At 38.7% G+C, this 65,224-nt stretch overlaps 2 protein-coding genes across 3 annotated transcripts; both read left to right on the top strand.

The window, feature by feature from the left end:
- Positions 1-12,205: 12,205 nt before the first annotated feature.
- Positions 12,206-33,890, top strand: LOC118849892 (GTPase IMAP family member 8-like). Of its 2 annotated transcripts, none has more exons than XM_036758979.1 (5): positions 12,206-12,356; positions 18,332-18,389; positions 21,531-22,130; positions 26,744-27,382; positions 30,848-33,890. In XM_036758979.1, the coding sequence occupies exons 2-5, from the start codon at positions 18,332-18,334 to the stop codon at positions 31,546-31,548; spliced, it is 1,998 nt and encodes a 665-aa protein (XP_036614874.1). In that variant the 5' UTR covers positions 12,206-12,356; the 3' UTR covers positions 31,549-33,890. The 2 variants fall into 2 exon arrangements, with proteins under 2 accessions (XP_036614874.1, XP_036614875.1); XM_036758980.1 differs by lacking the exon at positions 12,206-12,356 and adding an exon at positions 12,522-12,805.
- Positions 33,593-64,177, top strand: LOC118850936 (GTPase IMAP family member 8-like). The gene is made up of 7 exons (XM_036760550.1): positions 33,593-33,812; positions 41,502-41,605; positions 44,212-44,362; positions 47,620-47,718; positions 48,595-49,194; positions 52,188-52,826; positions 63,420-64,177. The coding sequence occupies exons 1-7, from the start codon at positions 33,593-33,595 to the stop codon at positions 64,082-64,084; spliced, it is 2,478 nt and encodes an 825-aa protein (XP_036616445.1). The 3' UTR covers positions 64,085-64,177.
- The last annotated feature ends 1,047 nt before the right edge of the window (positions 64,178-65,224 follow it).

The following is a 65,224-nucleotide window of genomic DNA, read 5'->3' as shown; positions in this document are numbered from 1 at the left end:
TTGCATTTTCCCACCTTGATCCACACATAGACACTCCTTTCTTGTTCTTAGATCAGAAAGATACACAGCACCTGTATAGAAATACATGGGCTTGTTTGTAGAAGGATCACTATCACTTTCATAAAATCACCCAAATTGAGTGCTTGCCTCTCATAAAAGCTTTTTCTCTGCAAAGGCCCTGTAGTTGAGAAAGAAAGCCTTTAAGATTAGAGAAAATGCTCTGCAAATTTTTCTCAAATCCCTGATGTCACTTCAAGTTCTCAACTGACCTCCCTGGGACATTTCCAATTTCTACTGATGATTAGAAGCTTTAGGGATCTGATAATGTACCCCCCCCCTACAACTCCTAAAAAATATCTTAGACAAAGTTCTTGCTGTCACAGTATGCACTTAGAACATGCTACCCATGTTACAATTATAGATGATTCTCTCTTTGTGTGAGTTGCGTGCAACTCTTGGCTCAATATAGCCACAGTATGTATGCCTGCCCACTATGTCCCGCTGCAGGCCTGGAGAGCATGTCCCTCAAAGATACCCTCAACCCTTTAGCTTACTCCTAGATGGTGAGAGGATAAGTGACAGCCTTGCTCCTGGACCCCATCCTACAAGTGCTGGTAGGAGGATTGGCAGAGTAGCTCCAGATTCTCTATGTGTACTACATGTGGCACCATGTCTGAGATAAACATGGAGTCCTTTGCCTTTGCAGGGACCAGCTAAAGTGACTCTCTACTCAGGACTTATTATTGCAGATCCTTGTTTTCAGGATATTTTTCTCTTAGACCACAATGGCACAAGTGAGTTTTCTAGAGGATTTTCTTATATAAGACCAATTTCTTTGTCATGACTTTTGCTTGTTTGAATGCTTATTACCAATACCAATATGTATTATGTGACTGTACAAAGTATAAGTAACATGGCTACTATAAGTAGGATGAATTTAAATCTCCCAAATACTAGTGCCTAGAAGTTCACCTAAAGCATGCTATGATAGCTCATAAGTGCTTATACTTTTCTTCTGCTTTTTAAAGGGAACCTGGAATACTTTCCTTTTTATGACCTGAGTCCAAACAGTTTGACAGTTTGTCTGAGTTCTTTATGGATTGTAGATCAATAGGATAAGATTTGCCTGTTAACCTAGAAAGCCCGAGTAGTTAACTCCAAGTGTTTAATCTCTTTTTTAGGAGCCCCATATATCTTTGAGGGATTTTCTAAGTATTTTTTTTCTTTAAGATAACCTGATTTAAGATAACCTAAGATAACTGGTGAGGAATGAATTAGAAATTGCATTTGGATTATGCAAAGGCAGGGATACATTGGGGGAAACTTTGGTACATGGACTTGCAGAAAATTAGCTTGGACCTATAAGAGTATTGCCCATGGTACAATGTTGTGAGCTGGAAATTGAAGAGGTGTGAGTTAGCTCCCAAATTCCCATGACGTGAGCCAATACTCTTGCAAGCGAAGAAACTGTGGTGCAGACCTGGGGCAATTGGGGTTAATATTCTCCCCATGGGCATTCATCTGGGACCCAGCAATGGGCCCTTTGGACAAAAGGAGTAGAAAAGTGGTTTTTGAGACCTTGGTCCTGAGACCCACCCACATGGAACAGCTTTGCTGATTGCTTTTTAATTTCCATTTGTTTTTGCTTTATTTGTTTTTTTGTTTTAGCTTGATTTGCTTTCATATGATGAACTACATTATTTTTAAATTGTCTTGAGAATTATTTCTACCTGTGGGTATTGGGATGATTTTAGTTAAAAGACTTTGTTTAAACCCATGGCTATGAGTGGTCCATTTTACCAGATTCAGGATAACAACACTCTTGTGTATGAAATTGTGTTGTGCCTATTGAGAACACGTATTTTATGTAGAAAAGGGACAGTTAGGATTTTTTTCCAGATCCCAGTTAGATGGTCTTATGCACTGAAGGAATCATAAAAGAGTTTCAATCAGAAGTCTTTGGCTTCTTACCTGGAAAGGGCAACTTCCATTATTCTAGTCTGTTGAGATCATTCTGTATTCTAATTCTTTGCTTCCTGTGATAACTATTCCTCCCACTTAAATAAACTTGATATAGATAGATAGATAAATAGATAGATAGGTAGATTCATCAAAGTGATTGATACCAATATAAAATAAAACAAGTCCAAGGATAGATTCCCAAGGGCACAGCAATACAGAACTCCACTTAGGTTGGCATTGATCCATTAATGACTATTCTTAGGTGGCAGTTATGTAACTGCTTATGAAATGATCTATTTTATTAGCATATAACCCACATATCTCCCTCTAAGCACAGCACAGCTAGATTTCACCAAATCTGACAAAATCATTCATGTAGTCCAGGTAGATATATTCTGCTTCACCTTTTTACCTTTATTCTGTGTGTGTCTTTCTGCTTCAAGTGTGTTTCTTGAGGACAGGAAAAGAGAGGAGAGGAGGGGACGGGAGAGGAAAGGAGTTGGCCAATTGGAACTGGCCAGTTGGGTCCCCAGTAGGGCATCTCAGACTACTCACAGTTTGTGATTTGTCCTTCATTTTCCCCCTCTTCCATTTGGCCCATTTTACTTTTTAGGGAGTTGTTTTCTCCCGTGTACTTTTTTTTCAATTTGGCAAATTGTATTTTTTAAGGAATTGTTTTCTGTGGCCAATATTTGTCCTTCCTTTTCCAAGCTATTGACTCTCTCTTTTGCATACCTCTCATTTCTTTTCCCATTTTTTCCTCTCTCTCTTATTTGATTTTTAAAATCGTTCTTGAGTTTTTCTAAGAAAGCTTTTTGGGTTTGAGACCAGTTTATGTTCCCCTATGAGGTTTCATGTGTGTGTATATTAATAATGTTGTCCTCTTCTGATTTTGTGTTTTGATCTTCCCTGTCCCCATAGACAGATTCTAAGGTCATTGTCCATTTCTGCTTTTTGCTCATGATGTTTGCCTATCTCCTGGTTTTTAAAGTTGAGCTCTCCTTCTGGAGCACTTGGAGCACTGCCCCAAGCTTCTTGTGCTGGGGTCCAGGGACCTGGTTACTGGCTTTGTGTGCTGGGGCCTCAGGTACTGACACCTGGAGGCTGTGGGGGTCTGGCAGCTTACTGGTCAGCAACACTGAAACTCTCAGGGTGAGTGGGGAATCTGGTCCAGGAGGACACCTGCTCACCTGGGCTTCTCTGAAGCACCAGAAGGTTTGGCTGCTAGAGGACACCTGCCTGCCTGGGGCTATGCTCCCTGGAGTTGTGCTGAAGCACAGGTAGGTTTGGCTGCTGAGGGACACCTGCTGGTTTTCCAAGACGGAGTCTACTGGTTCCTCTGCCTGTGCCAAGGCACTGGGGGGTTGGGGTCCTGGTGTTGGCAATTGCTTGCTTCACCACCCTGAAACTCAGGATCTCCTGCTGATTTGCTGAGGTGGGACTTGTCATTGGATTGCTGGGATGCTTCCCATCCTGTATTGCTCCCCTTCCACCAGAGTGAGAGGGACTTTTCCCATTAATTTCCCAAGCCTCCCAAGCTAAAAGACTGCTGCACCATGTCTTTGTGCTAGCTCAGCTGTTCCAGTATTTTTCCTAGGGAGACATTTTCTGAGTCTTTAGAGGTCAATAAGGGAGAATGAAAGCAGCCCACTGCTTACTCCACCATCTTGGCTCCCAGAAGTCCATTTGTCCTTCCTTCTTTTTTTTTTTTTTTTTTTTTTTGTCCTTCCTTCTTGAAGAGGACCATGGCATCAGGAAGATGATGCCATGAGTTGCAAGTGAATTGGTTTTAAGTGAGGAAGGGCTATGCAAAGTCACCAGCCTTACTTTCTCTTCCGGAGTCATCTGAGTCCAGTGGTCATATATAGATCAGGACAACTGGAGATGGCCCAAATGCCAAGATGACTAGGGATGGCCTCAAGGAAGAGCTGACATGTGAGCTAAGCTTTGAAGGATGGGTAGGACTGTGATAGGTGAAGGATGGGGACAATATTGTCTGGGTGTAAAGAATGACAGCAGCAAAGGATTGGGGTCAGGAAAGAAGAAAGAATTTGAGGGAGTAATACATTATTCCCATTATGTGGATTGTTGCTGTTTGTCATTCTTTTTGAAGAAGACCAATGACATCATGATATTAAAGATGAATGATGTCTTGACTTGCTTTAGTTGCATAAAATCATCAACCCTACTCTGCCTTCCAGAGTCATGGAAGTCCAGTGGCAAGACAAAAGTCAAGACCATTGGTGATGGTCCAGTATGCAGGGGATGATCTTGGCATCTTTGATGTTTTACCAAGCTCTAAGTGCTCCACAGCACTTACTTCAGCTGCCTTCATGGCTGTTGGAACAAATTGTTCTGTTCTGACCATTCCACCAAGAGAAGTCTTCACGTGTTGAGGGTAGGCATACTTCTAACTTACCAATGAATTTGAAGCCTGTCTGCTACTGTTAATCCAGTTTAACTCATCTGTCAAAATGGGGGTTTGGCTGCTGTGAATGCTACAGTTTCTGGGAGCCTCAGGCGAGATGTGGGTGAGCAGCCCTAAAAAGGGCTCTGTAAACTTTCACACCAAAGGTGCTAGTCCTCTGTAAACACTCTATACACCCCTTGTGGACTTTCTAGTATGGCAGAATAGTTCATCAGTCAGTAAGCATTTATAAGCATAGTTACTATATGCCAGGCACTTTACCAAGTTCTGGGGATATAAAGAAATTTTTAAAAATTCACTGTCTCTCAACTCCAAAAGACTCACGGTGGAAAATGCTATCCACATCCAGAGGAAGAACTTTGGAGTCTAAATGCTGATGGAAGCATACTATTTCCTCTCCTTTTTTGTTGTTGTTTTGTTTTTCTTTTTTCTGGTTCCTCCCATTAGTTCTAATTCTTCTTTACATCATAACTAATTTGAAAATATGTTTAATATGAATGTACAAGTAGAACCTATACAAGATTGCATGCCATCTAGGGGAAGGGAGAGGAGAGAGAAGGGGAGAAAATTTAAAACTCAAAATCATAGATGGGGCCTTTTTAGCCAAAGGAAACTTAAGGTGTAAGTTCAAGCATATCAGTCCCCAGGCTCGTCACCTCAGCCCAAAAGTGGCCACAGAATGTGATTTTTAAGGCATATGGTGTCAAACAAAAGCAGGTCTGGAAAGTTCACTCTCAGTTAGAGCCAATGAGGGGTAATTATTCTTTGCTATGAAGGGCAATTTATTTATTTAACATATTTGGTTTTCAGCATTGATTTTCACAACAGTTTGAATTACAAATTTTCTCCCCATTTCTACCCTCCCCCCCACTCCAAGATGGCATATATTCTGGTCGCCCTGTTCCCCAGTCAGCCCTCCCCTCTATCACCCCCCTCCCCTCTCATCCCCTTTTCCCTTCCTTTCTTGTAGGGCAAGACAAATTTCTACGCCCCATTGCCTGTGTATCTTATTTTTTAGTTGCATGCAAAAACTTTTTTTTTGTTTTTGAACATCTGTTTTTAAAACTTTGAGTTCCAAATTCTCTCCCCTCTCCCCCTCCCACCCACCCTCCCCAAGAAGTCGATCAATTCAACCTAGGCCACATGTGTATCATTATGTATAACCCTTCCACACTACTCATGTTGTGAAAGACTAACTACATTTTGCTCCTTCCCAACCCATCCCGCTTTATTGAATTTTCTCCCTTGACCCTGTCCGCTTTCCAAAGTGTTTGTTTTGATTACCTCCACCCCCATCTGCCCTCCCCTCCATCATCCCCCCCTTTTATTTTTTTTATCTTCCTCCCTCTTCTTTCCTGTGGGGTAAGACACCCAACCGAGCATGCATGGTATTCCCTCCTCAGGCCAACTCCGACGAGAGCAAGGTTCACCCATTCCCTCCCCACCTGCCCTCTCCCCTCCTCCCACAGAACCGCTTCCTCCTGCCACCCCCATGCAAGATACTCCACCCCACTCCATCTCTCCCCATCTCCCTCTCCCAGTACGCTGCTCTCTCATCCCTTAATTTCATTTTATTTCTTTTAGATATCTTCCCTTCATCTTCAACTCACCCTGTGTCTGCTCTCCCTCTTTTACATATATATATGTATATATATATATAAACACACATACACATACATACATATACACATAGATATATACATACATATACATTCACTTATGTGTATATATATATATATGCATATATATATATATATATATGCATATTCCCTTCAGCTACCCTAATACTGAGGTCTCATGAATCATACACATCATCCTTCCATGTAGGAATGCAAACAAAACAGTTCAACTTTAGTAAGTCCCTTGCAATTTCTGTTTCTTGATTACCTTTTCATGCTTCTCTCGATTCTTGTGTTTGAAAGTCAAATTTTCTATTCAGCTCTGGTCCCTTCACTGAGAAAGCTTGAAAGTCCTCTACCTTATTGAAAATCCATATTTTGCCTTGGAACATGATACTCAGTTTTGCTGGGTAGGTGATTCTAGGCCTCAGTCCTAGCTCCATTGACCTCCGGAATATTGCATTCCAAGCCCTTCAATCTCTCAATGCAGAAGATGCCAGATCTTTGGTTATTCTGATTGGGTTTCCACAATACTCAAATTATTTCTCTCTGGCTGATTGCAGTACTCTCTCCTTGATCTGGGAGCCCCAGAATTTGGCGACAACATTCCTAGCAGATTTCCCCTTGGGATATATTTGAGGAGGCGATCGATGGACTCTTCCAATTTCTATTTTGCCCTGTGGCTCTAGAATATCAGGGCAGTTCTCCCCGATAATCTCTTGAAAGATGGTATCTAGGCTCCTCCTTTGATCATGGCTTTCAGGTAGTCCAATAATTTTTAAACTATCCCTCCCGGATCTATTTTCCAGGTCAGTGGTTTTTCCAAGGAGATATTTCACATTGTCTTCCATTTTTTCATTCCTTTGGTTCTGTTTTATAATATCCTGATTTCTCATAAAGTCACTAGCTTCCACTTGCTCCAATCTAATTTTTAAAGTAGTATTTTCTTCAGTGGTCTTTTGGACCTCCTTTTCCATTTGGCTAATTCTGCCTTTCAAGGCATTCTTCTCCTCATTGGCTTTTTGGAGCTCTTTTGCCATTTGAGTTAATCTATTTTTTAAGGTGTTGTTTTCTTCAGTGTATTTTTCAGTATTTTTTTGGGTCTCCTTTAGCAAGTCATTGACTTGTTTTTCATGGTTTTCTTGCATCCTTCTCATTTCTCTTCCCAATTTTTCCTCTACTTCTCTAACTTGCTCTTCCAAATCCTTTTTGAGCTCTTCCATGGCCTGGGACCAGTTCATGTTTTTCTTGGAGGCTTTTGTTGTAGGCTCTATGACTTTGTTGTCTTCTTTAGGCTGTATGTTTTGGTCTTCTTTGTCACCAAAGAAAGAATCCAAAGTCTGAGACTGAATCTGGGTGTGCTTTTGCTGCCTGGCCATATTCCCAACCAACTAACTTGACCCTTGAGTTTTTCAGTGGGGTATGACTGCTTGTAGACTAACGAGTTCTATGTTCCACGTTTGGAGGGGAGGTGCCAGCTCTGTCACACCAGCAGTACTCCTTCCCCAAGAACCCCCAGGCCAGGCTGGGCTTAGATCTTCAACAGGCTGTGCACTCCTGCTCTGATCTGCCACTTAATTCCTCCCACCAGGTGGGCCTGGGGCCAGAAGCAGCAGCAACTGTAGCTGCCCCACCTCCGCTGCCCCCGGGGCTAGAAGCTGAACTGCGAACTCCTTCCACTCCCGCAGCTTTTCCCACTAACCTTTTCCGCAGTCTTTGGTGTTTGTGGGTTGAGGAGCCTGGTAACTGCCGCAGCTCACATATTCAGGGCGCTAGGGGCCCCATCCACAGGACTCCAAGTTTGGTTGTTCCACGCCGCTCAGGCTGGGCTCTGCTCCACTCTGTTCCCAGCTCCCAGCTCCTAGCTCTCAGCTCCGTGTGGAATAGACCTCACCCAGAGACCATCCAGGCTGTTCTGGGCTGGAGCCCTGCTTCCCTCTGCTGTTCTGTGGGTTCTGCTGTTCTAGAATTGGTTCAGAGCCATTTTTTATAGGTTTTTGGAGGGACTCGGTTATGGAGCTCACTCTAGTCCTTGCTTACCAGCCGCCATCTTGGCTCCACCCCCAGGACACCTCTAAAGGAACTAAATTAAACTTCAAACTTAATCCCTCTCCCCTTCCAAGAGATTAAAATGGTTTAGAGGGGAATTATATTACCTCTCCCCAAATGGGAGAAGGGATTAGTGTATTTTTTCTTGCTGTATTAATAAGGGATGGAGACAATGGCAGGGAGACTTGTTGTTGTTGTTGTTGTTGTGTTAAGGTGTAGGGTGTGTTCAGGGACAACTGGTACTTTTAAAGGGAAGGCTACAGAGCCCTTTTCAGGGCTGTTCATCCACTTTTGGTGCCTACTTGATTCACTCGACTCTCACCTGTGGCTCCAAAAAGCTGTAGTATACACAGTGGCCACAACCTGGTAAACTGTTTCAGCAGACAGCCTAACCCATTTGAGGGTAATTGAGGGGTCTCAAACACTTTGGTTAATTAGGTGGGTGCCTACTCCAACCATGCGAATACTTTCCCCAGCAGAGTGTTGGAGATGGGAACACTTTGTTCCAATGGCCGTGAAGGTAGCTGAACCTGGCACTGATGAGTGCTTGAGGCTTGGTTAGACATAAAAGATGCCAAGGTCATTCACTGCATCCTCAGACCTCACTAGGCATCTTGAATTTTTCTCTTGCCACAGGACTTTAATGACTCTGAAACAGAGTGAGGTTGATGACTTTGCACAGCTCTGCCTCACTTAAATTCAATTTATGCACACATCAAAAGCTATCACCATTTTTATCTATCTCAAAGTCCTACGGTAATAGGCAACTGATGAAGCAGCAGGTGGGGATTCATTGGGAGTTGAAGTCACAACCCTGCCCACAGGTGGCCTAGGCTAAAGTGCCATCTTCTCACTGGCCTGAAGCAGCAATGGGAATCAGCAGCTCACTAGGTTTCTGAGCAGCCTTTTTAAAGGTCTGGACTGCTGACCTCCTGGCATGAAGTAGGGATTAGAAAAGGTAACTGAAAAATTGTGTATTTTATCCAACTCTGGCCTGCTCTCATGGTGGGAGCATAGGCACTGATGATGGTGGTGTGGCACTTTCCTGCAAGTGGCAATTGCATTGTCATGAACCTGTCATCATCAGTGCCCATGCTCCCACAATGACAAACCTTGATGAGGTCAAAGAAAAATTTAATGAAGACCTGGAGATCTCTATCATCAATAGGCTGAAAAAGGATAAGCTTATAATTCTGGGTGACTTTAATGCCAGAACAGGCACAGACTACCCGACATGGCAGGGAGTTCTTGGAAAGAATGGAGTTGGAAAGAGAAACAGCAAAGGTCACTTACTACTGCACTACTTGTGCATCTCATGACCTTCTTATCACCAACACTGTCTTCCATTTACCCAAATGCAATAAAACTTTATAGATGTTTTTGTAAGGAAAAGAGACAGACAGCGTGTGAGAATGACAATGACAATGTGTAACACAGTGCTCGACTGATTATAGATATATCCTTTCCAAGGTAAATATTTGCATTCAATAAAATGACAGTCCCAAGGCAAAAGGACAACCAGAAGATTTAAAGTCAACAGATTAGAATGTTTTTCTGAGCAGTTTGTTGTTAAATTGGAGGAAAAGCTGAGCTAACACATGTTTGGCAACAGTGGAATAGAAGAGGAGTGGGCAGCTTTCAGAGATCTGGTGAACAGCACTGGCTTTTACTTGTCTGGGCCAGAACACTCACAAAAATCATGATTGGTTTAATGAAAATGATGGGGAAATTGAGAAACTGCTAAACGAAAAATGAGAACTGCACAGGGTTTTACCCACAGGATAGTTCGTCTGTCTCTAAGAAGGCAGTGTTTACCTCCATCAAAAGTAAAGTGCAAGCAAACCTTAGAGAGATGCAGGATTTTGACTCAGTAAAAAGGCAGATCAAATTCAGTTTTACACAGACAATAACAATCTAAAGTGCTTTTGTGATGCCCTGAAAGCTATTAAAGGGCCTAAGACCTATGGTGCATCTCAGTTATTCAGTGCCAATGGAGCCATACGGACTAGTGATAAGGACATGATCCTGGAGAGAAGGATTAAACACTTTCATAGTGTTCTAAACAGTCTGTCATCAATCAGTGCTGAAGCCAATGAATATATGTATACCTCTGGTTGAAGTCAATCCCTTTCTATGCAAACTTTCAACTGCAGAAGAGTTTTTGAATGCCATGAGGCTCCTCTAATGTGGCAAAATGCCTGATGCCTATTTTATTCTAGCTGAGACTTACAAGGCAGGGGTCCTCTGCTCATACAAAAGCTGACTGAAATCTTCTGGTCTATATGGCAGGAGAAGGTTATCCCCTCAGAAGTTCAAGAACAGCTCCATTGTCCATCTCTATAAAAGTAAAGAAAATAGATTGTCCAGTGACAATCACAGTAGGGTCTCTCTCTTATCATTGCTGGCAAGATTCTTGTCAGATGTCTCCTGAATAGGCTGATTCTTCACCTGGTAGACAGTCATGTACCTGAGATTTAGTGTGGTATCAGAAAGGGCTGAGGAATGATTGATATGGTGTTGGCTGCTAGATGTCTCCAGGAGAAATACTAGGAGCAGAACAGAGGTCTATACACAACATTCATTGATCTGACCATGGCCTGTGATACTGTCAGTTGTGAGAGCTTGTGGGAAATGATGGTAAAATTTGGGTGCCGAGAGAAGTTGATCAGTATTTTACATCAGTTTTGGGATGGCATCCTTGCCCAGATTCTGGATAATGGATGATGTTCTCCACCTTTCCCAGTCATTAGTGGAGTGAAGCACGGCAGTGTGCTTGTTCCCATGCTTTTGAGCATGATGTTTTCAGCACTGCTGTCATATGCCTTCAGTAAAGATGAAAACAGCATCAAGGTAAAGTGCTGACCTACTACAATGACAGGAAATTATTTAACTTGAAAAGGCTACAAGCCAAATTTACTTGGAGGGAGAGTTGGTTTATGATTTTTTGTTTGCAGATGATTGTGCACTCAGTGTAGCCTCTGAGACTAAGATATAACAAAGTATGGATCAATTCTTTGCTTCTTGTGCTGCTTTTGGCATAATAGTTAATAACAAGAAAACCCAGGTTTTCCACAAGCTAGCACCAGACCATTTGTATGTGAAACCATCAGTTACAGCATAGAGAGAAACACTGAATGCTGTGGATAACCTTGGGAGTATACATTCCAGAGACGTACACATAGATAATGAGGCTTGTGCCACATTGCCACAGCTAGCTCAGTATTTGGGAGCCTCCAAAGGAAAATGTGGGAGAGAAGAGGGATTAGACTACCTACCAAACTGAAGGTCTAGAGTCCCATTGTGCTCACCTCATGGTTGTGTGTCTGTGCAACTGGTATACCAGTGCCATGCCAAGAAACTGAATCACTTCCATTTGAATTGTCTTAGGAAGATATCAAAGATCACCTGACAAGATGAGGTATGGGACACTGAGGTCTTTTCTCAAGCTGGACTGCCAAGCATCCAAATCCTACTGCAGAGAGTACAACTCCAATGACATGGCCATGTTGTTTGAATGCTAAATGTACATTTGCCTGAAAGATTATTTTACGGAGAGACCTTGAGAATGTCCTTGTCTCACTTCTTCTGACCTGTGAGTGCTTGCTTTGTCTGAGTTTGGTGGAAGCTATTGATGCTCCCTTACCCCCTTCACATTCACCACTCTTCCCCCTTCTCTCATTTCTACTAGTCCAACCCCTTACTCTCCTTTGTACCTTTAGAGCAGGACTACACAACATTTGGCCTGGGTGTCACTTATGGCCTGTCAAAGGATTTCAGCTGGCCCTTGAAAAATATAGAGGATGTAAAATAGGCCTGCACAACATAGTGCCCATGGGCCATATATTGTGCAGGCCTGTGGTAGAGTCTAAGGACTGTTCCTTTTCCCTTTCTTACCAGCCTCCTGTCTCTCCCTGGTTCTTCTTCCCTGCAGCTAGAGTGAGAAGTCCTACCAGCTCATTCCCCCACTGCCTAGCACACCAGGCAACAGAGAAGGAACAACAGGAGGAGAGTGTGTGTGTGTGTTCTCTGCTTACATGAAGGTCCTGGCCCCTCCCCCTTCCTGTATCACTCATGGCACAGAGTAACTTTCGTTTTCTCCTGTCACAAGATTTCTTTTTTTTTTTTTTTATAACAGAGTATTAAGTAGCGGTCCCTGAGAGAGGAAAAGGAAGGCTGTAGGTCCAGGAGAGACAGGCAGGGAACAGCTGGCCTTTCTCCTAATCACTCCTCTACCAAGAGCCTCTTCCTTCTGGCAGATTCTATGACAACTGCATTGGGAGAAAACTGGGTGCCTGGCAGTAAGTAGAAAACATCCAGCCTTCCCGGGAGAGTAGGAGCAGCAGGGTGGGGTCAGGTTGAAAGTGGAGAACCTGGGAGTGTCCAGAGCCAAACGGACTCCACTGAGCTAGTCTGTCAAAAGGTCGAAGTGCACATGTGTGTTTGAAATATGAATGTATGTGAAAATGACAGTTTTTCAGAAAGAACTCCTGATCAGGGCAGATGTAGACAGATTGGGAAGATGGCTGCCTATCTTGTCAGGGACTTGGAGAAGGATAAAACATCTCTCCCTGTGCATGCATAGGATACCTAAAATCCCTCAAAAGGGTCAGAGCCTTTCATTCTACAGAGAAAGCTTGAAATCAAATCTTTCCCAAAGAGAGAACCTGGGGTCTTAGTTTACCCCAAAGTGTCGATGGCTATCTGAGACTACCCTGGGAGCAGCTTCTGATTCTGTGGAAGGCTAAAGGTTAGACATTTAGTTTTGAAATGAGGATGTGTGTGTGTGTGTACACGTGTACCTGCATGCATGCATATGTGTATGTAGAATATGTTTCTCTGAGAATAAGAAAGGGGAGGACCCTCTAAGCTGCAAGTGTTTAAATGCAAACTTCTCTGAATTTTTTACAGCACTTTCTGGAGATCCTTGGGTTGTGGGGTGTGGTAGGTAGGGAGGATTCTAAAGATCACTGGGAAAGCCCTCCACTTGGTGTGTCCTTTAGCTACCATTCCGAGCAGCTCACCAGATCACTTGTGACCAGGAGCTCAAGACCTGTTGTCTTTCAACAGACAAGTTCTATTCTGGGCTCAGTATGTAACTCCAAGGCAAGGCATTGGCTGTGCTGCCAGCTTCCAGCACTGTGGCCTGGAAGCCTGCTCAAGAGGGCGGGAGATGGGAGGAGGGGGTAGGGTGCGTGGGTGCAGGGGGAAGGAGGAGAGGGCCTTTTGTTGCTCTTTTGAGTCCTACGGGACTCCCTGGAGCACAACCCAGCGAGAGAATAGGATTCACCGGAGGGTTACAGGCCTTAAGACCTAAGAGACAGAGTAATAGGGAATTGCAACATTTGAAGAAAAGTAGCAAGTAAAATGTAAAAGTTGTTTTGCTCAGGAATACATTGTAATTCCTGTTCCTACCTCCACCAGGCTTCTCTCTGAAGCTCTGCAAGTTAATTTAACCATTTGTAGTTCACTTTTCAGTAGGAAAAGGAAAAAAAAAATCATAGTTACCTTCACCACACACCTCAGGAAAGAAAAGTAGAGATGTTCTCTAGCCCACCCATTTCTTGACCATCATGCACTGAGGCTGGCATCTCTCCAGAAGAAAATAGGGCATTTTCCCCCGGGTTTTTGGGTAACAGCCAATTTTTGAACTTTTCTTGGACAATAGAGAGAAGAGGATTGGAGGAAGCAAAAGTAGCCTGAGAAGCTGCCAACTCCAAGGAGGGCCCTGGTGGCTCATGCATCTGCATGGTCTGCTCATAAAAGCTGTTTCCCATTGTCCTGGCTATACTCACCTCCAGGATAGTATGGGAAGAAAAGCGGCTTCCCTGATTGTGTATTCTGACCCTTAAAAATTGTCCCCAACACCTCCTTCTATCTCACCCACATCCTTCCTATTGCTTTGTGTTTCCCTTTGCATCTTATTATAATTAACTGTGTGACCTTGGACAACTCATTTCTCTTCAGTGAAGGGGCTTAAGTAGCTTCTCACATACTGATAGGGTTGGACTAGAAGATCTCAAAGGTCTCCCAGCTGGAAAGTTTGTGATCCTAATACTCTGTATGTTATTTCAGGGGGATTTAAATGCAACCAAAATATACATACTACCCTAGAAGAATGAGGTTAAGTGTTGGCCCCGGGAGCATCTATGCAAAAATTTTGGGAAAGAGCCCTTACCCCATCTTTGGACAATTGCAAAACCACAACATGAATCTCTCTTTACTAATTAGGGTCACTTGAGTGTTTATATCTATGAGAAAAAGAAAATCACAGAGCATCCTGTTTGGAAGTTTGGTGGTCTTGAACTACACATTTTATTTATGTTATATGAAGGTGGTCTATGGTAAAGGGTTTCTATTCCTTTGGAGAAATTCCCTATTAGTACTGCATTTTAGCTACTATCCTAATTTTGCTTTCAAAAACCATCATGGAAACTTTTATGTTCTGCACCAAAAGTTCTAGTTTGACCTAAATTTATACCTTCTTTCTTATTTTATAAATTTTATTTTTCTTTTGAACCATTCTGGGAATTTTTGCTCTTGCCCTCTGATCTATAGGATCTATAGGTAATCTATAGGATTCTGTCATTTGTCAGCTACCATCACAAAATCAGAATCACAGAATTTGAGAGTTGGGGACCTCTGGGGCCAGTGGATCCAGCTGTTATCTGAGGGGAATACTGATTCTAACCTAGCTTGACAAGCCATCCTCCTTCCTGTGATAGAAGATCTCCAAGGAGAGGCAGCCCCTGCCTCTCAAGGGAGTGCATTCTACTTTAGGAGAGTTCTATTTTTTTACTGTCATCAAGCCTTAGTTTGTCTCTTTGCAACTTCTTTTAGGTCTTCACCATAGGTTACACACACACACACACACACACACACACACACACACACACACACATATTTCATCCTTAATACTTTTTTTCTGGTCCTTTTGTCTTGTACTCCCTGGACCTGACTCCCACTGATGACACAGCTTCCCTAGTCACAGTTTCTAGCTCTCAATGCACTTTTGCTCATAACCCCAGACTAAGTAGTCAGGAGTTCAAATACTGTTTTCTACCCCTTGCCACCTCCAGGCCCTTCCCCTACCACCGTGACTCTAATCACTCTTCCTTTGAGATTTGTTCGATCTGTATTTATCACTTAATCAAGATTCTGGCTACTATCCATGAAATCCTAAGATGTTCTCCTTTCTTTTTCAAAGACTTTAGTGACTATCTCGCAGTCTTCTTACCCATACTAGGCTTCTTACCTTCATACTACAGGATTTCACCCTACATATTGATACTCCCAGTTCTTCTACTTACTTCCTGTGACCTACTCTTACACCCCGAGTCAGCCCCACATATCACCCCCTTATCTGGCCATCACTTAGAAATGCATCATTTTCATGTTTATGAACTGAAATGCCCTCATTTGATCCCAATCTGTTGTGCTTCCATCTTTCCTTCTGCCTTACAACCCCAAAGCTTGTTTTTCATCCTCACTGGCACCTTCACTTTCCCCATCCATCAGTTCTTTCCCAGACTGTTGCCCCTGCCCTGGCTATACTCTCTTCCCTTCCCCAACTTAAGCCATTTGGTAAACCAATTCAGGTCAACATTGTCCTCTTCTCTTAAGTCTCCTTGTCCTATTGTTAATCATTCCATGCCTTGGATTGCTCCTACAATCTACTCCCTTTGCTCCTACTCACATGCAACTGAATGAAGGTAGAGACAGCCACAAAACTGTGCTGAGTCCACCACAAATTTATCTTATATAATCTCAACCAGGCCTTCACAGAAGCAAAGCAATCTTTTTATGTCTCTATTTGACTCACTATCTCACTTACCAGAGCAGATTTTCCAAACCTCCTATGCGTCCTCCTTCCCACACTCTCAGCTAACCACCTTTGCCTCATATGAGGCCATTGGGAATACCCTCTACTCCTCATCCCATATCCCTCATTTGCTGTCTTTGCCTCTTCCACCCCTATTTCACATGAAAAGGTAGCCCTTCTTCTTGCCAAGCAAACCTTTCTACATACTGATGTGATCCCATTCTATCTTGTCTCCCCCAACAGATTCTCCTCCATCATCTCTACTTTCTTTCCAATTTTCACTTCTCCCTGTCTACTAACTGCTTCCCTACTTTCTACAAGATTCTGACGTCTTCCTCATCCTCACAAATTCCTCACTTGATCCATCCATCTCCACTAGCTGTCATCTAGTATTTGTTCTCCCTTTTCTGTCTAAACACTTTAAGAAAGCTTTCTACAATTGGAGCTTCCACTTACTTTTCCTTCATTCTCTTCTTAACTCTCTGCGATATGGTTTCTTACTTAGTCATTCAATTGAAACTGCTGTCTCCAAAGCTATGGTCTCTTAATTGGGAAACCTAAGGGCCTTTTCTTGGTCTTCATTCTTCCTAACTTCTCTGCAGCTTTGGACACTGTTGGCCACCCTCTTCTCCTTGACACTCTCTTTCTAGGTTTTTGTGACACTGCTTTCTCCTGGTCCCCAACCCACCCACCCACTTCTCTGACTGCTCCTTCTTAGTCTCCTTTGCAGGATCTTTACCTAGCTCTGCCCATTGATTATGGAGGGACCTTATGCCTCTGTCTTGGGCCTCTTCTCTTCTCCCTCTATACTGTTCTGTTGGTGATCTTTTCAGCTCCTACAACTTCAATAATCATGTCAACGTAGATGATTCTCAGAGCTATTTGTATAACCCTAACCTCTATCTTGACCTTTAGTCTCATATCTCCTGCTTATCGGAAATTTTGAACTGAATGTCCCACTGACATCTTAAATTCAACATGGTCAAAACGGAACCATCTTTCCTTCTAATCCCTCCCCTCTTCCTAATTTCCTTGTTGTTGTCAAGGATATCCTCCCACTTTCCCAGGCTTACAACCTGGGTGTGACCTTTGACATCTCAAATATACATCCCTTCTCCCCTTTGACACTGCTGCCATCCTGCTTCTGGCCCTCATCACCTCAAGCCCGGACTATTGTAATAACCTGCTGCTTGGTCCCCCTGCTTCAAATCTCTCCCTTACTTTGGTTCATCCTACCTTAAACTGTCAAAATGATCATCCTAAAGTCCAGATCTGAACATGTTGCCTCCCTATTCAATAAGCTCCAGTGCCTCCCTCTTACTTCCAGGATCAAATATAAAGTCTTCTCCTTGGTGTTCAAAGCTCCACATAACATGGTATCTTCCTACCTTTTCAGTATTATGCTTTATTTCCTTCCATATACTTTGGTATCCCTTACAACCAATCTTCTTGCTGTACACAGCACATGAAACTCTTCTTCCTGACTAAACATTCTCACTGGCTGTCCTCCACATCTGGAACCATTTCTTTCCTCATCTCAGACTCCTAGTTTCCTTGGTTTTTCCCAAGCCTAAGCTAAAATCCCACCTTTTGTCAGAAGCCTCCCCCAGTCCTCCATAATTATTCTGCCTTACCTCAGTGAATATTTCCAATTAATCATGTATATATCTTGTTTGCACATAGTTATCTGTATAGTTCCCTAGTTCTTGAAAGCAGAGAATATTGTTTTTATTTTTTAGCCTCTGTGTATTTTGAGGGCTTGGTACATTGACTCAAATATAGTAGATGCTTAATAAAGGCTTGTTGACTTGAAAAGAGTTAAGAGCTAAGTCATAAGCCTCAGTCAATTTCCTTAAGAAATCCTTTCTTGTCCTCTACCTATCAACCCACTTCCCAATGGGTTTTCCCTAGAAATATGGAAAGGGCTACACAAAGAAATATCATTTCTTAATATTTCTAGGGCAATTAAAAATCAGGGTTTTTTTTAAAAAAAATATGTTTCTACAAATTCCCCTTGAGTCTTCTCTTCTCTAGACTAAACATCCCCAGTTCCTTCAACTTCATTTATTCAAGCCCTTCACCTCCTCCAGACAATCTCAGGCTTATTGATATCCTTCTTAAATGGTTGCAAGTAGAAGTCAAGGCAACATTAAAATGTGTTTTTAACTGATACATTTATATGTGTGTATATATATACATATATATACATATATACATATATATATATATAAGAAATAATCAATTGGTTCATGTTGAACTAATATGGTGCTAAATCTTTAATATTAAAAATATCAAAATGTTCCACAGTGAGTGAAAGTTTTATGTTTGGGGGATAAGAGGCCTGGGAAACATAACAAGGAGGCTTTTATTTAATAAATTCTGTGAATTGCTCTGTCACTTCTCTTTCCTGATAGAATAGTCTGCTGAAATTTTCAAAACCTTGAATTTTCCCAGATGCTGCGGGAAGCTACAGACATGGATCATCAAGAAAGACTCCAAGACCAACAGCTGGGTAAGGAAAGGATTAGTGGGGTAGGATTCTTTCCTCGCACATCACAAACTATCTCTGTAATGGTGGTCTTTTCGTATCTGTACTTCTGGGTGAAAATTGTTCCTTTTAGTGATTATTCATGAACTCCAAGTAAACTGGTAACAGGTGACAATAGATAAATGTGTCACCACAGTCCAGTGGAAAGACTGCTAAATTCAAAGTCATGGGACCTAAGTTTGAATATAAGTTCTGTTAACTGAGTGACCACCTGAATAATCATGTAATTTCTCAGGGCCTCAGTTTCCTTGACTGTAAAATTTGGGGGTTGGACTTCCCCAGGTCATCACCTCTGCTTTGGCTATTATTTTCTCCATTCCCAACTATGACACTTTTGTTAACTCCATACCCAGTTCTTTCTGTTAAGTCTTTTGCTTCCACTTGTCATAATCCAATTTTAGATTATTTCCACAACCAATCTCCTTTGCTTCTACTTCTGTCCACTGAATGGAGTAAGTAAAAGTCATGCAGCTGTGTTGACTGTCTCCACTAAAAATTCATGTTATATCTTCTCTATTCGGCCCTCTCTGTAGTGATTCAATATTTTACTTTCCACCAATTTATTTCCTATTCCCATTCACTCCCCAAAGAAGCTGTTTCCATGCCCATTCCCATTCCCATTCCCATTCCCATTCCCATTCCCATTCCCATTCCCATTCCCATACCACTCACTCATCTCACTCTCTCAGCTGAGGACCTAACCTCATACTCTTCGGAGACAATGGAGCTCATTCACTGGGAGCTTTCTCTTTTCCACTTCTTCACATCTCACAACCGCTTGGCATCATCTCCCACTATCTTACTCATTACTCCAGTTTCTGATGATGCCATGGCCCTTTTCCTCACCAAAGCCAACAACCTCCCTTTCATGTCCTCTAGCAGATTACACCAATTATCACCTCCCTTTATCTCTGTGAGATTCAATCTCTCCATATTCACTGACTCCTTCCCTGCTACCTATAAACATGCATAAATCTCTTATACCCTTAAACGTAGTGTATCAGACCTTTCTTCAAGCTAATGTCATGAATCTCTTTTCCTTTTCTCAAGCTTCTTGAAAAATCTGCCTACATTTGCTGCCTTCACTTCCTGTCCTCTCACTTTTTTTTGTCAAAATGCTTGCAATCTGGCATCTGACCTCATTACTCAAATGAAACCTCCCTTCCAGGCAGGGTTGTCGTGAGAACAAATAAGATGATATTTGTAAAGCATTTCATAAAACCTACATAAATTATATAAATGCTAACTTATTATTGATAGTAGTATATATTAGTATTATTAGTTGTTGTGTTTGTCCTTGGTTTTCGAAGAGGACCATGACATCAGGGAAATGAGAACATGACTTGCAGTTGACTTTGATTTGATGAGGGAGACCTGTGCAAGGTCACCAGCCTCACTTTTCCTCCACAGCCATCTGGGTCCAGTTGCCTGATCTTCGCTAGGACAACTGGAGATGGCCCAGGTTCATTGGGAGACCCTGCTCCTTTTAGGCTAAGGTCTTTTCGGGTTCTCACTTTGAGTGAGGTAAAGTTCATTCAGTGAATAGGCCTCTTTAAGAAGCTAATCAAGGGATGGTCGCTTTAATTAATTAGTTGTATTCAAAACATGCCTCAGACATTTAGTAGGTGTGTCACCCTGGGCATGTCACTTAAAGTCTGTCACCCTCAGTTTCCTCATCTGTAACATGGGGGAAATGATAGCACTACAACTCCCAAGGTTGTTGCGAGAATAAGACGAGCTAATATTTGTAAAGCCTTTCCAAAACTTAGAGTGATAAATAAATGCTAACTCATTACCATTATGACAATTGGTAGAAATACACTTGACACCAAAATTCAGGTATCAAGGGTAATTTATTATCATTGAGGAATTCAAAGGAATTGGTAAATGCTCCTGGCCATGAGCAGACTCCATCCTTCTTTAGGAAGAGGGGAGTGGAGAGTACAGGAGAGAGACCAACTTTATTCTGTTAGACTGACATAGGTCGATGCACCATCAGCTCAGTACCTCCCTTCAGAGAACGGATTGGTCAGCTCCCTTCTAGGTCACAATCTTCCCCCTCCAACATGCAATTCCTTGGCATGTTCCCCCCTCCTCAACATACGTCCCATGTTCAAAAATGGCAGAAAACTCCTCCCTGTGGGTGTGTGAGGTAATATTCAATTAGCCAATTAAGCATGTGTGGTAGCCTTTTGACCCAGTTTTCTCTTCAACCCTGATGGTTATCTGGCCAGTTTAGACCAGTTTGGCCTATATCCTGAAACTGTGCTTTCTGCAAAACCACAAACTCTATTCCCATTGGCTGAGGACTCTCATCTTGGTTAATTTTTACTCCTTCTTTGTTCAGGCTGATACTTCATTAATTATTCTATGGAACTCAATTATAACTTCTGTGGAAAGCTAACTTTCCCTAACTTTTACTCATCTCTCACACTTTTATTATGATTCCACTCACAAGGTTACCTTGAATATGTTTTGTATGTGTTTGGTATATAGCTATATACGTGCACATTCTCTCCCAGGTTAGAATATTAGCTCAACTGGGACTGTTTCAATTGTGTCTTTGTCAGCCTCCACACATGGCACAGTGCAAGGCAGAGAGTAGGTACTTAGTAAAAGATTATCATTTGGTTGACAGGACTAGATAACCTGAAATGCCTTCCAATTTTAGATGTATGATCCTAGGATCTTGGGCTTCACATGAGTGGAGCTGAGATCATACTAGTTGAGAGCTAATGACTTAGACTTCTGCTTCACTGAGAAGACTGAGACTGTCCAGCTGAAGCTCTCTTATCTCAATCCTCAGAACTACCCAGCATCAGTCACTCTTTCCTCCTCCCTGCTGGTCCCAGGCAAGGTGATATATGTATTCCTCACTAATTTTTTCTGTGTGACCTCTACACCACTTTCTCTGCCTGATTTTGTATTGACATTTTTCCCTACCTCAAAGAGTTTACTCCAAAATTCTCTCTCTTTTGTCCTTCCTCTGTTTTGACTATGTTGAAATGAGGCTGCCTGGTCAAGTTCTGCCTAATTCCTGATGAAAATCATTGCCATTTACAGCAGAAGGTTATTAACTGACATGTCTCTTTTTTTTCCTGACAGGGTCGGGGTACATGAAAGAGCCTGAGCAGGACAATGAAGTAGATGAATTGAGAATTCTTCTTGTGGGGAAACATGGTTCAGGGAAAAGTGCTGCAGGAAACAGCATCCTGGGCAGGTGTGTGTTTGAGTCCAGACTCAGTGAGCAGCCAGTGACCCAAGTGTGCAGGAAAGAGCAGTGCATCTGGAGGCAAAGAAAAGTTGTGCTCATTGACACTCCAGATATCTTTTCCCAAATGGGCTCCCAGAAAGAGCTCTGCCATCTCTCCTCTCTATGCTCCCCAGGCCTGCACGCCCTCCTTCTAGTGACCCCACTGGGCTCCTACACAGAGGAAGATGAGAGAGTGGTGGGGAACATCAAGAAGGTTTTTGGGGAAGAAGCTCTGAGGAAACACTTGATCATTCTGTTCACCCGGAAAGAAGACTTGGCAAGCAAGGACCTGATGGAGTTCATAAAGAATACAGATAAGCCTCTTCAGAAACTCATTTGGGATTATGGATTTCAGTACTACGCTTTCAATTACCGAGTCACAGGAGAAGAGGAACAACTCCAAGTGAATGGGCTTCTGGAGGAGATCAACAAAATGGTAGACAGGAATGGAGGTCAGCATTTTATCTTCAGGAAGTCTGTTATTAGACCCAATAGGAAAATAAAATGTAGAAAATGTAAAGAATGGAGGCTAAGGAGAGAAGTGGAAAAATGTATACATTGGCAGGAAATGACCCCAAATGAAGGCTTTTTTGGTTCTTCTAACTTTTCACCAATCTCATCTCTGCTATCATCCCTTTATAATCAGTCTCTTTTAATTATTTTCTGTCCTTTCATTTTATTTGGGTCAATCTCATTTCCCCAACTACATTGTGATAGAAATTTGTGAATAAGAGAAACTGAGGCACAAAATTCCAAGTATAATCAATTTTCTAAGAAAGCTAGCAATTGCCAATAAATGAGGTCAGTGACTCCTCAGCAGTCCAAGACAAACTTGAGTTGTACAGAGATTATTTTTATAGTCATAAAAGAGGAATTGGAACATTTCAGGGTCATTAAGAAACTTGTTTTGATTGTATTTTCAATGACTGGGACATGACAAAAGATTTGGATTTAGGCTAGGTACATCTTGGATGATTCTGGGGTTCTAAGAAAGAATCTATTGCCAAATTTGGAAAAGGGTTGGACTCATAATAGAAACTGTTCAATGCCTGGCTGTGCAGAAGCTCAGCTCAGCAAAAAATGAGAAACTCTATGTATCTACTACAATGAAAAGACACATACACACACACACACACACACACACACACACACACACACACACACACTTTTTTGATCCTAACAGCTGTCTTATATAAAACCTAAATTGAATCCACAGGACAGTCAATACCAGCTTCATTCAGGATTTTTTGTTATTTCCTTTACTCCTTGAGGGCAAGGATCATAGTTTATACTCCTCTCAATGCTCCACAATAGCTAGCACACTGTTTCACATACAGAACCATAGATTAAGAGTCAGAAGGCAACATAGATGTCCACCTACCATGCTAAGGCTCTCATTTTACAGGTGAAGAAAATGAAGCTGAGAGTAAATAATCTGCTGTGAGTCATGCAACTAGAAAGTGGCAAAGTCAAGATTTTCACCCAGGTCTTCAGATTCCATATTCAGGATTCTTTGCATCTGCCCATACTGTCTTTAATAATAGATTCTCAATAAATTCTGACTGGCTGATGCTTTGGGATCTAAGTCCTTTTACCATCTATCCCTCTAAGTTCTCCAATTTCTCTCATATCCACTTTCTTTTCCTGCTTTCCCTTCTCTTTTGTAGGTTGTTTGGAGATTCTGACTCTGGGAGAAGGGTGAAAAAAAAGAGGCAGAAGGGTTTTAAAGAGGCCCTGACTCCAACAACCTTTGGCCAAGAATCATCAGCTAGACATAGTCTTGGATCCTAGATGTTCTACAGAAACAGGATAAAGGTTATGCCTAACTGGGAGGTCAGTACTTTACCTTCAAGAAGTCTGCCTTAGGAATGGGTAGAAAAAATTTCAGAGATGCTAGAGGAGGATAAACCCCACAGGGAAGAATGGATGATGAAAAACTATGTACACTGTAGGGAAGAGGTTAACATCTCCTGTTCTAGATAGAAATAGCCAGGTCTTCCCTTTCTTCAGTATTTCTCCGTATCCCAGGTCTTACTTCTCTCTTCTATGACTCAGTTGAATGACATCTTTTCCCTTCTCTGGGATTCACTTTTCTCATTTTTCATGCACAAAAATTGGGGCCTCATCTACTTCTAATAGTCATAAAGAGTATGATTTATTGATCCATCCACATTGTACATTTTACTGACCTCAGTTTAGCTTGGGGCCAGTTAAGCTCTACCCTTCACAATCTCCACTATTTCTACATACTTGCTATAGAGCAGGGCTAATTTCTTTTAAGGGACTTTGAAGTCTCTAGGCAATTTCAAAAATATTTTATTCTATACTTTTCACATATACAATGCAATTGTGGTATTATAAGAGTACAAAGGAAATATAAAACATAATTCCAGGTCTAAAGGGCCATGTTGGGCAAGAAAAATATACCCAGATGGAGAAAAACAGTATGCAGTAGAAGAGAAGGGTGCCATAACAGGAAACATAAGTTACAAGTGTTATTTGGAGTCCATAGAAAGGAACCATCACTCTTGGTTTAATGGATGGGGAAGGCGTTATGGGAGAAGATGACTTAAAGTTATTATTAGGCCTCAAATTGTAGGTAGGATTTCAGCAGAGGGGAGAGAATTTAGGAGGAAAATTCCTTCAGGCTCAGGAGTACCACATAATCAGAGGACATGGAGAGTATAACATTTTCAGGGGGTCAATAGAAGGGTTCTCTGATTGGAGCAGAGGTATATTATTTATGAGGTAGCTATACTGGGCCTAAACTATTAAGAGACTTGACTTTGGACTTTACCTTGACAGACAGAGAGTCATTTTAATTTCTAGGGTAGATGAATGACTTGGTAAAAGCAATGTTTGAGAAAGAAATATTTTTTTCATGATATGAGTTGAGTATAATACAGTCAGGATGGGAACCAGTAATGACAACAACCACAACAATAATACTAATAATCACAATAATAATTTGTGTTCAAAAGTGATGAAATTAGTAATCACTGGTGGACTTTAGGGTAGCTTCAAAACAGTCTCCTAAAGATTCTACAAAAGAAGTCTCTTAAGGAAGGATTTACTTGATAAGAACTAGGGCAATCATGAGGAAAAACACAGAAGAATGCAGCACAGAAAATTTTTCACCTCTAAGTTCCAACTCTCAAATAATTCAAATTTTCTTTGTCATTAAAATTGATAATTTGCTTTCATCATGATGACCTAAAGTGACCTAAAGATTATGAATCATCAAAGAACTTAATCATGTTCAACATATTTCCATCTGAAATACTTCCTAGTGTATTTTAATTTTAGAAAGCTGAAAATTCTTGGATGAGACACATTCATATGATCCATGTCATGCTCTCAAAGAAAAACATGAATACTGTACTCTATGTTATAGGTACATGTCTATAAGAAACAATTCCTATTAATTTAGCACTCATCTAAATCCAAGCAGTTCTAGTTTAGAGAATGAAAAGTCCAAACTGACATAGTTCCTTCTGCTCTTCCCTACCCCGAACCGCTTGGACATCACTCTACCCCAAGATAATTGGAAGTAACAATTACAGGAATGTTGAACATGGAGAATATCACAAAAATCTGATGACAGCTCACCTTAGTGAGGTGTAAGAGAGATGAGAGTGTCCCTCTCTTCTCTATGTCTCTCTGTCTCTGTCTCCCTCTCTATCTCTGTCCCTCCATTTACACACACACACACACACAGAGAGAGAGAGAGAGAGAGAGAGAGAGAGAGGGAGAGAGAGAGAGAGAGAGCAACCCACATATACATGGAACAGTGTGTTGGCAAATATTTAACAACTGTTTTTTTAAAAGTTTAATTTGCATTATTGCATTTTCTCCATTATTTTCTTGTCTAAAAAATCAACAAAACAAATGAAGCCCTGATTTATAGTATTTGCTGATTCTAGAAGTGTAAATGCTCACATTGATAATATTTTAAACAAGTTTTTATTGATTTCTTCTGTTTTGATACCATCATGGCTATCCTAAGGACCTCTCCTCCTCTCATTTTGAGACTGCTAATCCATATAACAAACAGTAGTTTTCTTTTAAAGAAGAAAAATTCATCACAAGTAATTGATACATTCAAAAAGTGCAAGGAGATATATGCAATGTTTAACATTTGTGGACCCCTATCTTCATGAAAGGGTATTTTAGCGGTGTCTTTTCATATTTTTCATTCCAGTCATGCTTGATCTTAATTTTATGGCATTCAACTTTGAATTTTTTCATGTGTGATTATTCTTTCTGTGTACGTTGTTGCAGTCATTATGCACAGTGTTTGCTTGGTTCTGCTTACTTCACTCTGTATCAGTTTATGTGGATCTTCCCATTCTTCTCTATATTAATCATAATACTATTCCTTATATGACAATAATTTTCTACCACATCTACGTGCCAAATTTGTTTAGCTGTTCCCCAAATGATGGGCATCTCTTCTGTTTCCAGTTCTTTACTATCATAAAAAGTGCTGCCATAAATGTTTTGGTGTACATGGGGACTTTGTTCTTATTGATAGCTTCCTTGGGGATACAAGAAAAGTAATGCGGTCTCTGGTTCAAAGGGTTTGGGCATTTTAGTCACTTTGAATAATTCCAGATAGTTTTCCTAAATGGTTGAAACCTTTCACACTTCCATCAATAATGTATTATTCATGCTGAACATTTAACAACTGAATCAATTTGATTTAAACTGGCTCCAGCACATCTTGGAAAGTATGTATGTAAAATATATACACACACACATGCACACATGCACACACACATACACACACCAAATCTCAAATTCCAAAAATCTTCAACAGGTTGCATGATTTTCTTTTAAAAAATGGCTGTAGTGGAACCAATACAAAAAGAAAAGCTTTTATGAAAATTTTGAAATCCTTTTTGACTCTGTGATTGTAGGATTCAACTACTCTCATAGCCTCTGTTTTGACCATGATGAAATGAAGCATCTTAGTCAGATTCCAAGTCCTGCCTAAGTCCTAACAAACTCGGTTGCCATTTGTAGGAAAAGGCAATTAATTAGCATGTTTGTTTTATCCCAACAGGGTCTGGGCACATGATAAAGCCCAAGCAGGACAAAGAGATGGATGAATTGAGGATTCTTCTTGTGGGGAAACATGGTTCAGGGAAAAGTGCTGCAGGAAACAGCATCATGGGCAGGTGTGTGTTTGAGTCCAGACTCAGTGAGCAGTCAGTGACTCAAGTGTGTAAGAAAGAGCAGCGGATTTGGAGACACAGAAAAGTTGTGCTCATTGACACTCCAGGTATCTTTTCCCAAATGGACTGCCAGAAAGAGCTCTGCCATCTCTCCTCCCTATGCTCCCCAGGCCCGCATGCCCTCCTTCTAGTGACCCCACTGGGCTCTTATACAGAGGAAGATGAGAGAGTGGTGGGGAACATTAAGAAGCTTTTTGGAGAGGAAGCTCTGAAGAGACATGTGGTCATTCTGTTCACCCAAAAAGAAGACTTGGCAGGCAGGAACCTGTTGGAGTTCATAAAGAATATGGATAAATCTCTTCAGCATCTCATTTGGGAATGTGGATTTCAGTATTATGCTTTCAATTACCAAGTCACAGGAGAAGAGGAACAACTCCAAGTGAATGGGCTTCTGGAGAAGATTGACAAAATGATGTATGACAATGGAAACCAGTTTTGTATCTTTAGGATGCCTGCTACTGGACCTGGTAGGAAAATAAAATGTAGAAACTCTAAAGAAAAGGGGCTGAGGGAAGAAGGAGAACTAGAAAGAATGAACACATTGGAGGGAAATCTTTGCAAATGCAGCCTCTATTTTTCTTCTAACTTTTCATCCATCTCTTCTCTGCCATCAACCTCTTATAGTTTGTCTCCTGTTTAATATTTCATTATGTCTTGTCCTCTATTGTTTTCTAGTCATTTTATGTAAGTCAGTCTTAGGTCTTTTTAAAAAAATTTTAATTTATGGAATAAAAGAAGCATTTCTATAACAAAATACAATAAAAAGATTGCACATGAAACTGCAGATCTAGCAGCTGCTGTGCTAGATGCACAACTAGCTATTCCTTTCAAATATACAATAAAATTGTCATGTAAATTTCTTTTTTTCCTCTTACCTCTCTACCCCATCCTAGAGATAGCTATCATTAGACACAAATATGTGTGTATATGTATATGTTTATGTATATGTATATGTACGTATGTAAAATTATTCCATACATTTTTCTATTTATCAATTCTTTCTCTGGATGCAGATAGCATCTTTCTTCCTATGTTTTTCATAATTAATTTGGGCATTTATAATAGTCAAAATGACTTATTCCCTCAAAGTCATTCTTAAAACAATATTTTAGCTAGCTCAGGAGGACAGTGGAATTTAGAACCTCAATTATCCTTTGTGGAGTCATTGGGAGCTCCTGCCACAGCTGAGAGCCCCTCTAGAGAATCAAATGAGAAAAATCAATGCAGAAGAAATTCCAGGAAATGCCTCAGAGGGGCTACAGATTTAGAGAGTCTTCACAAGCCTCTGCATCTACGGTAAGGCAATGTGATATCGCAGAAAGAAATGTAGACTTAGCAAAAGACCAAAGATGAAACAGGGCACCTACCTCTTGCCACTCTCATTCCCTTCACTGGTGGAGCCAGGAGGAAAATTTATGAAGGTTTGCCTGAGCGGTTCTTAGGATATGAAGCTTTGGATTGACAGGTTCCATGAGTATGGGCTGTTACTATCTGCAGCATCCAGTATGGCCTCATGTTCTTTGGGATCCTCACATAATGATCATGAAACAATGTTTTTTATTTCCATTTTCATTTTTCAAAGACAGAGGGGTTTGGCAATTCTCATGGGCTGTTTCAGCCCCTCCTTTTCTTTCATAAATGCATAAATGGGAATGAAATTCATCAAAAGAAAGCAAGCTTACTTGGTAAAACCATCTCTAAGTTTCCAGCTCTAATAGGTAGCACTTTTAAAAGTTAATTTATTTTTATTTTACATGTATTACCTCTCTCTTTTATTGGCCTTCCAAATTTAAAACAATTTAAATGAACATTTAAAAAGAAGAAAAGCCTCATAACAAATATGGATAATTCAACAAAATAAATTGTCACATTGGCCATGCGCAACAATGTATGACTCATTCTGTATTTCAAATTCATCTGGCAAGAGGTAGGTGCTATGTTTCATTTTTGGTCCTTTGGTAAGTCTACATTTTTTCCTGTGATATCACATTGTTTTGCCATAGATGCAGAAGCCTTCAATTTCCCTATGATGCAGCAATTTAAAATAGTGTTTGCAGTGGTAATCCTTTACTGGTATAGGAACTCCCAAAGAGAAAGAAAATGATATTCACCTTCTAAAGCAAGACTGGAAGTCTTGGGGACTATAATATGACAGTTTCCCACCAAGAGACAGTGGGGAAAACTCTCTCTAGTTGCCTTCAGGGTAAACAATAATGATTTTATGAAGACTTTATAAAATTAATGAATCTTGAGGAAGAATTTAATGGATGAGAGAAAAATGCTGTCTAGTAGATAGGCATAAGGAAAAACAAAAGAATACAAGTATGGAAAATTCTTTTTTGTCTGCAATTTCAATAACTAGAGAGCTCAAACAATTTCATTTTTCTTTGTCATCTACAGTATAAAATGATAGCTGATATTTTCTACTAATCATGCTTAAGTGAATCATCAAATAATTTCAGCTATGTTTAATATGGTTTTCATTGCAGTATGTCTTAGTCTATTCTAATTTTATAAAAACTGGTGTTGCAACAATTCAACTAGCAGCTGCTGTGGGGCTGAAAGACCAACACAAGCCCAACAACAAGAATGCTGCCAGCACAAGTTCTTTTGATCTGCTTTACGAAGGAAAGCAGCTTTAAGGGGTTAACAATCTTATTTCAATCCAACATACAAATACCATTCATTTAGTTCATGGGAAAAAGCCAGCACCCTAAACTTCAGAGCAAATACAAACAAATTACAAACATACATTATAAACAGACCAAATTTAATTCATAGTTACCAAGAAGGCATCAACATCTGGGTTCACAAACTGGAGGGCTCTTAAATACAGCTGCCCAGAGTCTCCACATCAACACTCCTCCAAGAGTGAGAGCCCCAAGCAAATAGCTCTATTCTCTCTTTTTATACACTCTTTAGCCATCATCAAATGTCATCTGAGTGACCAGAACTTAGGCTCTTACTATTGGCTCTGGTCTTAGCAACTCCCCTTAGGACCCTGAGGGCTTTACACCCACATAGGCTTAGCACCTAGTAGATAGGGGTTTGGGCCTGGGGCTTTGCACCTAGTAAGGCTCAATCAAAGACACTTAATTTATCATTCTAAAACTGTAAGAAAGTCCCCTCTTAGTTACCAATGCAACTGGTAATACAGAGATGACATATTTAGGATCTCTTTTGGGTAGCCAAGATATAGGCACACCTGTATATTGTTATTTCAACAGAACATTTTGCAGTAATATAACTAATAAGTTATAACCAAACCCCATTATAAAGTCTCAAAAACCTAGTGTAATGTGACAGTGTGTCAACTGTTCCTTTGGAACTCCCTCGTAATGCTGCTTTGCCTGACTATGTTAGATGGGGCATAGCAGCATTGTGTTATCTAGATCAACCTGTTTCTTGAATTAAACTGAATGAGAAGGAACTTTTTATTATTTGTGTAACATGGAACTGAACAATGAGGACCCAGTCCTTGGAGCATGCTCAGTTGGTGAGCTTGTTTCTCTAAGTGTGTAATGTGGAATGGCGAGGTCGAGTTCTCCACTTAAGAACATATGCAGCTATATTCTATTTCCTGTCTGCTTTTTGCTTAGTGGGGGGTTCAGGGGGTGGGGGAGAAGACTTTTTGGGTGGTTGCTGAGCCAGAAGTGAGAATGCATGCAAAAGGTAGATGATTGCCACCAGAGACGTATATGGTCCCAGGACTGGTTGCTCATCAAGTGTTCCCATTACACTGAAAATAGGAGAGTGTATCTTTAGCCAGAGAATAAGGAGAAAGAGATGAGAGTATTCATGTAAATTGTACCAGGAGAAGGAGACATATAAACTGGACCAGCAAAGCAGCATATAAGAAATAAAGGACACATGGACAGTAGCATTTCCAATGAGGACATGATTGTTAATCTTCCATTTGTTTCTTCCCACAGATAAGCTAAGCCTCATCCTTGTAGGGAGAAGTGGGACTGGGAAGAGCTCAACTGGGAACACCATTATTGGGGAACATAATTTTGGAGTCAAACGTGCAGGAAAAACAATCACTCAGACCTGTCAGAACAAGGCCAGGGCCTGGAAAGAGAAGACTATTACAGTTGTCGATACTCCGTCCTTTGACCTTACCCTAGCTAGTAGAGATCTTCTTTCTAAACAAGGGGAAGAAGCCTTTCGTAGCCTTTGCCTATCTCCAGGAGCCAAAGTTTTCATTCTGGTGATTCAGCTGGGCCAGTTCACTCAAGAAGATGAGAAGGGCATTAGGGAACTAGAAGCCATATTTGGAAAAGAGCTCATTGAGTATATGATTGTGCTCTTCACCAGGAAAGAAGATCTAGGTACTGGAACACTGGAGGATTACATCAAGACTTCAGATAATCGGCCTCTTAAGAAGTTAATTAAACAGTGTGGAGGAAGAGTTTGTGCTTTTAACAACAAAGAAAGTGGTGTAGACCAGGAAAAGCAGGTTAATGAACTTTTGGAAATGGTGGATAAACTGGTCCAGAGTCATGGAGGCCAAGGCTATCCTGCCAGTGATAAACCTGAGACTTATACCAGGAGGATTACAGATTTCCAGGACAAAAGTTTGTTCAGCACAATAGAGAAATGGGTACACAAGAAAGATTTCTTTTTTTCATAATCAATTGGTTCTTCTTGTGCCCAATGACTTCAGGACATATGGTGAAGATATTCTTGGAGACAGCTAGATGGATGTTTTGATTAATTATAATGCTGAGGTATGGCTAGCAGCAGATTGTAAGTGGAAGGTGAGAATTGAAGCAAATTTTGAGGAAGCAGGCTAAGGGTCAAAACAAGGTAGTGAGTTGCAGTCAGGGGGGTAATTTGGAAAGAGTCTGGACATGCATGAAGTTATGAGTGGCAAGGCAGTAACCATCTGAAAAGAACTCAAGTATCAGAGAGTCAACCAAGGAGGGAGCAATACAAAGTCAAGGGGGACAATCAAGAAGGAAGAGATACGCAGGTGTTTTCAGGGCAAGGGAAAGTGAGCAGAGGAACAGATCTTCAGCAATAGTAATGAAGAAATACTTTGATTATAGAAGCTAATTTTTCTTCTTCAAGTTGAGAACTGCTCTATGGGGGCTGGAAAACATTACAATATGGCTGGCTTAGACCAAGCAGATCATGGGGAACATTTAGTCAGTGTGACAACTGTGTGGACAGAGAAGAGCATCACCTTCTGGAAGGAATATTTTAGTATAAATAGATATTTTGATTCCTCTTTTGTGTTGGACTATGACCTATATTAGCATAACCTGTAACTCCAAGTCCATTTGCATAAGACTCTCCTCTTTGGTGGAGATTGATTACTTAATGCTCCACACCTGCATGAAGGATAGAGTTGGTGAGAGAGAATGTTTCTTCTGGCTTCCAGTTTCAAGGGAAGAAGACATGGGATTCCAGCCTCCTTTTAGGTCTCTGAAAGGAGAGAAAGACTGGGAAGGAGCTGACATGTAGAGGACCTAGAAACTTCTATCATGTCCATGTCTCCAGTTTTCTATTCTAGAAACTTTGGGAAATTTCTCATTGGGTGAGATCTGAGACATTCTTTGTCTCTCTGTCTGTCTCTCATTCACACACACACACACACACACACACATACACACACACGCATGCACGCATGCACATACATGCACATGTACAATCTCACTCAAAATGTGGGAGCTTAGTTATGCTAAATGTGTGTTGTATATTCTCATATGCATACTTTCTCTGATTTGTATTTGCTATCAGCTTAGATAGCCATCTTCTTTGTGTGTTCATTGTGGAACAGATAATTGGTGTGAAACAAGTAAAGCTTTTAGATATACAATTTGGAAAATGCCTTCCCTGTTAAATGATACCAACAAGGAGCTTAGCTTGAAACTAAAAATAATTTTCCAGAGACAAAAAATATTTTAGGGGGGAGATAAATATACTTCTCGTTCAGTGATATTTTTCTAAGAAGAGCACAGTGGCCAGCCTCGGGCCCCAAATCTCTTGCTCCTCTCCTGGCAGGAATCAAAGAGATATCTTTAAAGATATCTATTCTACTTTGTATTAGAAAAAAGGGAAAAGGTTTATTGCTAGAATCCACCAAAATGTACCCTTCCCTTTCCTTTCTCTAGTATCTTCTTGAGGTTCATCAATATTTCAAGACAATTGTCATAGCTGGGGCATGACAAGAATTAAAAGAGCAAATGAGGAGGAACGTATGCTTGTCCTTCTAACCTCAGTAGAAAGTTCTGTGTAGTGGCAGGGAAAAGGTTGATTGAATTCAGTCTGATTCAGTCAAAAGTAATGGTTAGGGACTTTTCAATTAGAGGAGTAATTAATGGATCATAGTCATCTGAGCAAATTCACCTAGGAGGTGATGCTAGGTAAAGTGAAGCCAAGCCAGCAAAGACAGAGATGAAAGTGTATTGACCAACCTCAAGGAGCATGGCCTGGGTGGTTTCACTCAGTGGAAGCAAGGAAGCTTTTCCAAAACTATATAGCAGCAGGAGCACCAAGAGACTCTAGGGTCTTAGGCTTTATCTTAATCTTAATTCAGTGAGAGGTACTTAAGAAGCCAGAGAAAGGGCAGAATGGAGAGGGTGTGGTAGATAGCAGTAGCAGTACAGTGGAGAAACACAAGAACACAGCTGTGAAGGTAGAGAGTAAAAATAGGGTGCAGCTTCAGCAAGATGGAGATGCTCCAGAAGATGACATCTACAGGGGGCAATGTTTCAGGAAGTAGCAATGGCAAAAGTGATGAGCAGTGGCTCAGGGCAGAGCTTCAGTGGATGACAAAGGCAGAGTTCAGCAGCAAGAGGAAAGAAGATTTGGGACCACAGGAAGCAACATCAGCCCCAAAATGGAGGCATCACCAGATGCTCGGGATATGGAGTCATCTGAACTCAACTGGTAGAAATTTTCTTCTGGACATCCGGGGGCAGAGCCAAGATGGAGGCAGGAAAGTAGGGACTAGTGTGAGCTCCCCCGCCGTGTGAAAACCATTGCTGAAAACTAAATAGGTTAAATAAATAAATTAAATTTAAAAAAAAAGAAATTTTCTTCTGTGAAACAAGGGAGATGGCATAGAGGCCCTAACTCCACTCAGACCATGAGTTTTCCTGCAGATTTTTTTCCTTCTCCGTACCAGAACCCCTGTGGGTCTATCAAGCTCATTTATGCATGGGAAATGATATTCATTTTGTGTATGGAATCTGAACAATTCAATGCATGATTTTTTTCCTGTTTTTTTTTTGTTCCCCTAGATAACAGCTGTGGGGGTTAGGCTGGAAGCAGGGTCTGGGGTACCAACACTAGTTTCCTGGCTCATAGAGAAGAAACCACACTATGAGTCCCCAGCTTCCCAGAGTGTAGAAGTGACTAAATGAAGCCTAACTAGAAACCAAACCAAGTGGGGTGCAGCCCCAATTATCTCTGCCCAAAGCCACTTCTTCTGGTTGCCAGCATCCACTCCCTTACCTCTACCCACTGTCTTCTAATCTACAATTGTCCTGAGGAGGGTAACATTGTTTAGGTTTGGTTTGAATGAGATTTTGGGCTGAGTATTCTCTATTATACCTTTTAAGGAACTTAAGGGGTTTTCAATAAGAATAGGATTTGTCCCCTCCTCTATGAAATAAATTGAGTGAACTAAGTGTATATATTTTTTGAAGAAAAAAAGATGTAACTTGATTGACCAAATATTGAGTGTCTTTCTATTCCTTAGAAGGTATTTCTTAGTTTTGGCACTTTTTCATATAATAACTAAGTCACCTGAAGTCAAGAATTCAATAAAAAAAACCCTTGATAATCTCAATGGTGTCATACATCATTTGCAGAACTCAGTGTAATAACGCTTGTGATGAATAAGGCAAACATGCACAAAAGACTCAGAAAAGGGGAGCTAAAAATATTATCCTAGAGAATAAGTGGGTCAAAAAACCCCACTGAAACAGTAATTATACTAAAGAAAACAAAATGAAACTGTTTACCAAAACTTGTGGAATATAGCTAAAGCAGTTCTTAGGAAGAAATTTATATTTATATTTCTGTACGCTTATGTTAGTTTAAAAGAGAGAGAGAAAGAAAGGGAATTTCACTGAATTGATTCTGCACCCAGAAAACTTAGACAAGAAACAAATTAACATCAAAAGCAGGAAAATAAAAATCATGGGATCAGGAAGATCAAAGAGGAGTTAATAATTTGAAAAGAAAGGACTGCTGACCTGATGAATAAAGCTAAATTGCCCAGTGACATAGATAAACCACCATTTACTTGTGTGTGTGTGTGTGTGTGTGTGTGTGTGTGTGTGAGAGAGAGAGAGAGAGAGAGAGAAAGAGAGAGAGAGAGAGAGAGAGAGTGACAGAGAGAGAGAGAATGGACCACACTGCCAAAATAATTCAAGGAAGGGAATTTATAATAAAGAAGAAACAAGGAAATTATTAAAAACTAGTACACTCATTACATGCAAACAAAACTGAAAACAAATTAAATTAATATTTGTGGTTGTGTGAAGTTTGTCCTTCATTTTTTTTCCCTTTGGAGGGGGAAGGCAGGGCAATTGGGGTTAAGTGCCTAAGGTCACACAGCTAGTAAGTGTGTCAAGTGTCTGAGGCCAGATTTGAACTCCTGGTTCAGATTTGAACTCCAGGTCCTCCTGACTCCATGGCTGGTGCTCTACTCACTGCACCACCTAGCTGCCCCCTTGTCTTTCATTCTTGAAGAGTACCATGACATCAGGGAGATGATGACAAGATACACAGATTAACAAAACATGAAATGTAGAATTTAACTTCAGAAAAGGAGTTTGAGCAAGCTATAAATAAACCCCTAAAAAGCAAAATCCTAGACCAGGTAGATTTACAAATGAATTCAATAAAATATTTAAAGAAATAACACCCACCTCACCATATTCTGTAAGCTGTTCACAAAAATAGAGAAAGACTAACTTATCTAACTTCTTCCATGAGGCTATGCCTCCTGATCACTTCAAGGAGGCAGCTGGATTAAATAGTGTATTGGACCTGGAGTTAGGAAGACTTGAGTTCAAATCCTACTTTCAGTCACTTACTAACTAGTTGTATGACCCTGAGCAAGTCAGTTGATCTCTCAGCCTCAGTTTCCTCAACTCTAAAATGGGGATCATAATAGCACTTAGCTTACAGGATTGTTGTGGGGATCAATGAGATAATAGCCTTATATTTATTATTATTAGCTATATTGATAACTATTATTATAATAAAGCAGAGAAAGAAAACTATTCTACAATATCACTAAGGAGCACAGATACAAAATTATTAGTGAAAAGGCTACAGTAATATAAGTAATACTAGGTCAGATTTATACCAAGAATGCAAGGATGGTTTGACTTTAAGAAAACTATAAACACAAAAAAATTAATAAAAATAATAAAAATCCCATTATTTCAATAGATGTAGAAAAAGCCTCCAGCAAAATACAGTGTTCATTGGTGCTTGAAAAAATGCTAAAATAAATAGGAGTAAAAGGACATTTTATAACACAATAAAAAACATTAGAAATCAAGAGTTACATTATTTCTAATGGAGAAATAGTAGAAACTGTACCAATAAGGCAAAGGTAAATAAAGGATGTTCATTGGTTCTACTATCACATGCTTTAGTTCTAGAAATTTTAGCTGTAACAACATGATAGATATAGGAACTGAACTTGTGATTTTATTGACTTAGAGAATTCCTGAATGAGGAGCTCCCTCTAACAATATGGATCAGCACTTTCTCAGCAATCTGTAGTCTCAAGTTACCTAGAGCCCTGAGAGGTTGAGTGATTTGCTCAGGGTTACTCAGTCATTATGTATTGAACCCAGGTTCTCTTGTCCTTGAGGCCAGCGCTCTATATATTACATTATGATTGAAAGAATTAGAATAAGCAAAAAGGAGGAAAAATTATTTTTATATGTAGATAAGGTGATGATTTATTTAGAGAACTTGGGAAGGTCAACAGAAAGTTAATCAAGGTATTAATCATTTCAGTAAAGTAGCAGTATACAAAATAAATCCCTGAGAATCATCAACCAATAAATATTATTACCAATCTAACCAGTAAAGGAAGAGGCATTCCATTTCTGATAAAAATGCACTAAACGTCTGTAACAACTAAAACACATAAAATTTATACAAATGCAACTATAAAGCATTTTTTTAGAAAAGAAAAAGAAATGAATTATTTTTAATAATATTCAATGTCCATGGCTAGGCCATGTAAATATAGGAAAAATGGAAATAATATTAAAATAATGATTCAGTTCCATGTCAACAAGATAACCAAAGGGATATGTTTTAGAATTAGATGAGATAACAACAAAATTCATATGGGTCAATAAAAGGTCAAGAATATCAAGGGATATCATAAATATGTGGGAAATGAATGTAAATTGTCTCTAACAGATCTAATACTATACCAAAAAATATTATTTATCAAAATTATCTGGTCTTGAATAAAAATCAGAAAAGTTAAATAGACTAGATAAGCAATACATAGAGATTAATATATACAGCAGTCAGGTCAAATTAAGTTACACGTTGTTGGGAGAAAGACTCCTTACTTCAAAAGAACTGTTAGGAAAACTGGCAAAGTTTTGCTGAAAAAGATTTAGTCCAGCATTATACATTTTACTCCAAACATATATTTCTTAATGTATTTGTTTCATACCTGATCTTATTGGGAAAGCTTCTAGTTTATCCCCATTACAAATACTGCTTGCTGGTGGTTTTAGATAAATTCTTTTTATCAATTTAAAGAAAAATCCATTTTTAACAATACTTTTAAATGCTTTTAATAAAAATAAATGTTAAAGTTTAATCAAAGATTTTTTTGGCATTTATTGATATAATCATATTTTTGAACTTTTATTATTGATGTACCTAATCACGCTAATAGTTTTCCTTATGATAAACCATCTTGGCATTCTTGATATAAATTCAACTTGATGCGATGTCTAATCTTTGAAATATATTGGTGTATTCTTTTAGCTAATATTTTGTGTAGGATTTTTGTATCCATGTTTATCAATGAAATTGGTTTACAATTTTCTTTTTCTATTTTTACTCTTCCTGGTTTGGGAATCAGTATCATATTTGTTTCAGTTTGTTTCAGGAGTTTGGTGGAATCCCTCCTTTAATTATTATTCCAAATAATTTACTTAATATTGGAATTAGGTGATCTCTAAATGTTTGATAGAATTCCCTTGTAAATCCATCTGGTCCTGGTGCTTCTCCCTCAGGAAGCTTATTAATGACCTGTTCGATTTCTTTTTCCAAAACAGGACTACTTAGATATTCTATTTCCTCTTCTGCTAATTGAGTCAATTTATATTTTTGTTAATATTCTTCCACTTTCTTTAAATTGTTAAATTTTAATGGCATATAATAATTTCATATTATCACCTTAATTTCATCTTCCGTAGTGATATCTAAGTGATACCAGATCTTCTTTTAACACCAAAGTAGGTATCAGTGGTAAGATTATTTTTCTTTTTCTTACTCATTTTTGTTTTTAATTTGTCTTATTCTATTTTTGGCAGTTTAGCATTCTTATTATCAAGTTTTAATCCAAAGTTGTGAATAATGTTGCCCTAGGCCTCAAATCCTCCTTAGTGTTATTTTCTGAATTTGTTCAGAGGCTCAACCTCAGGGATTCATCTCCTCCTCTCCTAAACCACAGTTAGGTGCCCCAACCACACTGTCCTTAAAATGTTCTTGCTCCCTGTGGTGCCACATTCATCCATAGGTTTTGATATGTTATCTCAATATTGCCATTCTTTTTAATGGAATTATTGTTTCTATGGTTTGTCTTTAACACACTCATTCTTTAAGATTAGGTTGTTTAATCTCCAATTAGTTTTTAATATCTCTGTCCCTAATTAAATACAACTTGTTGCATTATGATCTGAGAAGAATACTTTTAATATTTTGCTTTTCTGTTTTTCACTATAAGATTTTTATGTACTAATATATGGTCAATCTTTGTAAAAGTACCATGAACTACTGAGAAAACAGTGTATTACTTTCTATTTCTATTCAGTTCTCTCTAGATATATGTTATATCTAGTTTATCTAAAATTCTATTTATTTCTTTAATTTCTTTCTTATTTATTTTGTGGTTAGATTGATCTAGTTTGACAGGGGAAGATGAAAGACCTTTATTTTTACTATTATATTATCAAAGAGAACTATCTAGAAAGCATTTTGGACTAGGGAAAATTTTCTTCTTTAATATTTTCAATTGAACTAAAAAGTGATTTTAAAAACTGCTTCCACAAGGTAAACTAGGGTACTAGCTGACCCTAGATATCATTGTCCAGTCTATTTTCTCCCAATAACATCATTAACAGATACCATCATGATGGTATCAAACACTATCAAAATCTTGTCAACCATACTGTTTCAGAATATGCTGTAAGGCTGTTTAGTCAACTGTCCAAGATACCAATCATCCTTTTTCTCCCAATTTTTAAATTTAGTATTTTATTTTCCCCCGGTTACATGTAAAAACAATTTTTAAAATTTCTTTTTAAACCTTTGAGTTCCAAATTCTCTCCCTTCCTCCTGCCCCATCATCACCCCCACCATTGAGAAGACAAGCAATTTGATATGTTATATATGTATAGTCATGTAAAACATTTCCATATTAATCATATTGTGAAAAAAACATAGACAAAAAACCTCAAGAAAAATAAAGAAAGTGTACTTCAATCTGTATTCAGACACCATCAGTTCATTCTCTAGGGATGGATAAAATTTTTCATTGTAAATCCTTCAGAGTTGCTTTGGATCATTGTATTGCTTTAGCTAAGTCATTCACAGCTAATCATCATATTATTTTTCTATTACTTTGTACATAGTACATTTCATGTTGTATCAGCTCATGTATTTCCAGGTTTTTCTGAGAGCGTCCTGCTCATCATTTCTCATATTCCATTATAATCACATACCACAACTTGTTCAGTTATTCCCCATTTGATAGCCATTCCCCTCAACTTCCAATTCTTTGCCATCAGAAAAGAGCTGCTATAAATATTTTTGTACACATAGGTCCTTTTCCTTTTTGGTTGTTTTAATTTTTGTGGGGGATGCAGACCTAGTAGTGGTATTGCTAGGTCAAAGGGAATGCTTGATTTTATAAGCCTTTGGGCATAGCTTCAAATTGCTCTTTAGAATAGTTGAATTGGGTCACAACTCTACCAACAATGCACGAGTGTCTTGTTTTGCTGGTGTCCCCTCCAAAATTTGTCCTTTTCCTTTTCTGTCATATTAGCCGATCTAATAGGTGTGAGGTAGTACCTCAGAATTGTTTTAATTTTCATTTCTCCAATAAAGAGTGAATTGGAGCATTTTTTTCAGATAGCTTTGATTACTTCATCTGAAAACTGTTCATATCTTTTGGTCATTTATCAATTGGGGAAAGGTTCTTCCTTTTATAAATTTGACTCTGTTCTTTGACTTTGTTCTCTGTTCTTTATATGTTTGAGTAATGAGGGCTTTATCAGAGAGACTTGCTTCAAAAATGTTTTCACAGTTACTATCATTTATTTCCCTCCATCCTATTTTCCCCTTGTTTATTCTATTCTCTCTTTCCTTTTACCCTGTCCCTCCTCAAAAGTGTTTTGCTCCTGACTACTGTACTGTCCTCCCAATCTTCCCTCCCTTCTATCACCCATCACCATCCCCTTCACTTCCTACTTTCCTGTAGGGTAAGGTAGATTTCTATATCAAATTCAGTGTGTATATTATTCCCTCTTTGAGCCAATTCTGATTAGAGTAAGAGTCACCCACTCTCCTCCCCCAATTTCCTTTTCTTTCCCTCCAATGTAAAAGCTTTTTCTTGACTCTTTTATGTGAGATAAGTTGCCTTGTTCTACTTGTGCCTTTCCCTATCTCCTAGTACATTTCTCTCTGATCCCTAAATTTTATTTTTTTAGACATCACCCCTTCACATTCAACTCACACCTGTGCCCTCTGTTTGTATATACCCCTTCTAACTGCTCTAGTAATAAGAAAAGTTTTATGAGTTACAAATATCATCTTGTATATAGTAAAATTGATTTATAAGGCAGGGGTCCATTGCTCATACAAAAGCTAACCGAAATCTTCTGGTCCATATGGCAAGAGGAGATTATCCCTGCAGAATTTCAAGGACACCTCTGTTGTCTATCTCTATAAAATTAAAATAAATAGATTGTCCAATGACAATCACAGCAGGGTCTCTCTCTCTTATTATTGCTGGCAAGATTCTTGCCAAAGGCCTCCTGAATAGTTTGATTTTTCACCTGGTTGATTGTCATCTATTTGAGACTCCATGTGGCTTTAGAAAGGGCTGAGGAATGATTGATATGGTGTTGGCTGCTAGATGTCTCCAGGAGAAATACTAGGAGCAGAACAGAGGTCTATACACAACATTCATTGATCTGACCATGGCCTGTGATACTGTCAGTTGTGAGAGCTTGTGGGAAATGATGGTAAAATTTGGGTGCCGAGAGAAGTTGATCAGTATTTTACATCAGTTTTGGGATGGCATCCTTGCCCAGATTCTGGATAATGGATGATGTTCTCCACCTTTCCCAGGCATCAGTGGAGTGAAGCACAGCAGTGTGCTTGTTCCCATGCTTTTGAGCATGTTTTCAGCACTGCTGTCATATGCCTTCAGTAAAGATGAAAACAGCATCAAGGTAAAGTACTGACCTACTACAATGACAGGAAATTATTTAACTTGAAAAGGCTACAAGCCAAGATTATTTGGAGGGAGAGTTGGTTTATGATTTTTTGTTTGCAGATGATTGTGCACTCAGTGTAGCCTCTGAGACTAAGATATAACAAAGTATGGATCAATTCTTTGCTTCTTGTGCTGCTTTTGGCATAATAGTTAATAACAAGAAAACCCAGGTTTTCCACAAGCTAGCACCAGACCATTTGTATGTGAAACCATCAGTTACAGCATAGAGAGAAACACTGAATGCTGTGGATAACCTTGGGAGTATACATTCCAGAGACGTACACATAGATAATGAGGCTCATGCCACATTGCCACAGCTAGCTCAGTATTTGGGAGCCTCCAAAGGAAAATGTGGGAGAGAAGAGGGATTAGACTACCTACCAAACTGAAGGTCTAGAGTCCCATTGTGCTCACCTCATGGTTGTGTGTCTGTGCAACTGGTATACCAGTGCCATGCCAAGAAACTGAATCACTTCCATTTGAATTGTCTTAGGAAGATATCAAAGATCACCCGACAAGATGAGGTATGGGACACTGAGGTCTTTTCTCAAACTGGACTGCCAAGCATCCAAATCCTACTGCAGAGAGTACAACTCCAATGACATGGCCATGTTGTTTGAATGCTAAATGTACATTTGCCTGAAAGATTATTTTACGGAGAGACCTTGAGAATGTCCTTGTCTCACTTCTTCTGACCTGTGAGTCCTTGCTTTGTCTGAGTTTGGTGGAAGCTATTGCTGCTCCCTTACCCCCTTCACATTCACCACTCTTCCCCCTTCTCTCATTTCTACTGATCCAACCCCTTACTGTCCTTTGTACCTTTAGAGCAGGCCTGCACAACATTTAGCCTGGTTGTCACTTATGGCCTGCCAAATGCCCTTGAAAAATATAGAGGATGTAAAATAGGCCTGCACAACATAGTGCCCATGGGCCATATATTGTGCAGGCCTGTGGTAGAGTCTAAGGACTGTTCCTTTTCCCTTTCTTACCAACCCCAGCCTCCTGTCTCTCCCTGGTTCTTCTTCCCTGCAGCTAGAGTGAGAAGTCCTACCAGCTCATTCCCCCACTGCCTAGCACACCAGGCAACAGAGAAGGAACAACAGGAGGGGAGTGTGTGTGTGTGTTCTCTGCTTACATGAAGGTTCTGGCCCCTCCCCCTTCCTGTATCACTCATGGCACAGAGTAGCTTTCGTTTTCTCCTGTCACAAGATTTCTTTTTTTTTTTTATAACAGAGTATTAAGTAGCGGTCCCTGAGAGAGGAAAAGGAAGGCTGTAGGTCCAGGAGAGACAGGCAGGGAACAGCTGGCCTTTCTCCTAATCCCTCCTCTACCAAGAGCCTCTTCCTTCTGGCAGATTCTATGATAACTGCATTGGGAGAAAACTGGGTGCCTGGCAGTAAGTAGAAAACATCCAGCCTTCCCGGGAGAGTAGGAGCAGCAGGGTGGGGTCAGGTTGAAAGTGGAGAACCTGGGAGTGTCCAGAGCCAAACGGACTCCACTGAGCTAGTCTGTCAAAAGGTCGAAGTGCACATGTGTGTTTGAAATATGAATGTATGTGAAAATGACAGTTTTTCAGAAAGAACTCCTGATCAGGGCAGATGTAGACAGATTGGGAAGATGGCTGCCTATCTTGTCAGGGACTTGGAGAAGGATAAAACATCTCTCCCTGTGCATGCATAGGATACCTAAAATCCCTCAAAAGGGTCAGAGCCTTTCATTCTACAGAGAAAGCTTGAAATCAAATCTTTCCCAAAGAGAACCTGGGGTCTTAGTTTACCCTAAAGTGTCAATGGCTATCTGTGACTTCTCTGAGAGCAGTTTCTGATTTTGCAGAAGGCTAGACGTTAGGCATTTCACTTTGAAATGAGGGTGTGTCCGTATGTGTGTGTGTGCATATGTGTATGACATAGAAATCTTCCTTACCCTACAGGAAAGTAGGAAGGGAAGAGGATGGTGGGGGGGGGGGTGATATCATGTGACATATTACAGGGTTGGACTAGAAAATTTCAAAGGTCTTCCAGCTGTAAAGTTTGTGATCCTAAAATTCAGGGTGTTATTTTTATTTCAGGGGCATTTAAGTGCAGCAAAAAGATACATACTACCATAGTGGAACGAGGGTAGGTTTTGGGCCATAGATCATCTATGTAAAAATTTCAAGAAGGAGCTCTTGCTCCATCCTTGGATAACTGCAAAACCACAACATGAAGCTCTCTTTGCTGATTAGGGTCACCTGAGTGTTTACATATATGGGAAGAATAAAGTTACAGGACTTCCTGTTTTGAAGTTTGGTGGTTTTGAGCCACAACTTTTATTCATGTTATATGAAGGTGGATCTATGGTAAAGAATTTCTACTCCTTTCAAGAAATTTCCTATAAAGTATGGCATTTTAGCTATTGTCCTAATTTTGTTTTCAAAACCATCATGGAAAGTTTTAGGTTCTGCACTGAAAGCTCTACTTTGACCAAATGTATGCCTCTTTTCTTATTTTATAAATTTTATCTTTCTTTTGAACAATTCTGGGAATTTTTGCTCTTACCCCCTGATCTCTTGGTAATCTATAGGATTCTGTCATTTGTCAGATAATAGAACAAAAATCAGAACCACAGCATTTGAGAGATGCTGGGGACCTCTGGGGCCAGAGGATCCAACTGTCATCTGAGGGGAATATTGACTGTAGCATAGCTTACTCTGATAGAAGATCTCCAAGGAGAGGTAGCCCCTGCCTCTCAAGGGAGTGTATTCCACTTCAGGAGAGTTCTTATTGCTAGGAATTTTTACTGGCATCAAGCCATAGTTTGTTGTCTCTTTGCAACTTCTTTTAGATCTTCACTCTGGGGCCAAACAGACCCAAATGCATTCTTCTTACAGCAGCCTTAAAATACTCAAACATTGCTACGATATCTGTTGAAGAAAAATATTAATACTCATAGTGGCTTCTGAAATTTTAGCTCAAGTCTGGCAGAAAACATTTTATTCAATATGCCATTAAACTCTATCCAAGTTAAGGGGGTGGGGCGTGAGGACAAGAGAGAGCTATGAGACAGAGAGAGAGAGAGAGAGAGAACTGACAGTCTCCCATGCCATGTAACATGACTCTACCTTAAGACAATTTTAGGTAACATTTATTGGAATCTTGAATGAGGAAAAGATATCTTAAAATACAGTCTGGTTAATATTCCAGAATTGTTGAGAAATCAAGTTGCCATCCTATTCCCTCTAGGACCACTCCCCACACTCTAAGAGCTAAAACAAAGAAACTTCCTCAGTGCTATTGGTATCCTAATCCTTTCTCCAATGAAAAGGATGAGTCCTAGTCCTAGTCCAATCACTACAGGTGGCCAGGTAAAAAGGAGACAGCTCTTAGATGGGTAAATAATCAAATCACTTCAGTGGGAGGGAAGGCAGACTCTCTGAAGAGACATCCATCTGACTCTATGCATCATCTGAGCCCTTTTACAACTACATAGCAGTTCTCTTCTCTTCCTAACCTCCCTGAACAACCATTCTGTCATGCTCTGGGCACCCTCTATGGCTTCTTATAACTCCAAGCAAGCTTACAACCTCCACAACACTTGACTTGCTCCCACTGGGGCATCTATCTCCCCATCTCCTTCCAGCTACCCATAGCTACCTGCGGCCCTAGGTCCACACCCTGAAGCTGAATCCCCATGGTAAATAATAACCTACCTGAACTCCTTCCTCAAACCTACTCCCATTTGCAATTCTCTTCTCATCCCAATGATTCTGAACCCCTCATTGCCATTGTTCAGACCCTGTTCTCTGTTCCCTACAGACCACTTCCTTATTTTCATCTCTCTCAATCCCTTTCTCTACCTCCTGCTCTGAAGCTACTTAACCCTTCCCCTGTGTATTCTGGAATGCCTGATCCATAAGACACACACATACACACACACACATATATAAAATCTTCAATATTACATGTATATACCACCTTCAATATTTTCCTTTTCTGGTCCTTCGATCTTGTAGTCACTGTACCTGACTCCCACATGGTGACACAGTTTCCCTAGCCATGCTTTCTAGCTCAATGCACTTTTGCTCATAACTCCAGACTAAGTAGTCAGTAGTTAAAACACTCTTTGCTACCGCTTGCCACCTCCAGGTTCTTCCCCTATCACCATGATTCTAATCCCCTTTCCTTTGAGGTTCATTCAATCCATATTTTTCACCCAATCCAGATTCTGGTGGCTATTGTCTATCAAATTTTAGGATGCTCTCCTTTGTTTTCAAAGACTTTAGTGACTGGCTCACAGTCTTCTTACCCATGCTAGGCTTCTTACCTTCACACTACAAGATTTCACCCTACATATTGATACTCCCAGTTCTTCAACTTACTCATTTCCTGTGACCTACTCTTCCACTCTGACTCAGCCCCACATATCATCCCTTTATGTTGCCATCACCTGGAAACGCAACACTTTCATGTTTATGAAATTAAATGCCCTCGTTTGATCCCAATCTGTTGTCCTTCCAGGTTTCCTTCAGCCTTACAACCCCAAATCTTGTTTTCCATCCTCACTGGCACCTCCATTTCCATCCATCAGCTCTTTCCCAGACTGTTGCCCCTGCACTGGCTACACTCTCTTCCCTCCCCCAACTTGAGCCATTTGGTAAACCTGTTTAACTCCCACTTTCCCAGGCTTACAACCTGGGTGTGACTTTTGATTTTTCATTCTTTCTCACTCTCTATATGCAATCTATTGCCAAGTCCTGTTAATTTGTCTTCAAAACACTGCTGCCATCCTGGTCCTGGCCTTTATCACCTCAAGCCTGGACTATTGTAATTACCTTCTGATTGGTCTCCCTGCTTCAAATCTCTCCTTTATTCTGCTTCATCCTACATTTAACTGTCAAAATGATCATCCTAAAGTCCAAATGTGACCATGTTGCCTCCCTATTCGATAAACTCCAGTGGCTCCCTCTTACATCCAGGATCAAATATAAAATCTTCTGTTTGGTGTTCACAAAGCTCTATGTAACCTGGCAACTTCCTACCTTTTCAGTCTTATGCTTTCTTCCCTTCCATATACCTTATTATCCATCGGAACTGGTCTTCTTGCTGTACCTGTCACATGAGATTCTTCTTCCTGACTAAACATTCTCCCTGGCTGTCCTCCATGTCTGGAACCATTTCTCTCCTCATCTCAGCCTCCTAGATTCCTTGGCTTTTCCCAAGCCTAAGCTTGGGAAGAAGCCTTTCCCAGTCCTCCATAATTGTAATGCCTTTCCTCTGTGAATATTTCCAGTTACTCATGTATATATCTTGTTTCTACACGGTTATCTGCATAATTCCCTAGTTCTAGAGAGTAGAGTATTTTTTTGACCTCTGTGTATTTTGAGACCTTAGTAAAGGCCCTCACATACAGTAGGTGCTTAATAAAGGGTTGTTGAGTTGAAAAGAGTTAAGTTATAAGCCTCAATCCATTTCCTTAAGAAATGCTGTCTTATCCTATACCTATTCAACCCACTTCCCAGTGGGTTATCCCTAGAAATATGGAAAGGGCTACGCAAAGAAATATTATTTCTTAATATTTCTAGGGCAATGAAAAAAATGGTTTTTTAAAATATATATTTCTACAAATGCCTCTTGAGCCCTCTCTTCTCTAGCTAAACATACTGATTTCCTCTCAACTTCATGTATTCAAGCCTTTCATCTCCTCTGGACACTCTCAGGCTTATCAATATCCTTCTTAATTGGTTGCAAGTAGAATTCAAGGCAACATTAAAATGTGTTTTTAATTGGCACATATATACATATATATTAGAAATGATCAATTAGTTCATATTGAGCTAATATGGTGCTAAATCTTTAATATTAAAATACATCAAAATGTTCCATAGTGAGTGAAAGTTTTATATTTGGGGGATAAGAGGCCTGGGAAACATAACAAGGAGGCTTTTATTTAATAAATTCTGTGAATTGCTCTGTCACTTCTCTTTCCTCATAGAAGAGTCTGCTGAAATTTTCAAAACCCTGAATTTTCCCCAGATGCTTCAGCAAGCTACAGACATGGATCATCAAGAGAGACTCCAAGACCAACAAGTGGGTAAGGAAGGAATTAGTGGGGAAGGATTCTTTCCTCACACATCACAAACTATCTCTATAATGGTGGTCTTTTGGTATCTGTACTTTTGGGGGAAAATTGTTCCTTTTAGTGACTATTCCTGAACTCCAAGTAAAATGGTAAAAGGTAACAATAGACAAATGTGTCACCACAGTCCAGTTGAAAACCTGCTAAATTTAAAGTCATAGGACCAATGGATTTTATTATGGTTCTATGAGTATGTTTTGTGTGTGTTTAGTATATAGCTATACATGTACACGTTCTCTCTCAGGTTAGAATTTCAGCTCATCTGGGACTGTTTTGATTGTTTCGTTGTCTGCCCCAGCACACAGCACAGTGCAGGGCAGAGAGTAGGTACTTAGTAAATAATTATCAATTGGTTGATGGGACTAGATAACCTGAAATCCCCTCCAATTCTAGATGTACGATGCTAGGATCTTATGCTTCACATGGGTGGAGCCGAGATAATACTAATTGAGAGCTAATGACAGATTTCTGCTTCACTGAGAAGACTGAGACTGTCCAACTGAAGCTCTCTTAACTCAATCCTCAGAACTCCCCATCATCAGTCATTCTTTCCTCATCTCTTCTGGTCTCAAGCAAGATGATATACTTAGTCCTCACTAATTTTCTCTATGTGACTTCTCTATACCACTTTCTCTACCTGATCCTTCTTGACATTTCCCCCCACCTCAAAGAGTTTACTCGAAAAATCTCTCTCTTTTGTCCTTCCTCAGTTTTAACTAAGTTGAAATGAGGTCCCTTGGTCAAGTCCTGAGTTCTGCCTAATTTCTGATGAAAATCATTGTCATTTACAGCAGAATTCTAATAATTAACATGTCTGTTTTTCCCTCACAGAGTCGGGGTACAAGAAAGAGTCTGAGCAGGACAGTGAAGTAGATGAATTGAGAATTCTTCTTGTGGGGAAACATGGTTCAGGGAAAAGTGCTGCAGGAAACAGCATCCTGGGCAGGTGTGTGTTTGAGTCCAGACTCAGTGAGCAGCCAGTGACTCAAGTGTGTAGGAAAGAGCAGCGGATCTGGAGGCAAAGAAAAGTTGTGCTCATTGACACTCCAGATATCTTTTCCCAAATGGACTCCCAGAAAGAGCTCTGCCATCTCTCCTCTCTATGCTCCCCAGGCCTGCACGCCCTCCTTCTAGTGACCCCACTGGGCTCTTACACAGAGGAAGATGAGACAGTGGTGGGGAACATCAAAAAAGTTTTTGGAGAAGAGGTTCTGAGGAGACATGTGATCATTCTGTTCACCCGGAAAGAAGACTTGGCAGGCAAGGACCTGATGGAGTTCATAAAGAATGCAGATAAACCTCTTCAGAAACTCATTTGGGACTGTGGATTTCAGTACTATGCTTTCAATTACCGAGCCACAGGAGAGGAGGAACAACTCCAAGTGAATGGGCTTCTGGAGGAGATCAACAAAATGGTAGACAGGAATGGAGGTCAGCATTTCATCTTTAGGAAGTCTGTTATTAGACCCAACAGGAAAATAAAATATAGAAAATCTAAAGAATGGAGGCTGAGGGGAGAAGAAGTAGAAAAATGTATACATAGGCAGGAAAAGACCCCAAATTAAGGATTTTTTGATTCTTCTACCTTTTCACCAATCTGATCTCTCCTATCGTCCCTTTATAATCAGTCTCTTTTAATTATTTTTTGTCCTTTCATTTTATTTGGGTCAATCTCATTCCCCTAACTACATTGTGATAGAAATCTGTGAATAAGGGAAACTGAGGCACAAAATTCTAAGCATAATCAGTTTTCTAAGAAAGCTAGCAATTGCCAATAAATGAGGTCAGTGACTCCTCAGCAGTCCAAGACAAACTCGGGGTGTACAGAGATTATTTTTATAGTCATAAAAGAGGAATTGGAAATTGCAGGGTCATTGAGAAACTTGTTTAGATTGTATTTTCATTGGCTGGGACATGACAAAAGACCTGCCTAGGAACATCTTGGACATTTCTGGCATTCTAAGAAAAAATCTAGTGCCAAATGTAGAGAGGGGTTGGAATCATAATATAAATCTGTTCATTGCCAGGCTGCACAGAAGCTCAGCTCAGCAAAAAATGAGAAACTCTATGTAATCTACTACAGTGAAAACATGTCCCCCCCGCCAAACACACACAATCTTTCTTCTCCTAATAGCTGTCTTATAAAATCTAAACTGAATCAGCAGGATAGTCAATACCACCTTCACTCAGGATTTTTTTTTATTATTTCCTTTACTCCTTGAGGGCAAGGATCATAGTTTATACTCCTCTCAATGCTCCACAATAGCTAGCACAGTGTTTCACATATAGAACAATCGATTAGGAGTCAGAAGGGAACATAGATCTCCATCTACCATGCTAAGCCTCCCATTTTACAGGTGAGGAAGATGAAGCCCAGAGTGAGTAATTTGCTGTGAGTCATGCAACTAGAAAGTGGCAAAGTCAAGATTTGCACTCAGGTCTTCAGATTCCATATTCAGGATTCTTTGCATCTGCCCATATTGTCTTTAATAATAGATTCTCAGTAAAATCTGACTGGCTGATTCTTTGGGATCTAAGTCCTTTTACCATCTATCCCTCTAAGTTCTTCCATTTCTCTCATATCCACTTTCTTTTCCTGCTTTCCCTTCTCTTTTGTAGGTTGTTTAGAGCTTCTGACTGTGGGAGAAGGGTGAAAAGAAAGGGTTTTAAAGAGGCTCTGACTCCAACAATCTTTGGCCAAGAATCATTAGCTAGACATAGTCTTGGATCCTAGGTGTTCTCCAGAAACAGGATAAAGATTACGCCTAACTGGGAGATCAGTACTTTACCTTCAAGAAATCTGCCTTTGGAATGGGTAGAAAAATTTTTAGAGATGCTAGAGAAGGGAGATAAACCCCACAGGGAAGAATGGATGATCAGAAAGGATGCACACTCCAGAGAAGAGGATCTTAACTTATTTTATGTCATGGACCTCTTTGGTAGTCTGATGAAACCTAGAGACTCCTTTACATAATGGTTTTTAATTCATATTATAAAACATATAGGATTAGTAAGAAAACCAATCAGACTTAAAAAGCGCTCTCAAAATATTTTTTAAATGATCACAAATTCTAGGTTAACATCTCCTGTCCTAGAAAGAAATAGCCAGGTCTTCCCTTTCTTCAATATTTCTCAGTATCCCAGGTCTTATTTCTCTCTTCTATGACTCAGTTGAATGACATCTTTTCCCTTCTCTGGGATTCACTTTTCTCATTTTTCATATACAAAAATTGGGGTCTCATCTACTTCTAATAGTCATAAAGAGTATGATTTATTGATCCATCCACATTGTTCGTTTTACTGACCTCAGTTTAGCTTGGGGCCAGTTAAACTCTACCCTTCACAATCTCTGCTATTTCTACATACTTGCTATAGAGCAGGGCTAATTTCTTCTAAAGGACTTTGAAGTCTCTGGGCAATTTCAAAAATAATTTATTCTGTACTTTTCACATATACAATGCAATTGTGGTATTATAAGAGTACAAAGAAAATATAAAACATAATCCCAGGTCTAAAAGGCCATGTTGGGCAAGAAAAATATACTCAGATGGAGAAAAATAGTATGCAGTAGAAGAAAAAGATGCCATAACAGGAAACTTAAATTACAAGTATTATTTGGAGTCCATAGAAAGGAACCATCACTCTTGGTTTAATGGATAGGGAAGGCTTTGTGGGAGATGACTTAAAGTTATTATTAGGCCTCAAAAGGTAGGTAGGATTTCTGGCTCAAAGGGTTTGGGTATTTTAGTCACTTTGTATAATTTCAGATAACTTTTCCAAATCACTGAACCCTTTCACACTTCCATCAATAATGAATTATTCACACTGAAAATTTAACAACTGGATCAGTTTGATTTATAGTGGCTCTAGCATACCCTGAAATATATGTATGTAAAATACATACATATATGTATGAGTTCATATATATATATATGTGATTCACATGTGCATATATGAACATAAAAATAAATGCATGTACAGTGTATGTATACATATATGTATATATATGTATATGGATTCACATATATATAGAAAAAGAAACAATTTCTCTCTCCCTGCCTCTCCTCCTCCCCACTCTGTGTGTATGTGTGCATCCTACTCACTGTAGTCACACGCACACACACACACACACACACACACACACCCCAAATCTCAGCTAAATTCCAGAAACCTTCAAAAGGTTACATGATTATCTTTAAAAATAAAATGACTATATTCGAGCCAATACAAAAAGAAAATCTCTTGTGACAGTTTTGAGATCCTTTCTGATTCTGTGATTGTAGGATTCAACTACTCCCATAGCCTCTGTCTTGACCATGATGAAGTGAGGCACCTTAGATCCCAAGTCCTGCCTAAATCCTGACTAACCTGGTTGCCATTTGTAGGAAGAAGCTATTAGTTAAAATGTCTGTTTTTTCCAACAGGATCTGAGTACATGATAGAGCCCAAGCAGAACAAAGAGGTGGATGAATTGAGGATTCTTCTTGTGGGGAAACATGGTTCAGGGAAAAGTGCTGCAGGAAACAGCATCCTGGGCAGGTGTGTGTTTGAGTCCAGACTCAGTGAGCAGCCAGTGACTCAAGTGTGTAGGAAAGAGCAGCGGATCTGGAGACACAGAAAAGTTGTGCTCATTGACACTCCAGATATCTTTTCCCAAATGGACTCCCAGAAAGAGCTCTGCCATCTCTCCTCTCTATGCTCCCCAGGCCTGCATGCCCTCCTTCTAGTGACCCCTTTGGGCTCCTACACAGTAGAAGATGAGACAGTGATGGGGAACATCAAGAAGGTTTTTGGAGAAGATGCTCTGAGGAGACATGTGATCATTCTGTTCACCCGGAAAGAAGACTTGGCAGGAAGGGACCTGATGGAGTTCATAAAGAATGCAGATAAACCTCTTCAGAAACTCATTTGGGACTGTGGATTTCAGTATCATGCTTTCAATTACCGAGCCACAGGAGAGGAGGAACAACTCCAAGTGAATGGGCTTCTGGAGAAGATTGACAAAATGATGTATGACAATGGAAACCAGTTTTGTATCTTTAGGATGCCTGCTACTGGACCTGGTAGGAAAATAAAATGTAGAAATTCTAGAGAAAAGGGGCTGAGGGAAGAAGGACTAGAAAAAATGAACACATTGGAGGGAAATCTTTCCAAATGAAGCCTTTCTTTTTCTTCTAATTTTTCATCAATCTCTTCTTTGCCATCAACCTCTTATAGTCTCTCTCCTACAGTTTGACATTTCATTATGTCTCGTCCTCTATTGTTTTCTAGTCATTTTATGTAGGTCAGTATCACGTCTTTTTAAAATTTTTAGTTTATGGACTAAAACAAATATTTCCCTAACATAGTACAATAAAAAAAAGATGATTGCACATGAAACTGCAAATCTAGTATGCACAACTTGCCATTTCTTTCAAATATGGAATAAAATTATCACGTAAAATCTTTTTTCTCTTGCCTGTCCACTGTGGTCCTAGAGATAGCTATCATTAGACACAAATTTGTGTGTGTATATGTATATGTGTATGTGTATGTGTGTGTGTGTGTGTGTGTGTATGTATAATTATTCCATACATATTTTTATTCATCAATTCTTTCTCTTGATGCAGATAGTATCTTTCTTCATATATGCTTTATAATTAGCTCGGGCATTTGTAATACTCAAAATAACTTATTCACTCAAAGTCATTCTTAAAACAATATTGCTGTTACTATATACAATATTCTCTTGGTTCTGCCCATTTCACTCTTAATTATTTCACGCAAGTCTTTCCATGTTTTTCTAAAATCATTGAGCTCATCATTTCTTATAGCACAGTAGTATTCCATCATGATCATATAGCACAATTTGTTCAGCCATTCCCTATTTGATGAGCAGCCCTGCAATAGTTGCTATAAACATTTTAGATCATATAGGTTCTTTTCCTTTTGCCTCTAATCATCTTTGGAAATAGGCCAAGTAGCGGCATTGTTGGGTCAAAAGGTATAAGTAGGTAAATATATCTTTGGGCATAATTCCAGATTGCTCTCCAAAATGGTTGGATCATTTTACAATTCCACCGACAATGAATTAGAGTCCCAATTTTTCCACATCCTCTCCAACATTTGTCCCTTTACCCTTCTATCATTTTAGCCAATCTGGTAGGTGTAAAAATGATATTTCAATATTGTTTTATTCTGTATTTCTCTAATCAATAATTATTTAGAGCATTTATATGTTTAAATTATTTTGATTTCTTCATTTAAAAACTGCCTGTTCATATCCTTTTACCATTTATCAATTGAAGACTGACTCATATTCCTATAAGTTTAATACATTCTTTATATACTTTAGATATGAGACCTTTATCTGATGAACTATCTGTAAAAGTTTCCCTCCAATTTTCTGCTTTCCTTCTCATCTTGGCTATATTTGTTTTATTTGTATAAAACCTTTTTAATTTAACGTAATCAAAATTATCTATTTTACACCTACCTTTGCTCTCTGTCTCTTGTTTATTCATAAATTATTCATCTATCCATAAGTTTGGTAACTAGTATACTCTGTGTTCTTCTAATTTTCTCATAAAATCTATCTCTATATCTAGGTTATGTATCCATTTTGGCCTTATCTTTGTAGATGGTGTGAGATATTGCTCCATGCCCAGTTTTTGCTGTACTAATCTCCAATATTCTCAACAATTTTTATCAAATAATGAATTTTTATCCCCAAATTTTAAGTTTTTACCCTACACGGTTATTGTGTTTATTTGCTTCTATGAATTGTATTCCTTTTATCTACCTTTCTGTTTCTCAGCCAGTACCAGATAGTTTTGATAGTTATTGCGTTATAAGACAGTATAACATCTGGCACTACTAAACCCCCTTCCTTTTCATTTTTTCATTTTCTCCTTTGATATTCTTGACTTTTTATTTTTCCAAATGAATTTTATTATTTTTCTAATTCAGTAAAATAAATTTGGTAATTTAATTGGGATGGAATCAAATATATAAATTAGGTTGAGTAAAATAGTCATTTTATTATATTCACCCTGCCTATCCATGAGCAATTAATATTTCCCCAATTATTTAAATCTGACTTTATTTGTATAAAAATTATTTTTAAAATTTTGTTCATTTAGTTCCTGAGTGTTTTGGCAGTTGTACTTGCAGTTATTTTACAGTGTCTAGAATATTTAAAATGGAATATTTTTTACCCTGTTCTCACAGAATTTTGTTTGCAATGATTTCTGTGGATTTCCTTCCTGCTTTCCTTCTGATCTTAGCTTGATTTGTAGAGAACCTTTTTAATTTAATGTAATCAAATTATCCATTTCATACCTAACATTGTTCTCTATCTCTTGTTTATTCGTAAATTGTTCACCTATCCATAAATCTGATAAGTGATAAGTTCCATGTCTAATTTTCTTGTAAAATTTCTCTTTTATCTAGGTCATGTACCCATTTTGTCTTTATCTTGGTAAATGGTGTAAGACATTGGTCTATGCCCAATTTCTGCCATACTGCTTTCCAATTTCTACAGCAATGTTTACCAAGTAATGAATTCTTATCCCAAAATCTTGTTTTGATACTTTGCAAATAGATTATTGTTTTTATTTGCTACTGTAAATTATATGTCTATACTATTCCTTTGATCTACCTTTCTATTTCTTAGTCAGTGCCAGATAGTTTTGATAATTACTGCCTTCTAATACAGTTTAAGATCTGCTACTTTCCTATAATTATTGTTTCAACTAACTTTTTAGTTGTGTCTTTTGGATTTTCCAAGAATATCATGATATCATCTGCAAAAAGAGATAGCTTTATCATCCCATTCCCTATTCTTATTCCTTTAATTTCTTTTTCTTCTCTTATTGCTCTTGCTAGGATTTCCAACACAATGTTGAATAATATTGGTGACATGGGCATCTTTGTTTCACATCTGATCTTACTGGGAAGGCTCCTAGTTTACCCCCATTACAAATAATATTTGCTGATGGTTTTAGATAAATGCTTTTCATCAATTTAAGGGGAAAATCCATTTACATCAATACTTTCAAGTGATAGAATTCACTTGTAAATCCATCTGGAACTGGTGCTTCTCTCTTGGGAAGCTCATTAATGGTCTGTTCAATTTCTTTTTCTAAAAAAGGACTATTTAGATATTCTATTTCCTCTTCTCTGATTAAGTCAATTTATATTTTTGTAAATACTCTCCATTTTCCTTAAATTATTAATTTTATTGGCATATAATTGGGCAAAATAATTCCTTATTATTTTAATTTGATCTTTGTTGATGATACAGTCACCCTTTTCGTTTTTAACCTGACTGATTTGGTTTTTTCTCTTTTTAAAAATCAAATTGACCAATGGTTTATCTATTTTATTTGTTTTTTCATAAAACAACTCCTAGTTTATTTATTTATTCAGTGGGATTTTTACACTCAATTTTATTAATTTCACCTTTAGTTTTTAGGATTTTTAATTTAGTATTTAATTGGGGATATTTAATTTATTCCTTTTCTAGTTTTTTTTTTAAATTTCATACCCAATTCATTTAGTCTGCTCTTTATTCTATTGATATAAGCATTTAGACATACAAAATTTCCTCTAATCATTGCTTTGGCTGTATCCCATACCTTTTTCCATCTTTTTAAATTTTATTTTTAATTTATAGAATCAAACATTTCCGTAACATAGAACAATAAAAAAGGTGATTGCCCATGAAACTGCAAATTAACTACGTACAACTTGCTATTCCTTTCAAATGTACAACCAAATTGTCATGAAATTTCTTTTTTTTTCTTCTCTCCTCCCCTGCCCCAGCCCTAGAGATGGCCACTTAACCCCAATTGCCCTGCCTTCCCCCTACCCCTTTAAAAAGATACTATTACTAATCATAACTAATAACTACTAATATTAGTAACATTTTCATATATCATAAGTAAAGAGTCTGACCTTAATCAGTGCCTTATAATTAATCTTTAGTGATTTCCTTGTATTTCTTCTGGATCTTCTATATTGAATTTTCCTTTGAGTTCTGGTCTTTTGTCACAAATACTTAAAGTCTTTCAGTTCATCAAATGACTTCTTTTTTCATTCAGGATTATACTCAACTTTGTCAGATAAGCTATTCTTGGATGCAACCCCAGTCCCTTTGCTCTTTGAAATATAATGTTCCAAGACCTACAGTCTTTTAGTGTAGAAACCACTAGGTCTTATGAAATCCTGATTGTTTTTCTGCACCATTTAAATTGTTTTATTGTTTGTTGTTGTTGTTGCTTGCAATATTTTATCTTTAACTTGGGAATTTTGAAACTTGGCTATTATATTTCATTAAGTTTTCTTCCTAGGATCTCTTTCAGGTGGTGATTGCTGGATTCTTTCTATTTATAATTTACCTTCTTGTTCTAGAACTTCAGGGTAACTTTCTTTAGTAATTTCTGGTAATATTGTGTCAAGATTATTTTTTGATCATAACTTTCAAGTAGTCTTACAATTTTTATATTGTCTCTTCTCTATCTGTTCTCCAGATCAGTTGTTTTTCTAGTAAGATGTTTCAGATTCTTTTCTATTTTTTTTCTAATTTTATTATATCTTGTCTTATAAACTAATTTGATTCCATTTGCACAATTCTAGTTTTCAGGGAATTATTTTCTTCTTTAAGATTTTGCATCTCCTTTTCTAATTGATTAACTTTTTTCATAGTTTTCTTGAATTACTTTTATTTTTTTCTAATTTTTCCTTGGTCTCTCTTATTTGATTTTTGAATTCTTTTTTAAGTTCTTCCAAGATTTCTTTTTGATCTTGTGATCATTTGACATTACTCTTTAGGGTAGGAGTGGCTTTTTTTTATTTTACTTCACTGTCTTCCTCTGAATATGAACCAAATCTTCTTTTGAACCAAAGTAACCATCAATGGTTGGGTTCTTTTTTCCCTTGCTTACTCATTTTTTGTTTTTAATTTGTCTTTTTTATTTTTACCAACTTATAATTATTATCAAGTTTTAATGGCAAGTAGTAGGTAATGTTGCCCTAGGCTTCAAATCCTCCTTACTATTATTTTCTGAGGCTCAACCTTAGGGACTCCTCCTCTCCTAAGCCACATTCAGGTCTCCCAACCATAGTCCCTAAAATGGTCTTGCTCCCAACAGTGCCACATTCATCTAAAGGTTTTGATATGCTATCTCAATATTACCATTCTCTTTAGTGAAATTATTGTTTCTATGGTTTGTTCTTTAACACACTCATTTTTTAAGATTTGGTTGTTTAATCTCCCATTAGTTTTTAATATCATTTCCTTAGTCCCTAATTAAATATGATTTTATTGCATTAAGATCTGAAAAGGATACTTTTAATATTTTTGCTTTTCTGCTTTTAACTATAAAATTTTGATGTACTAATATATGGTCAGTCTTGGTAAAGGTACCATGAACTACTGAGAAAAGAGTGTATTCCTTTCTTTTTCCATTCGATTCTCTACAGATATCTATCATATCTAGTTTATCTAAAATTCTACTCATTTCCTTAACTTCTTTCTTATTTATTTTGTGGTTAGATTGATCTAGTTTGAAAGGGGAAGATTAAAGACCTCTACTATTATATCTAGAAAATATTCTGGAGTAGGGAAAATATTATTCTTTAGTATTTTCAATTGAATTAAAATGGAGTTTTAAAATCTGCTTCCACAAGGCAAGCCAGGACACTAGCTTACCCTACATATCCTTGTCACATCTATTTTCTCACAATAACAGATTATAACCAAACACCATCATAATGATATCAAATACTATCACAATGTTGTCAATCATACTGTTTCAGATTATGCTGTAAAGCTCTTTATTCAACTGTCCAAGATGCCAACCATACTTTTCCCCCAATTTTGTTATTTAGCATTTTATTTTCCCCAATTTACATGTAAAAACAATTATTTAAAATTCATTTTTAAAACTTTGAATGCAAAATTCTCTCCCTTCCTCCCTCCTCGCCACCCCTTATTGAGAAAGCAAGCGATTTGATATAGGTTATACATGTATAGTCATGCAAAACAGTTCCATATTAGTCATGTTGTGAAAGAAAACATAGACAAAAAAAGCCTCAAGAAAAATAAAGTATGCTTCAATCTGTATTCAGACACCATCAGTTCATTCTCTGGGGATAGATAACATTTTTCATCATAAATCCTTCAGAGTTGTCTTGGATTATTGTATTGCTTAAAATAGCTAAGTCATTTATAGATAATCCTCTTATTATATTGCTGTTGCTTTCTATATAGTACATTTCACATTGTATCAGCTCATGTAAGTATTTCCAAGTTTTTCTGAGAACATTCTGCTCAGCATTTCTTATAGTGTGATAGTATTCCATCATAATCACATACCACAATTTGTCCAGCCCTTCCCCAATTGATGGACATTCCCTCAATTTCCAATTATTTGCTGTCAGAAAAGAGTTGTTATAAATATCTTTGTACAAATAGGTCTTTTTCCTTTTTATTTTTTTTTTACATCTCTTTTGGGATACAGATTTAGTAGTGGTATTACTAAGTCAAAGGGTGTGCATGCTGTGCATTTATAGTCCTTTGGGCATAGTTTCAAATTGCTCTCCAGAATGGCTTAATTAGATCACAACTCCATCAACAATGCATGAATGTCTTGTTTTCCTGACATCCCTGCCAACATTTGTCATTTTCCTTTTCTGTCTTATTAGCCAATCTAATAGGTATGAAATAATACCTCAGAATTGTTTTAATTTGCATTTGCAGTAAAAGTGAGTTAGAACATTTTTTCATATGACTATAGATAGCTTTGATTATTTCATCTGAAAACTGTTCATATCTTATGTTTACATATCAATTGGATAATGGATCTTACTTTTATAAATTTGACTCCATTCTTTATGTTTGAGACATGCAGCTTTTATCAGAGAAACTTCCTTCAATTTTTTTCACAGTTACTATTTTTTCCTGTATTTCCCTCCATCCTATTTTCCCCTGTTTATTATATTCTCTCTCTTCTTTCATCCTGTCCCTCCTCAAAAGTGTTTTGCTTCTGACTACTGCCTCCCGCAATCTGTTCTCCTTTGTATCACCACCCCACCCCCACATCATCCCCTTCCCCTCTGACTTTATTATAAGATAAGATAGATTTATATATCCAGGTTAGTGTGTATGTTGTTCCCTTTTTGAGCCAATTCTTATGAGAGTAAGGGTCTCCAACTCCCCCCAAAAAACTCCCTCTCTCCCTCTGCCGTAAAAGCTTTTTCTTGCCTCTTTTATGTGAGATAAGTTGCCCTATTGTACTCTCCCTTTTCCTATCTCCCATTACATTCCTCTTTCACACCCTAGCATCACTTTTTTAGATATCATCCCTTAATATTGAACTCACACTTGTGCCCTCTGTTGATATATACTCCTTCTAACTACCCTAATAACGAGAAAGGTCTTATGAGTTACAAATATCATGGTTCCAAGTAAGAATGTAAATAGTTTAATCTTATTAAGTCCCTTGTGATTTCCACTTTCTGTTTACCTTTTTATGCTTCTCTTGAGTCTTATATTTGAATATCAAATTTTCTATTCAGCTCTGGTCTTTCCATCAAAAATGCTTGAAAGGCTTCTATTTCATTGAACAGCCATTTTCCCCCAGAAAGAGTATACTCAGTTTTGCTGGGTAGGTGATTCTTGGTTATAATCCTAGATCCTTTGCCCTCTGGAATACTCCCAATACTCTAAACCCTCTGATCCTTTAATGTAGAAGCTGAGAAATCTTGTGTTATACTGACTATGGCTCTGCAATACTTGAATTGTTTTTTTTTTTTTCTGGCTGCTTGCAATATTTTCTCCTTGACCTGGGAGCTCTGGAATTTGGCTACAATGTTCCTGGGAGTTTTCATTTTGGGATCTCTTTCAGGAGGTGATCAGAGGATTTTTCAATTTCTATTTTACACTCTAGTTCTAGAATATCAGGCCAGTTTACCTTGATAATTTCTTGGATGGTATCTAAGATCTTTTTTTATCATGGTTTTCTGGTCATTCAATAACTCTTAAATTGTTTCTCCTGGATGTATTTTCCAGGTCAGTTGTTTTTCCAATGAGATATTTCTCATCATCTTCTATTTTTTTTCATTCTTTTTGTTTTGTTTTATTGTCTCTCGATTTCTCATAAAGTTGTTAGCTTCCATTTGTTCAATTCTAATTTTTAAAGAATTGCTTTCTTCTATGAGCTTTTGTACCTCCTTTTCCATTTGGCCAGTTCTACTTTTTAAGGAGTTTTTTTTTCCAGTGAATTTTTGTGTCTCTTTTTCCATCTGGGCAATTCTGCTTTTTAAGACATTCTTCCCATTGGCTTTTTGTAACTCTTTTACAATTTGGCCTAGTCTGTTTTCTAAAGTGTTATTTTCTTTAGTAATTTCCGTATGTCTCCTTTACCAAGCTGTTGACTCGTTTTTCATTATTTTCTTACATCACTCTTATTGTCTCTTCCCAATATTTCCTCTTCCTCTCTTACTTGATTTCAACCTCTGTCATGGCCTGAAACCAATTCATATTTTTCTTGGAGACTTTGGATGTAAGAACTTTGACTTTGTTATCTTCTTCTGAGTCTGTGTTTTCATCTTCCTTGTAACCATAGTAACTTTCTGCAGTCAGATTTTTTTTCTGTTGTTTTCTCATTTTCCCAGGCTATTTCTTCATTTTTAACTCTGTAGGGGCTCTGCTTCCAGGATGGAGAGTGCACTGTCCCAAGCTTCAGGGGTTTTGTGCAGCTGTTTTCAGAGATCCTTCTAGGGATCTGTAAGTGTTCAGAGAGGTTTGGGGGAGAGCTCCGGTGAGTACCTGCTTTTTCTCCACCATCTTGGCTCCACCCCCTCAATTCCAATGATCCTTACGGAATATACTAACCATGTAATACTGCCTCTCCTGACTTCATTGGGTCAGCCAGTCAGTCAATAAGCATTTATAAGTGTCTACTATGGCCAGGCACTATGCTAAGAATTAGGGATAAAGATGCAGAAGACATTCCTTGCCTTCAAAGAATTAAAAATCCAATGATAGCTCACATTCAGTGAGGTTTAAGAGAAATAAGAGATTCCGTGTGTGTGTGTGTGCGTGCGTGTGTCTGTCTGTCTGTCTCTCCCCACCTCACACACACACGCAGTTATATGCTGGCAAATATTTAACAACTCTTTCTTTCTGCATGAAGCATTTTAAAAGTTTAATCTGCATTATTAACATTTTCTCCATCATTTCTCAATTCTAGACAATCAAAACAAGTAAAGCCATCATTTATAGCATTTGCTGATTTCAGAGTTATAAATGCATTGAAAATTTTTAAAATCGATTTTTATGGACATTTTCTGTTTTTACTCCATCACAGTTATACCCCATACCCTTGCCCCTCTGCCTCCCAATGAGTTTTCCCATTTAACAAATATTTTATTATTTGCCATATAACAATATTTTCCTACAATGTATATTTCCCATATAATGAAGTTTTTAAAGAAGAAAATCATCACAAGTGATTGATGCATTCAAAAAGTACAGGAAAACATGTGGAATGTTAACATTTGTAGACTCTCACCTATCTACATGAAGAGATGATTTGGGGATGTCCTTTCATATATCTTTATTCAAGTCCTGCTTGAGCTTAATAATTTTATTGCACTCACCTTTGATTTTTTTTTCCTCTGTGGTTGTTCCCTCTATTTACATTTTTGCAGTCATTATGCACATTGTTTTCTTGATTCTGTTTACTTCATTCTACATCAGTTCATATAGATCTTTCCATTTTTCTCTGTATTTATCACACACGTTATTTTTATATGTCTGTAATATTCCATTACTGTTAAATTCCTCAATTTGTTTAGCCATTGCCCAATCAATGGGCATCTTTTCCGTTTCTAATGCTTTGTGACCACAGAAAGGGCCTCTATATAAATGTTTTGGTGTGTATGGGGGCTTTCTTCTTGCTAATAGCTTTCTTGGGGTATAAGACAAGTAATAGAGTCCCTGGTTAAATGGGTATGGATATTTTGGTCACTTTAATTGCATAATTCCAGGAGTGGTTGGACTCTTCCACAACTCTAGCAACAATGCATTAATCACACTAAAAATTTAACAATTAGATTTGTTTGATTCAAACTGGCATTAGTACATCTCAGAATATATGTATGTACACATACATAAATATATGCATGTGAATCCACATATATATGTGCACCCATATATGTACATATATGAACACAAAAAGTAAATTTCTATATGTGTATATACGCATTCTCATACATACATATGCATACACATACATATAAATGGACTCACACATACATAGAAACAGAAACAATTTCTCTCCCTGTTTGTCACTCTTTGTCTCTGTCTCTTCTCTCTCTCATATACACACACATATGAGATGGTTCAATAGGAAAGAGGTGAAGATCAACACAATTGGCATTGCTCTGAAAGTCTTTGGAGCATCAAGGAGAACACTGGAAGTGGAAAATAAAATGGGTACCATTCTAGAACAAGATGACTAAGGATTGTCTTTTGTTTTTCTTTGAGTCCTCAGTGCTTAGCACAATGTCTGGTGAATAATAGATGCTTAATTAATGTTTTTTGACTGACTGACAGTGGCATTCCATCCTAGGTCATAGTTGTGAATCTTTCATTTTTCTTCCCATAGATACACTAAGCCTCATCATAGTAGGAAAATGTGGAGCTGGAAAGAGCTCGACGGGGAACACCATTCTTGGAAGGAAGGAATTTCTAGACCATGTTCAAAGACAGCCAGTCATCAAAACCTGTAGAAAACATGTTAAGAACCTGGAGAGTACTATTGTGGTTGTTGATACCCCGTCATTTTACCTTCCATCAGAAAGTGAAGAAAATCTCTATAAACAAGGAGAAGAGATCATTCGTGTCCTTACTTTGCTTCAAGGACTCAAAGTTTTTATTTTGGTGATTCGGATGGGACAGTTCACTCAAGAAGATGAGAAGAACATTGAAGAATTAGAAGCCATATTTGGAACAGAGGTCACCAAGTACATGATTGTGCTCTTCACTAGGAAGGATGATCTAGAGCCTTATACAGTGAAAGATTACATCAAGGATTTTGCTAACGAACCTCTTAAAAAGTGGATTAAACAATGTGGAAACAGATTCTGTGCTTTTAACAACAAAGAAAGTGGCCTGGGCCAGGAAAAACAAGCAAATGAGCTTTTGGAAATGGTTGATGAACTGGTCCAGTATCATGGAGGCCAAGGCTTTGCATTCAATACTGTTAACCTTGATGCTTATGCCAAAATAATCAAAAATCACCATAAGAGGCAGTGGAATATACTGTCATAGAAGTAAAATTTGTAATAATTTCATTTATTTTTTGGCTGCCAAAGTACCTGGGAATTCACTTAAAAATAATACTGCTCTTAGAGTTTGCAAAGCTTTTTACGTATGTTAACTCATATGATCTTCACAACTCTGGGAGATAGGTGCTATTATTGTCATTCCCATTTTACTGATGAGAGAACTGAGAAATAGATGGGTGCCTCACCTATCTTTTTTTTTAAGATTCATATTTTTATTATTTAATATTTTTAGTTTTCAAGATTTATTTCCACAAGATTTTGAGTCACAAATTTTCTCCCCATTTCTACCATCCCCACACCCCAAGATGGCATATATTCTGATTTCCCCTTTCCCCAATTTGCCCTCCCTTCTGTCACTCCACTTCCCCCCATCCCCTTTCTCTTTATTTTCTTGTAGGACAAGATAGATTTCTATACCCCATTGCCTGTACATCTTATTTTCCAGTTGCAGGTAAAAATTTTTTTTTGAGCATTTCTTTTTTGAAATTTGAGTTCCAAATTCTCTCCCTTCTTCCCTCCCCACCCACCCTCCTTGAGAAGGCAAGCAATTCAACCTAGGTCACACATGTATCATTATGCAAAACATTTCCATAATAGTCATGTTGTGAAAGACTAACTATATTTCCCTCCATCCTATCCTGTCCCCCTTTATTCAATTTTCTCCCTTGACCCTGTCCCTTTTCAAAAGTGTTTGCTTTTGATTACCCTCTCCCCCAATCTGCCCTCCCTTCTATCATCCCCCCTCTCCTATCCCATTGCCCCCTAATTTCTTGTGGGGTAAGATACCCAACTGAGTGTGTATGTTATTCCCTCCTTAAGTCAAATCTGATAAGAGCAAGATTAACTCATTCCCTTTTACCCTCTTCCCTTCCAACAGAATTGCTTTTTCCTGCTACTTTTATGTAAGATAATTTACCCCATTCTATCTCTCCCTTTTTCCTTCTCCCAATATATTCCTCTCTTACCCTTTAATTGTTTTTAGATATCATCCTTTCATATTCAACTCACTCTGTGCCCTCTGTCTATATATATGTATGTATGTATGTATGTATAAAAAGGGTTCATGAATTACACAAATCATCTTTCCACGTAGGAATGTAAACAAAACAGTGCAACTTTAGTT

The sequence above is a fragment of the Trichosurus vulpecula genome, chromosome 5 (genome assembly GCF_011100635.1).
Source record: "Trichosurus vulpecula isolate mTriVul1 chromosome 5, mTriVul1.pri, whole genome shotgun sequence".
NCBI classification, from domain to species: domain Eukaryota; kingdom Metazoa; phylum Chordata; class Mammalia; order Diprotodontia; family Phalangeridae; genus Trichosurus; species Trichosurus vulpecula.
Note: the sequence above shows the minus strand (reverse complement) of the source record. Positions and strands in the feature narration are given on the sequence as shown.

What these genes read in the sequence shown, in the direction of transcription:
- LOC118849892 (XM_036758979.1), top strand. Translation starts at nt 18,332, where the DNA reads ATGCTGCGGGAAGCTACAGACATGGATCATCAAGAAAGACTCCAAGAC. An exon ending in ACTCCAAGACCAACAGCTGG is followed by an intron (nt 18,390 to 21,530) that starts GTAAGGAAAGGA and finishes TTTTCCTGACAG; the next exon opens with GGTCGGGGTACATGAAAGAG. An exon ending in AATGGTAGACAGGAATGGAG is followed by an intron (nt 22,131 to 26,743) that starts GTCAGCATTTTA and finishes TTATCCCAACAG; the next exon opens with GGTCTGGGCACATGATAAAG.
- LOC118850936 (XM_036760550.1), top strand. Translation starts at nt 33,593, where the DNA reads ATGGAGATGCTCCAGAAGATGACATCTACAGGGGGCAATGTTTCAGGA. An exon ending in AATGGTAGACAGGAATGGAG is followed by an intron (nt 49,195 to 52,187) that starts GTCAGCATTTCA and finishes TTTTTCCAACAG; the next exon opens with GATCTGAGTACATGATAGAG. An exon ending in GATGCCTGCTACTGGACCTG is followed by an intron (nt 52,827 to 63,419) that starts GTAGGAAAATAA and finishes TTCTTCCCATAG; the next exon opens with ATACACTAAGCCTCATCATA.